The sequence below is a fragment of the Hibiscus syriacus genome, unplaced genomic scaffold (genome assembly GCF_006381635.1).
Source record: "Hibiscus syriacus cultivar Baekdansim isolate YM2019G1 unplaced genomic scaffold, ASM638163v2 tig00110318_pilon, whole genome shotgun sequence".
Taxonomy (NCBI): Eukaryota; Viridiplantae; Streptophyta; class Magnoliopsida; order Malvales; family Malvaceae; genus Hibiscus; species Hibiscus syriacus.
The window spans coordinates 3,467-75,555 of NW_024062677.1; the positions used below are offsets into that span (position 1 = coordinate 3,467).

At 34.7% G+C, this 72,089-nt stretch overlaps 1 protein-coding gene, 1 long non-coding RNA gene and 5 pseudogenes across 2 annotated transcripts; 4 read left to right on the forward strand and 3 right to left on the reverse strand.

Moving 5' to 3' along the window:
* The first annotated feature begins 2,678 nt into the window (after nucleotides 1–2,678).
* On the forward strand, nucleotides 2,679–3,939 carry LOC120117034 (annotated as a pseudogene).
* LOC120117035 lies at nucleotides 3,242–3,536 on the forward strand. Its single transcript, XR_005515596.1, has 2 exons — nucleotides 3,242–3,373; nucleotides 3,505–3,536. It is a non-coding gene; the product is annotated as an uncharacterized LOC120117035 (long non-coding RNA).
* A 238-nt stretch (nucleotides 3,940–4,177) lies between the features above and the next one.
* On the reverse strand, nucleotides 4,178–7,627 carry LOC120117043 (annotated as a pseudogene).
* A 27,474-nt stretch (nucleotides 7,628–35,101) lies between these two features.
* On the forward strand, nucleotides 35,102–35,883 carry LOC120117094 (annotated as a pseudogene).
* A 315-nt stretch (nucleotides 35,884–36,198) lies between these two features.
* Nucleotides 36,199–40,601, forward strand: LOC120117044 (tyrosine--tRNA ligase 1, cytoplasmic-like). Its single transcript, XM_039137380.1, has 10 exons — nucleotides 36,199–36,448; nucleotides 36,539–36,686; nucleotides 36,997–37,268; nucleotides 37,368–37,464; nucleotides 38,181–38,286; nucleotides 38,376–38,458; nucleotides 38,540–38,685; nucleotides 38,890–38,995; nucleotides 40,165–40,224; nucleotides 40,349–40,601. Exons 1-10 carry the CDS (start codon nucleotides 36,345–36,347, stop codon nucleotides 40,367–40,369), a joined length of 1,143 nt encoding a protein of 380 aa, XP_038993311.1. The 5' UTR covers nucleotides 36,199–36,344; the 3' UTR covers nucleotides 40,370–40,601.
* Nucleotides 40,602–41,885: 1,284 nt separating this feature from the next.
* Nucleotides 41,886–44,062, reverse strand: LOC120117038 (annotated as a pseudogene).
* Nucleotides 44,063–62,402: 18,340 nt separating this feature from the next.
* Nucleotides 62,403–64,710, reverse strand: LOC120117098 (annotated as a pseudogene).
* Nucleotides 64,711–72,089: the final 7,379 nt, after the last annotated feature.

Genomic DNA, 72,089 nt, shown 5'->3' on the forward strand with positions numbered 1-72,089 from the left:
ACTGGATATGGTCCCCATATATCAGTATGAACCAACTCTAACTTTTGTGCCTTGGGTGTCTTGCCAATCTTTGCAAAACTGACTTTCTTTTGTTTGTCAAAGATATAATCCTCGCATAGTCTGACATTTATATTCTTTAGATCCGACAGCTTCCTTTTAACAAAAGTGTCTTTATCCCTTTCTCGCTCATATGGTCAAGCCTTTGGTGCCATAGATTTGATTTTTCATCAGCATCTTCTATTGCAATGATATTCTCTAAATTTGAGGTTACATAAAGAGTATCAGTCTTCTTACCACGAGCAATGATGAGTGTTCATTTGGTAATATTCCATTCATAGCCTGAAAAGGTTATACAATATCCTTCTCCATCAAGTTGTCCTACAGAAATCAAATTTCTATTGATGCCAGGAATATGTCTCACTCCTTTCAGCTTCTAGGTGGTCTGGTTTAGCATCTTTAATCGAATGTCTCTTTTTCCGACGATTTTCAAGGTTTCATCATTAGCTAGATGAACCTTCCCAAAATCACCACTAACATAGCTCTCTATGATTTTTTGGCATGGGGTGGAGTGGAAAGATGTCCCTGAATCCAAGATCCATGATTCAATCAGACTGTTGAAGCTTAGAATCATGGCATCACCTGTCTCATTTGTCATGTTGGAAGATTCTTGTGCACCAATATATTTCTTCGATGCTCGACAATCTCTTTTAAAGTGACCCTTCTTGCCGCAATTATAACAGTTGAAATCTTTCTTTCATGTTCTTGATTTTCCCTTCTAGATTTCGATCTGCCACGATTTGAATTCTTTCTGAAATTCTCCTTCTGGACTCTGTGTGCAAGGCTGAGGAGCTTGATGCTTCACCCGATTGTCTCTGTCGAATTTCTTCACTTAATACCAGATCCCGAACATCGTCGAATTTCAATTTGTTGTATCCCGACGAGCTGCTGACTGTTGTAACAGTATTCCAACTATCTGATAGAGATGATAAGAGAATTAAAGCTCGAACTTCATCATCGAATTCAATTTTCATGGAACTCAACTGTATAATATCTTTCTCCATCAAGTTGCCCTATAGAAATCAAATTTCTTTTGAGGCCAAGAATATGTCTCACTCCTTTCAGCTTTCAGGTGGTCTGGTTTAGCATATTTAATCGGATGTATCTTTTTCCGACGATTTTTAAGGTTTCATCATCAGTTAGATGAACCTTTCCAAAATCACCACTAACATAGTTCTCTATGATTTCTTGGCATGGGGTGGAGTGGAAAGATGTCCCTGAATCCAAGATCCATGATTCAATCAGACTGTTGACGCTTAGAATTATGGCATCACCTGTCTCATTTGTCATGTTGGTAGATTTCTGTACACTAGTATCTTTCTTCGGTGCTCGACAATCTCTTTTAAAGTGACCCTTCTTGTCTCAATTATAACAGTTGAAATCTTTCTTTCATGTTCTTGATTTTTCCCTTCTAGATTTCGATCTGCCACGATTTGAATCCTTTCTGAAGTTCTCCCTCTGGACTCTGTTTGCAAGGCTGAGGAGCTTGATGCTTCACCCGATTCTCTCCGTCGAATTTCTTCACTTAATACCAGATCCCGAACATCGTCGAATTTCAATTTGCTGTATCCCGACCAGCTGCTGACTGCTGTAACAGTAACATTCCAACTATCTGGTAGAGATGATAAGAGAATTAAAGCTCGAACTTCATCATCGAATTCAATTTCCATGGAACTCAACTGGGTTGTGATTGTGTTGAGTTCATTTAGGTGTTGAGTCACTGATGAGAGAGGTTGATGTAGATTTTTCTGTTACAGAAAATCTTCAATCTGCATTTTCCAAAAGCCAAAGTCCGCACTATCGAACTTCTCAATTTTCACATTCCCTTCATCTGCAGCCATCGCTTCCACTCGAATCTGGTTTCGTTTGGATCGTTTCTGACAATTTCTGCGAACCATCGTGTATTAGAACACCTTCGTCAACAAATTCGTATTGCTGATAAATTTTTTTACTATTACGTGCATAGTAATGAATAGTAACCTCGCAGAAAAATCGACAAAATTCACTACCAAAAGCTCTGATGCCAGTTGTTGGGAAATAACCAAGTAATTTTCTTATAACCATATTAGTGAGAATGCGAAATAAAAGCGGAAAAATAATACCCGAAATTGATGACGGAGTTCAGTCAATTATGCTTACGTCTCCGAACTACTGTAGATCTTTTACTAAAAAAAGAAAATTTTACAAGTGTTTACATAACACTCACAACTCACAAGAAAGTTCTCTAAATTCTTTAGTAGTGGGAGAAAGAAATGATTTAGGTTGATTTTGAAGCTATATGAGACAGTGTATTTATAGTTGAAGCTTAGGGACTAATCTTATAAATATCTTAAAGTGTGCAGAGACTAAAATATAATTAACCCTATTACATTTTTAATAAAAAATTGGGGCACTGAATTGTTGAAAAACTGCTCCCCTTTGTTGAAAAAACTAAGCCCCCATTGTTGACTTTTCCTCCAACACCGATGGTATTGCATTACTTGAACTACTCTTAAAATTTAGTCCAGTGTTGGTCAAATTGTGTGTTTATGATATCTTATGTGCATATATGCAAATTGCAATGTGATTTGGCTGATAGCATTCATATGGTTTTGCTTTTTCATTATAGTAATGAGCTTTTATTCTCGAACTACTTCACCCTCATAATGGGGAAAAATGTCTTATAGGGTACCGGTAGATCCACTTGAGTGGCAGATCTCAAAGGATGCCGCTAATAGCATATTTGCGTGGTTAGCTAATACTGTTGGGGCAGCTGAGTCAGTTCAAGGGTCGCAGCAATGGACATGAAAAAAGGCTGTTTTTTGGGGTGAACTTTTGCAACTTAAATTTATATTCACTATAAAATCAGCTACTTCTTGCTCCCTAGATCCTAATTCTTCTGCTTTAGTTGATATCTTGTGAATATCCATCTCAAATGACCTGATGCTTCTAACCTCCGAGATAACCCACCCTTCTCTTAGCAACCCGCCAACTGTTTTTCTTGTTGGTTTAATTGCTCTTTGCTTTGATGCCTTTTTGAAAATCATTATGTTAACACTGTACTGCAGTTATCTTGGAGAATTATTTTTTTCTTGCGTAATTATTAATCCAATGCATGTCTACTTTCAGGTCATAGTTTGTCTTTACATACCGTCAACCATTGGACGATTGGTTTCTGGTGCCACAGTTGCTTATGCAGGTATGTTTGCCACTGACTTCCCATTTTCTGTTGCTGAAATCAAGTGCAACTTCAATTTTTTGAAGCTAAAACATGACAGATAATTGAAATGGTTACTGTTGAATGAACCACACTCTATTTGTCTTGAGATTCTGTCAAGTTTTTTTTTTGCTCATTCAAGCACTATGAATTGATTTTATGCATTCGGAAATTTCACATTTCTACTTTGGAGCAATCACCGTATTAGCAATAATATTTAAATGCCATTGACAATCAATTCCCCATGACAGGATTCGGGAATGTGGCAAAAATATGTAAAAAGTGATTTGTTGTTTGACACAAATAATACTTTTTATGTATAAAATTTTCACAACCAGAAAATTAACATGTTTGATAGTTTTTTGATAATAATTCTCTCTTCCCCCCTCAATTCGGTATCTTTCTGTGATTTATGGAAAATAAAATCGTGTTTCTAAAATAGGATTATGCGTGTTCTGCCTTTACATGCTTGCTGAAAACTCACAGTCAATCAGAACATGCATTCCTCAGTTACAACGGCAAAGAAACGGCACCGCTGTCGAATACGATAATATGTAATTGCAAGTGCTGTTTGAACACACAGGAAAGCAAGTTGAAGCTTTTGAACTATATTAGATTAGATCGAGCCTTGCCATATCCTCACTATACTTTAGCTGAGTTGTAATATGTATTACTGATTTTTAGTGCCGTACAGTCGTCAATAAAATTTTTAATTCATTTGTAACATGTATACATTCGAGAATGTAATACAAACTTTTTGGTTTTGCTTGTTTCACCACATTTGTAGCAGTAATGGCTTCTGCAAGTCCGATGTCAATATATCAATGAGAAGGACAAACCTGAGAATAGCAGTTACTCTATTATCGAACAGTTATGGCACGGATCCTTTTTGTTTCAGATTTTGGACTTACCATGGTGATATGGTTACATTAACATATCTCAACTCAAACAAGAGATTGGCAAATATAGAGAGACCAAATGGTCAAAATTTCATGTGATACATTAGGAATTTGTCGATACATGTCGATATTTAATATGGCCCCAAAATTGACGCTCACCTGATAATATAGAACAAAATTAGAAAAAAATAATGTAGAAATTGCTAGGGTTATTCATATACATATGGGAGCTGATACTGTTAAATATCATCAGCCAGAGCTTCCCTAAACAACCCTGAATAACACAGCATCCTCTTGCACTTTCAAGAGAGGAGCTTCAACTAGTTAGCTTAGCAATGAAAAGTGTTTTTTCTTTTTCTACAGCCATCATACTATGCGTCTATCAGCAAGCAATATGTCTTTCCAAGCTTCATAAAACATCCAGGTGATACCAGAGGAGGGCATTACTTTTAGAGAGCTAGCACCCCACCCTCTGTAAAGGCCCTTTAAGCCCTCATCCTGGACTATTTCAGCTAGTGCTGCTACCATGTTTGGTGGACACTTACCCTGCAAAGCTCCGACCATTAGCCGTTTTCTGGCAACTTCCAAGGGAAAGCTGATGGTGCTAGCAGTAAAACCTGGTGATTTCAATTGAACCAGCTTAGCTGTTAAGCAGTGATACATTAATAGTCAAAATAACAAACAAACAAGTATCATCAATGAATGCCAGGAAAACCCCATAAATATTTTCAAACAAACTGCACAGGCCAAGTCTCACCTGCAAGAGCTCCAAGTACAAGCATCTCTGGATGATTTAGAGAATTTTTCTTCTTTGATTGGCAGTAGGATTTCTTTAATTTATCATACATGAAATAGTAACAAGAACTATATGGAAGCATGCCAATTAGCGTTGGAGAGAGACCAGCATAAAGGGCACCAACTCCACCATCCTTGTAAATTTTGCAGATTGCAATTCTTAAACTGGGGTATATCTCAGGACTGACAGTCAGCCTATCCTGCAAGTATTACAAGGGGAACATTCAGCTCCATAGGCAAAAGCATAAAATGAGACAACTCTAACAATTTCAACATAACCAGATTCAGATTTATTATTTTCCCAAGTGTCTAAACAACATAAAGATAGGTTCTTCAACTAATTTACCCACTGCTCAGACAAGGGAGATACCAAGAGGTCTCTGAAGCATTAATTAAAATGATGAGTTGGATGACATCATTATACGGCCCCATACTCTTTAGTCGCACTTCATCTGTAACTATTATTGAAAACCAAAATCTAAAAGAAATAATTCATCATGATACGGAATGTTCTGCTTTTTTTCCCCTTTTATTCAAAAAACAAAAATAAAGAAGAAAGATAATCAAGTCATGATATGTCAGATACCTTGATAACTTCAAGAGGATGGCATGCAAGTGTGCTAACAATTCCAGCAGCTGCACCAGCCACAGCAGTTGGTGAAATCCAGGAAAGAGAAAAGTTGACATTAAAACGACCAATTTGCAATTTTGGGTTGTCAATCTCATTCCATTTCTCCTGTGCTGATGTCATTGTGCGCTTGACACATTCAAATGTTGCAAGCTCAATTGCTTGGGTGGGAATTATTCTAACCATGTTGATTCCATTTGCAGCCCACAGTCCATGCCAACCTTGCTGCTCAATGATCTCCATGAAACTACCGGTTATGTTTTTGGATCCAACCCAACCACCATTCTGGTCCTGCATGTCAGAACTCATAATTATAAGTTGAACAAATACATTGGTGACAAACACATAATAATGATTTTAAGGCCAAAAGGATCATTAATAAGGTAACAATGATGAAAACAAACTGTTATAAGACTTCAAGAATGACTTGATATCCAAAACTTTTCAGGTCAACAAATTATTATACCCTAGAAACAAAACTAACAATACACACATCCAATCCTATAAAAGACTAAGAACCTTGAAACCCAGCGGAGGAATAAGTGGACAACACTGCAGTATTAGGAAAGAAAAAAAGGCATTCACAAGAATCATCATAATAAGTACCAAACATTCAAAGTGTTGATAAAAGTTTGCCACCCCAACTTATCCATTGTAAATTTCCTATAACCCATGTCATAGAAAAATATGGAAAACGGAAATTAAATTCAAAACCATGCTTAAAATTATGATCAAAATGGAAAGAAATTCAATTTTTTCTATTTAAAATCCAAAACCATTCAGCGAAAATCGTACACCTCTATTCGAGCTTTTCTAGGTAAGTTTCCATACCATTCTACAGATTTAAGGTTTATTAATAAATAATTACACTTACCAAACACCTGGATAAAGAAACAAAAATATTAGATATACTGGTAAAGACAACTACTCAGCAAATTAATAAATCAAAACATATATAACACAACGTGTCTGCCAACCTGATAGTTTCTAAAGGAGCGAGAACAGCTTTGGTCATAGCCCCGGCTAAAGCTCCACTAAGAAACTCACCAACTTCTCTTGTCCTCAAGAATTCCTGAATCACAATCAGAGCATGCATTTGTGATATCAACAACAATCTATTGGGCCTTATACATAAAATCAAAAGGATCCTAAAATTCACCAAAGCATTTTATGTCATTATAGAGAATAGGATCATAAATATCCATGAAATTGACAAAATCCAACAATAATTTTCTTTCATTTGGAATAATATATCTCTGATGTCCATGAAATTTTTGAGACCACAACAGAAAATGCAATTTTACAGAAAGTCGCAATGAAATATAGCCAAAATAAACAATTTTCATAAGAGGGTGATTTCTTTTATATATTTTATTCAGTGTGATTTTTTTTTTGTTATAACTTTTCCCATCGCTTTTAGCAGCCACAAATTTTAACAAAGCAAATAGAAAGCAATTTGACGCAGAAAAGCATCAGCTTTTGCCTTAAAAAAAGAGATTCCAGAGAATGTCCTTGCTTTTTAAAATTTTACACTTCCCATTTTCTCAGCATCCAAACAGCACCTTAGGAGCAACAACATTATAAAAAAGGAGGAAAAGGAAAGAGGAAAAGAAGCTCACTCTAATGGGAACTCTCAAATCGGGGACTTGAAATCTGATCTCAAAAGGCTTTGGAGAAGGCAAAGGAAAAGGCTTTTCGAGTTCGTCAAGCTCCTTCGGAACAACCAACGCCATGTTTCCAAACACCTTGTAACTGTTCTTCTGCAATTCAAAATCCAGATTTCAACACTATCACTACCTTTTCACTGTAATATATATAATTCCCAAATTTCAGATTTCTCAACTCATTAGAAACATATATTAAAGGAAAACGTTCCGAGCAAACATGCAAAGAAAGATGTCTTAATTTTCTCATCCTTTGTGAATAATAATTATTACAAAGATTAGAGGGAAAAGAGGGCGAAATTGACGTGCCTGAGGTAGAGAAGGCGATTTTTTGGGCATTAGATATTTTCTCTTCCCTTTTGCTCGGGTCTTGGACAGAGAAAGGAAGGGAACTTGGTTTTGTCTTTGGGTTTTCTGGAGGGATATTGTTTCTTTTATTTTTGTTTTTAGGTTTTTTGTCCTTTGTCGTCAAATTAACACAATTGGTAACTCCGAAATGGATATCATTATATATCCTCTGTAAATACCATATAAAAACAGTAATTACATGAGTTATTAAAATTAATATACATATATATATATATATATATATATATATATATATATATATATATATGTACTAGCAAATGTTAAAGGGAATTAATTACCTAAATAAAATTAAAAAGGACAACAATATAAAAAGGTAAGCCAACCTATTTATTCTATATATTTCTTTTATAGTCTCATCTCATAAATTTATTTTATAGATAGATTCATTGAATGATATTAGTGATAAGAGAAAATATTACTATTTTAAAAACTCTCGAGCACGAACAATTATATCTACAAAATATGTGTTAGGATTGATGAAACTCAAAAAGACAACAGAAAATGTGCCTAGAAGGGGTGAAAAGGCTTTTTAAGGTTTATAGAGTAAGGAGAATATAGATAAGGAAATTTACACAACGATTTATAGTAATTCGACTTATCAACGAAGTATACATCCACTATCTATGCTCATCACTTAGGATTTTCCAACAAATTCACTAATTTGTTCTCTTTTTTTCCAATGATCAAGAGTAACGTTTACAACTTCCTATCTTTTCAATTGGCTAAGATAGAACCAAAACCCCTTTTACCAAATGAAAAAGATGTAAACAAGAAAACCTCTCTAAGATAAGTGTTTACAAATATTAGGCTCATAGAAACACAACTATTTACAAGAGAAAAAAATAAAGAGTGAAAAATGTTTCTCTTGTGTTTGAATGCTTGGATAGGTGTTGATTACCTTTTTCAAGTGTCTTGAACTTGTATTTATAGGTTGGAATGTGTTTGTGGCTATTTCTAGTCGTTGGAGATCATTTTTATGCAAAAATAAAACTGTCCATGACAAGGAGTATCGATACTCTTTTAATGAGTATCAATACTTCCTTTATTATTTTTAAATCAACTAGTCGTTACTAGCCGTTAGGCTTGATCAGTATCGATACTATGCTCATGGTATCGATACTACTATGTGAAGTAATATCGGTACCCCTTTGGGTATCGATACCTATTTTGCATTATGGAATTTGAGCAAGCTGGTAGTACCAATACTACCTTGACCAATATTGATACTTCTCTTACCTTTGGTATCGGTACCACATGAATAGTATCAATATTGTTCATGCAGTATCGATACTATAAGAACAATATCGATACTATGTACCCAGAAAAACATTTGTGTGCTCAAATTCAATTTTAATGGACTTTGAATTATTTTTGAAAAACATTTGAAAACTTTGAACAAATTCAATTCAAGTCCAAAAACAATTTGCCTTAATCTGTTATATCAAAATATTATAAAACATAGTTCAACAATATGTATACATTTTTTATAATTAAAAATTTCTAAATATACCTTATAATTATTTCAAACTATTCAATAAATAAATAAATAAAATATAACTAACAATAAGAGAAACAATAAAAGATGATATATAATCTCATTAGGTGTAGTTTGTAGAGGATAAAAATGTGTTATATATTTTTTTATATCTTTTTTTATTGAAGTAAATGTAATAATAAGAAGTAAAATATTAACACCAATGTTTAAATTTTAACATCAAATAATTTTAATTGCATAAATTAAATATTTTACTTAAAATTAATAGATTAGTCATTGGAAATATTATAAATACATGTGATTAAAAATTCAATCAAACAATTTAAAAAAACAAATGATTGATATAAATAAATATTACTGTTGACGATGAAGGATAAACATCGTTAATATTAAGATAAAAATACATATAACAATGATGGTTCATTAACAAACTGACATTATCACAATTCAATCACGATATATTTTCGATGATAGTGAGCGTTACTAATATTGTCACAACCCAATTTAAATAAAATAGAAATAAAAAGTAAAATATAAAAATTTAAAACCAAGATAGTTAAATTTATGGCCAAATTGCAAGTTTTTGAAACTTGCATCCCGTTTTAGAAGCTGTAAGAAATTCAAGGACCTAGCCCTGAATTTACCCATTTTCTGTCGGTAGAATAAAAAAATAAAAGAAATAGAGTGGTTGCCGCAGGGTTCGAACACCTGCCATGGTGAATATAGTCGCCCATGCCCTAGCCATTTAGGCTAGGATATTGTTGATGATATATATGTTAAAAATATATATATTATTGTTTTAAAGCCTGGTTAACTCCAATTTCCCCCAAAATCCCTAATTCCCAAAACCCCAAGCCCTAGTCATCGTTTTCTTTCCCGAATTCCCCACCGTCCGATCACCGTTCAGCCCGCCGCCGTCACCATTGTGTTTATCATCGACCAACGACCAAAACCTGAGCCTCCCCGCATCGAACAACGCCACGAAGCACCGTGAATCATTATTCGAAGCATCGTTCCCCCGCCACAATTTTCTTTGATTTTCGACCGATCCGGTGATCGTTCCTGTAACACCCCTAACCCGTACCCGACCCAGATACGAATTCAAGATGTCATATTGACTTTTCAAAACTTTTACTCTTATAAAAATATGAAAATTTAAACTTTCATTAAAATAAATTTAGTTAATTTACACAAGTTTGACCAAAATAATACAAAATCGATCAGAGCATATGTAATTCACAACTTGTTTACATGCCAACACACTTGATACAAAAAAAAAATACATACTTTGCAAATTACTTCTGATCTGATCTTCTAGTAGAGGTATGATGTCCCTGCAACTCCTAATTTTGATCCTCCTGCTTCTTTGTACCTACGTGTGAAACACTCACACGCTAAGTCACAAACTTAGTGAGGCATAAAAATACAATAATGCATTTCCTATACTATGAACATGCAACCTAATTATTTCATATACCACCACAACTACAATATCACTATTCAATCATATCACATATGATTCATTATTGACAAAGAATAACATGATATCTTATAAGAAAGTAAACTCTTTTTATATCTTTTATGTTCCCATGTATATTACTGAGAACTTAAGGTATGTGGGTACCTTGAAGTTGTGCATATATGTTGTCACCACAACTCGTATAATTTCCACTTAGTGGCATATGAAATTTGGCTCGAATAACCTTATGTATGTCCCAAAGGACCTCATATAACCCTCGACACTTGGCATGCCAACTATACCCACAACTCTCATATCACATAACATGGGCTTGAATTATATGTTCCATATATCCATATAATCACTAATTCATCACATATTCATGTACTGATGTTATTTCTCTTATAATCATACATGTCTTATCTCATACCATATATCACATGTACATATAATCATCAATCTCATATCATATAGCTTATGTTATTTGATTATGTTCACATGAATTATATAACATGTATCAAAGCATATAAACATATAACACTTATGCATGTGCTTATAATGATAATGATATATACGTGTTCATAACTATTGGACCATGAAATTTAGACATAGGAAATAGACTTATCACAAGTCTTATTTCCATAAAAAAATATATCTATGGTATAACATGCACTCACCTTAGCCTCACTTGATCCAAATCAACTTCTATTACTTAATCTCTCTCTTGATCGTTTCTAACTCTTCGATCGTTCTGGAACTTGCCTTTGCTCGATATCTACACAATCATACATTTGATATGCATATCAGAATTCTAAGTAATATAATTGATCCTTAACAACTAAAGCTAAAAGAAATACGTAATACAATTTTCCGCTTTGAGTAGTATCGGTACCCCATGTACGGTATCGATACTTCCCTAGCTGTAGTATCGATACCAAGCCTAGATATCGATACTCTTTCCCGGTTCTGGAATCTTTATTTCAAAATGGTATCGATACATGCCTTATGGTATCGGTACCCTTGGTAATGATACTACCCTTTAGGTATCGATACCCCTTGCATAATTTGTCCAATTTTGCTTATGGTATCGATACTTATTCATATAGTATCGATACCCTCTCACAAATGTTGACCCTTTTCTCTGTGAAGTATCGGTACTGGATGAACAATATCGATACCCCATGCCCAGAATTCATTCTTTTTAGCTCGAAAAATCACCCATACTTATATATACCCATTTTGAACTCATTTCATACTACTGAACTTAACTCAACTTACTTAACCTATCTTATATTCATATAACACATCCTCATCTTCAATATTTCATCCTAATTCTTGAAACCAAGAATCCTACAAATTTTCCAACATACTCCAAATTCAATTTTAACACTTCATACTTCTTAATTTATCTGATGACAAGTCAATTCTAGTCTCAAACTTTACTTACTAACTCTTTCCTAATATTTCATTTAGAGACCTCTTATCTTCAATCCTTCATAACTCCTTCATCTTATGGTTTTAAGACAACTTAAGCTTTCCTTAAGATTAAGTATTACCCAAAGAACATAAACCAATCTTAACTTCAATGAATAACCATCTAGCAAGAAACTCACCTTGATAATTTAGGGTTAACACCTGAAGGAGAAAGAAAGATGAAGATAACTCAGGATATTTTTTCCCTTTTCTTTCAAATCTCCACCTGTATATATCCTCACCATAATACATTTTTAATTCATTTATTGGTCAAATGACCATTTTGCATTTCAAATAATCCTTCTTTGTTATTCAGTCCTACACAAAATTTTCCAGGTAAGCCCCTAAACTTTTCAATTTATCTACTTTATTCACTAAATTCTAAAATTTATAATTTGGTTACTAACCCGATATTTAGGATGTTACAGTTCCATCTCACTGCCACTCCATCAGCTTGTCGATGATGTGCGACCAAAACTCGGTCGGTTTCACTCATCGTCGATGCGCTGTCATTGATCGTCGTTAAAGTAAGTTGTCAAAGGCTTTACTGGCAATTGTAGCATGTTGTTCCGACAAATTTTTGGTTGATGTGGGATGTTTTAAATGTGTAGTTTCTCAGGGGAGAATTGACTGTTCAAAATGTTCCCTGTCACCGCATGCACCGCTAGTGCGCGTGGGAATCATCTACAGGTCTATGAACATTCTGGAACGGTCCAATCAGATCAAACTAATCTAGTCAGACCAAAACGGGTCGAACTGAGTTAACTCATATAGAGTTAACTCATTGACTTTGACTGTGACCAAAAAGTCAAATTTTTCAAAAAGTCATATTTTATGTTTTTTGGTGTCCTGAGTTTGAATCTGAAGTTCATTTTGCCAAATTCAAATTCGGTAAGCCGTTTTTTAGTGTTTTATCTTCGGATTCAATTTGTTTTTTCGATTAAATTCTGTTTCTGACGTATATTCATTTGCTATGTATATGATACTTTATGGGTCGTGGACTTAAAGGTTGAGGGCGATTGAATGGAGTTTAAATGGTCGATCGATGTGGCTCGTAAATCGAGATAATACTTTACTACCCATTGTATTTTATGTTATATAAGTTAGGTATTGGTTAATGCATAAATAAATAAGATTGGGCTGGGAATAAATATTAATTATTTTAAACCTATATTTATCTCGATAAAATGTCAAAAATGTTCTTTGGATACAAATAATGCATGATTTACCTCTGATAGTGGAAACGACTTAGAATAAGTGAATGACTTTGGATAAACCCTGAAATACCTTAAACTTAAGCATTAAATTACCTCCAAAGGTCTTGGAACACAACCCAAGTTCGTTGGTCTCTCTAGATATGATTGCAATAGATAAATCAATAATATCATTGGGATATATGTTTGTCTCCTCAAGATTCGCTCTAATGGTGATATGATGATGATTAGTTTAACTAGTATAATCAATATTGAGAAGTAAATATTTTAAAGGATATTAGTCCGAATGATTAGTGAGTATCGCTGTGTTGAGATCTGTTCAACCTTATTTGACCCAAAAGCGTGATAATTCAATATAAATCTTGAATATGACAAATTATCATCAAATTATTAAGTATTCTTTCAAAATCAAAGTGACAAAAACAACCATATAGAGTAAAATTTCCAAAAATGCTCTTGCACTGCAAAAAAACCAAGATTGCCCCTAAAAGTGAAAATACCCTGAAATTACATACCTGACCAAATTAATAGAAAAGATACATATGTTTGAATTGATCAGAATTATCGAAATATCCCCGAGCTGCGAAACAACTAAAATAACCTCCAATATTCAAGTAACCAATATACCATAAACCCTAAAAAACCAGAATACCTTGAACTCTAAGATAACCAAAGTAACCTCGACTGTTGAAGTAATCTGTTATCCTAACGACTTAAGTGTTGTATCCTTACTTAAGGTGAATCACGACCAAAGTACGTCGGCCATTCTGGATATTGTTGAAATTCATAAATAATTAAACACCACCGAAATATTTGTTCATCTTATGAAGATCTATTCGATGTTGATTATAAAGGAGATTCGTTCAACTAGTGCAATCATTACTGGGGAGGGAATATCTGTGAAGTATCTTGACCCAAATGAATGGTAAGTATCGCGGTGTTGGAATATGATTAGTGTAACTTGACTCAAGTCTGATGATTTGGTATAATCTTAAATATTGTAAATTTTTCCCAACCATTATTAGGTTAAATTGCTAAGAATTCTCCAAGAATCAAATGTCCAAAACGCCCCTGATTTCCTAAATAATTAAATTACTCTAGCTATATATGAATTTTAAATTATTCTGACGTAAGGTTCTTGAATAATTAATGCACTTGAATCCTAAATGGTACTGAAGTATCAATTCCTAAATGTCTGATTAGATCCGTTAGTAATCGAACCCTTTTATATAGGGACAATGTACTTGAAATCAAATCAATCTACAAAAATTATACATTTTCCCTTATTGATAATGATCAAATACCTCCGAAAAATAACTGAATCATATGGTGTATTCCCTACGTGCTATATGATTGTTTTATCTGTTTTGAAATATGATTTACCGGAATTACTGATTTACTGATATAAGGGTTGACTGATTATGTACCATGGTTATCTGATATATGTTATATGATTATATGTTTTCACTGGAAGATATGATTATGTCGATTTTTTATGGACTATTGAATTCACTGCTTATTGGGTGAATTATTTTATTGAGATACTGTTTTGAGTATGATACTGGAGTATGGAGGTTCAACTCTGATCAAACTGGTAATTCCTTACGGACCCAAGGCATTCCCTTATGGATGCATGCAACATCCTAAAATCAGAGCTAGTAACTAAAATGTAAAGTTTGGAAATTTTGTACTTAATTTCAAAATAAGTTAAAAGTTTAGGGACTTAAGTGAAAAATTCTGGTATTGGATTAAATGGTAATTATGGAAGGATTGAAAGGGTAATATGGTAACTTATCTTAAATGATATTTTATCTCTCTTATTTATAGAGATAACACGTGGGGATGGGGAGAATTATCTGGAAAACTTACTTCTTCTTCTTGTTCCTTCTTCACGTTGACTTCCATTTTAAAGGTAAATTTGATTTTAGCTATTGATTTCATGAAATTTTAAGTTGGTTTTGAGTCTTTGGGGATTATATAAGCTTAATAAAAGATTATATAAGCTTAAAAGTCAAGAATGAACAAGATATAAGAGATTTGGCAAAAGAAGTTTTTGAGTGAATTATTGGAATAGAAGAAGTTAATGGATTTTGAAATGAAAAATGACTTGTCATCAGTCAAAATAAGAAATTCAAAGTGTTAGAAACGAATTTAGTATATGTTGACAAATTGGTAAGATTCTTGGTTTCTAAATTTAAGATAGAAAATTTGATATTAAGATGAGTTAAAGTGATATAAGTTGGCTAGAATAAGAGTGGAAAAGCTTAAAGGAAATAAAGAAGGTTATACAAGAAGAATTAAGTGAGTTTGGGTAAATTTCGTGCTTAAAATTGATTTCTGGGCTGGTGTGTATCGGTACACATTCAATAGGTACCGATACATCAAGAGTAAAATATGGGAAGATGTTCAAAGTGTACCGATACATTAAGGAGTATATCGATACCGCCTTGAACAGGAAAAACTTTCAAATATAATTTGAGTATCGATATATAGGTAGTGTATCAATACACTCCTTAAGGAATGTACCAATACCCTATAGTGTGTATCGATACACTTCAAAGGGAAAATAGAAATAAATCTTTCTTTTAGTCCAAGAAATGAAAGATTAGAGTATATCCATTGGAATACTGATATGTATCAATATATTATTGTGTAGATATCGATCGAGAGCAAGTTCATACCAGTCGACAAGTAATAAGTATCAAAGAAAAGAAATAAGATATCAGTATTGAATAGTGAGGCCAGGTGAGTGCATATGCATTGGTATATGATGTGTATGGAAAAAGACTCGCGACGAGTCTATTTCCAAAATTTGATTACATGATTTATGAATTATTAATATGGGTAATATGATTATTATGTATGCATGAATACATGAATATAGTTATATGTGATTTCATGTGAAATTGGTATATGTCATGATATGATGATAATATATAAGATATGTGACAAGATATGTGTAATACATGAAAAAGTGATAGAAGTTGTGTAATAAACCATGTTAACTGACATAAATAAATAGGTGACGAAATCAAAAAGTGAGGTTAAGTAAGTAGTATTTATTTATAAGGTAAAATTAAATTATATGAACAGATAGTATTGATAGGGAACATAAGATGACATTTTTATGTTTTAATGTAATAAAGTGAAATAAGTCCAAGGATATTGAAATATGTAAATATAGTATATGTGTTGTCATGTTGTAGTATATTACATGATTTATGTATACACATGTTAGTGGGATAAACCAGGTGAAATAGTATAAATGGTCTATGTGATTATATAAGAGTACGAAATAAGAGATAAAATAAGGAATGATATAAACATGTGACATAAGTTATAAGAATTATATAATATATATAGGTGAAGATAAGATAACTCAAGGTTAAGCTATATGATACAGTATAAGGGATTACTTAAGGAATGTTAGGAACTCAATGAGACATGACCTATATGATCTAGGTAAACATAAGAGAACAAAATATAAACTATGTAATATATGAGAAATATATGTGAACAAGATAAGACACACATGAGAAGTGTTATGACCTATGTGACACGTGAATATAAGATCATATGAAAAGTGATATGAACGATGTGAATGTGCCTATGTGAACATGTGATATGAGACTCTATGAGAGTATTACATGATATGTGATATTAATGTGTATATGTGAATGACATAAGTGACAATGCCCATGTTATGTGTTATGAGAGCTAGGGTATAGTTGGCATGCCAAGAGTCGAGGGTTCTATGTGGTCCTTCGGGACATATGTGATATGTGTTATATGTGGTCCTTCGGGACAAATTCTACGCTTCCATAGTGGGAATTATACGAGCTGTGGTGACAGAATAGTGCACAACCTCTATGTACTCACATACCTTAAGTTCTTAGTAATGTACATGGGAAACCAAAAGGAAATATAAATAAACTCGATATGATAATGCACTGTGATTTGTGTGAAGTCGTATATGTGATATATGATGTGCATGAATATAATTTTCATATGACTGGTTATATGATATTTGTATTAAGTTAATATATGAAATATGTTACAAAAACATATATGATGATATATATATATGCATGTGTGTATTTGTTATATGAAAAATTATATGTTTGTGCATGATATAAGCGTCTTAAGTGTTCATGTATTGTTATGAGTTAGAATTTCCATTATATGTTTATATTCCTCACTAATTCATCGACTTAGGTGTGAGTGTTTCGTACTTAGGTTTTGACAAGCTTATGGACCGAAGAGGAGCAAGACAGGTCAGTTTCTCCTTACCGAATGTCAGATCAGGAGATAAATGAATAATATGTATTAAGATATAGAGAATGTAGTTAGCGTGTAATTAAAGATTTGAATTGTAACCGCTCTAATAAGTTTTGTAAACTTTTTCACCTAAATTGTATAAATTATGCCTTTTGTTTTTAATAAAAGTTGGAAAGTTCGTTCTTTTGGAAAAATTAAATGTTTTGAAAAGTCAATATGATGCCTTGGACTCGTATCCGGTCGGGTATGGGTTGGGGGTTTTACATTTAATAGTATCAGAGCTAAGGTTCAGCCAATTCTAGGCTTAAACCGAAGGTAAAAGAATTTTAAAATATGTACATGCCAACACTAAGTGAATAATTTCTGATATGATAAGTGTAAGGAGTGTACTGTCTTGCTAATAGAATAAGAATAATATGATATAGTAGAAATCTGATTGTGATAGTTTTGAAGTGAAGTGAGAGGTGATATCCCTGATGGTGGTAGTAATTCACCTGCCTTGACCAGGCAGGATGAAGAGCGGACACCTTAGGGAGTGCCTTTGTAAAAGTAAAGGACTATTTTTAGAAGATTGAAACGTATTTAAATAGTGTTAGATGATCTCCACTATTCCAAAGTGGAGAAGTTAGATGAATTAGTTTAGTTACTATGCAGATGAGTGGAAGAATAGTGAACGATGTTATCATGAGAATGAAAGAAGATTCAGTAATGTGATTATTAGTTCAGAAAAGTTCGATAATAAGTATCTCGGTGATAAGTTTATCAGATATATGAAGCCGAAAGCATAATGTGTATGCAAAAGAGTATAGTTTGATAAATATAGTTAAATGTTCTGAAGCTAATTTGAATAAAAATGATGTAGATATTGTTCGGAAGAGTTTAAGAATGGGTACATCAATGATCAGTTTGTAAGACAAAGGAAGTTAGAATGTTGAGTTGAATTAAGGAAAATGTATGATGTATGAGTAAGTGATGGATTAATTTTGATTGGAAAGAATATATAAGAATGGTTTAATAAAGGGCTATGTTTTAGATTGGAAGAACTGGTGCTGACTAACAAGGTTATGTATATGGTAAGAAGATTTGAAAAGTGAAGGAAGTAAGGATTTTTCAAATAATAAGGTTTATGCAAGTAATTATAATTATCAGAGTTATATAATACAATAAAGATTGGTGATCAGAGATAAGTATAAGCGATATGAAAAGAGTATATAAGTATGAAGGAATAGATATAATATATGTTACAAGGAGATCTTGAATTGTGGAAGAGTAAAGGGATAAGGAAAATTAAATGAAAAAGTGAATTAAAGGATTAAGTATGATGAAGGTTATATGGAAGTGTAGGTTATAAGTTCGATATAGAAGTAAGAAAAGTGTGCAAGGTGATGTGAAAAGAATGTTTGAGTCCATAAAGCATATGTTTAATCATATATGATGAAGGAAATCAATTGATTTATGATCTTGAGTGATAAGAGTGAATGTTACTGTTTATATGATAAGTGACATGATATAGATTTTCAATGGTCCCAAAAGTAAGTGTACAATCAAAGAAGAGAAAATTTAAGGCAAATCATTAATTGCAATTATGAAGGGATAAAGTAGAGAAAGCAATTCAAATGTGCAGTGAAAATTCGGGGATGAATTTTCTTAAAATGAGGGGAGATTTGTAACATCCCAAAATCAGGGCTAGTGACTAAAATGTAAATTTTGTGCTTAATTTTGAAGTAAGTTAAAAGTTTAGGGACTTAAATGAAATATTCAGGTATTGGATTAAATGGTAATTATGGAAGCATTGATAGGTAATATGGTAAATTAGCTTAAAGGATATTTTATCTCCCTTATTTATAGAGATAATACGTGGGGATGGGGAGAATTATCTAGAAAGCTTACTTCTTCTTCTTCTTATTCCTTCTTCACGCTGGCTTACATTTTAAAGGTAAGTTTGATTTTAGCTTTGATTTCTTGAATTTTTAAGTTGATTTTGAGTCTTTGGGGATTATATAAGCTTAATAAAAGCTTATATAAGCTTAAAACTCAAGAATGAACAAGATATAAAAGATTTGGTAAAAGAAGTTTTTGTGTGAATTATTGGAATATAAGAAGTTAATGGATTCTGAAATGAAAATTGACTTGTCATAAGTCAAAATAAGAAATTAAAGTGTTAAACAAATTTAGAACATGTTGATAAATTGGTAAGATTCTTGGTTTCTAAATTTAAGATAGAAGATTGGATATTAAGATGAGTTAATGTGATATAAGTTGGCTAGAATAAGAGTATATAAGTTTAAAGGACATAAAGGAGGTTATATAAGAAGAATTAAGTGAGTTTGGGTAAATTTTCGTGCTTAAAATTGATTTCTGGGCTGGTGTGTATCGGTACACATTCAATAGGTACTGATACATCAAGAGTAAAATCTGGGAAGATGTCCAAAGTGTACTGATACATTAAGGAGTGTATCGATACCCCCTTGAATAGGAAAAACTTTCGAATATAATTTGAATATCAATACACAGGTAGTGTATCGATACACTCGTTAAGGAATGTACCTGATAACTCCGTAAAAATGTCACATTTTGGGACCTTTTCACTTAAGTTATTGAATGTCTTAGAGCTCATTTAGAACCACATAGATGTATTTAGGAGCATATAGTTTTATGTGGTGGAATTAGGTTTGTCGCGGCATTTTAACATGTCATCAGTGCTACCTTATGGGGAAGGTGTTTGCTTAATGATGTGCAGGATTTGAGAGCAAGGAAAAGAAAAAGGAAAATGTCGTGGCATAAAGAGATTGTTGAGCAGAATAAAAATGCCGAGTTGGATTGGCATTTTGAGAGCGAACAAAATGAAAGAAGATATTTTTGGAGCCAACTGTACCTATTTTCACGGGATCTCTGACCATGACCGAGAAATCCGCCTGAATCAGTGATGTCTGTCAGGTGCTTAGTCAACCATCCAGGCTGGACCATTGCCAGCTGCCCAGCAGTACCACTGCCAGCTCTGCCCGATCCTCACGTGAATTAAGCATGATTTGGGGTATCTTTGGAATTTTGACACAAATCTTTAGGGTTTTCCCCCCTATAAATAGAGGATGAAGTCACAATGTTATGCACTTTGGTTCCACGCCATTTTGAGCTTAAAAGTTAAAGAGAGAAGGTCTTACCTTTCTCCGTCAATCCTACTTACCGTGGCATTTCTCCGTTACAAGCTTGAAGGAGTGACGTTCTAAGTCATCCGATAGGAGCTAGTTCGCTGGGGGCAGTTCGTGGTGGCCGAGGGAAGCTCCGGCAGTGCACGTCGAAGGCTTTTTCTCATTCCCTTAGTTCTTTGCTTTCATATTTTGTTATTGGGTTATAAGGAACGAATGAAACTTGACTTGTGCTTGTTTATTTCGAACCCCACCATGAATTAATCCTATTTTGTGGGAGTTCGCTTGGATGTTTAAGTTTTTATTTCAATGAATGGTTACTTTTCTAGGTAGTAACTAGGCCTAATCCACCTTAGAGATAAGGCTAGGATTTCATTCGACTAAAAGGAGTTGTGCAAGAACGATAGGTTAGATGTTAATGCTGCCGCAAAAAGGTATTGCCGAGACATATCCTGTTATCTGGACCAATAGGATCACTGTAGGGGTTTTCGCCAATCGGTTTTGCCAGAGCATCTTGAATATGTTGAGTCCCTTACTAGAGATAGCATATAGTACCTTAGTATTCTCTGTTGGAAAGGAGAGGCATAGAGATAAAATCATTCAGAGAAGTAGACTTATATTTTTCTTAGTGACTCCCATCACTCATTCCCAAAGCAGCTTGTCCAGTGAGAAAGCTAAAGTCCTATATTTTAAATCTCGTATTTACATTTTATTTTACCTTGACATTTCAATATGTTCGCATGCATCACAATATAATTTGTCACGACATATCCATTTGCTACCTCACTACCACCATTCTATTTCCACATCAGACATTCCATTTTGCTACAACATTCTCATTTGTACATATCATCACTAACTTTACTTAGGTGACAAAGTAAAGTGCCATGACAAACTTATTTGATTTCCCTCAATCCCTGTGGAGAACAATACTGACTCATCACTGTATTACTTGTTCGATTGTGTATACTTGCACATATTTCCACACTATTTATAGTACTCATAAAAAGCGAACAAGTTTTTGGCGCCGTTGTCGGGGATTGGCAAACTGGAAGTTAATTTGTTTTGTCAAAGCATTTTTATTTTACTTGCTTATTTTTTATAGCTTTGCTTTTTGCTTTCTTTATCTATTTCAGGTTTTTCGCGATGTATGACCAGAAGACATTCGAACGAGCCATTAGAACCGGTTGAACCTAAGATCAAGAGGATTTTTAGGCAAAGAAGACGTGCTCAACGTGCAAATATGTATCAAATGGGAAATCAAGCCATTATTCATAAGGAAGATCATAATGTCGGGGCAATTCCAAATGCTGGGAATGCAGCCAGACCTCGCGCCATTCGTGATCACTTAAACCCGATCTTAGATGACTTAAATCCTAGAATAGTGGCGCCAGAAATTCAGGCAGCCCACTTCGAGCTCAAACCTTTCATGTTCAATATGCTGAATTTTATAGGGCAATTCGGGGGCATGCCAAATGAAGATGCCAGTCAACATATTCGTAACTTCTTGGAGGTTTGCGATTCATTTTTCCAACAAGGAGTGCACGAAGATGTTTTGAAACTAAAGTTATTTTCTTATTCTCTGCGTGACCGAGCAAGGGCTTGGTGTAGTGGTGTTACAGCGGGTTAAATGGAGTCGTGGACTGATCTGTGCAAAAAAAATTTACTGCGGTATAATCCTCCGAATATGAACACCTAACTGAGGAACGACATTGCTTCCTTTTGTTAGGTTGATGACAAGTCGATGTATGAATGCTGGGATCGATACAAGGCATTGTTTCGCAAATGTTTGAATCATGGTTTTGAAGATTGGACGCAAGTGGTGATGTTCTATAATGGAGTAAATGCACCCACGAGGATGATGCTAGATGCCTCAGCAAATGGGACGTTACTTGACAAATCACCAGCAGAAGCATTTGACATTCTGGACAGGATTGCCACCAACGATTATCAGTTTCCATCCACAAGGCTTGGACTTGGGTGCAAATCACATGGAGCTTTCGAGTTAGACTCTAAGGATAACGTGTCCGCCCAACTTGCTGCTATCACCAACATGTTGAAGAATCTGCAAAGGCCAAGTGAGGTGAGAGAAGTGAAGGCAACCTATTCAGCTTGTTTATTATGCCACGACAATCACAATGAGAGTGACTGCCCGACCAATCAAGAATCCATCAACTACGTAGGTAATTTTAATCGAGGCAACAATAACCCCTATTCCAACACGTATAATCCTGGATAGCGTCACCATCCAAACTTTTCGTGGGGAAATCAAGGAATCAGTAATGCTCATCAACCAGCTCGGCAGCAGAATTTCAATGACTCCCAGGGATTTCAATCGAATATGCCATGGCATAATTTCAACAAGAGAGGACCATCTTCATCTAACGCCAGTTCCTTGGAGGCCACAATGCAAGAGTTCATAGCAACAACAAAGACCATGCGACCTCCATCAAAAACCAAGGAGCCTTGCTTCAGAGCCATAGTTTGTCATTAAGGGCACTGGAGAGTCAGGTTAGTCAAATTGCTGCGGTATTACAAAAATACAGACCAGGACATTTACCGAGTGACACTAAAGTCACCAAACCTCATGGCAAGAAGAGCTGCAATTCCTAACTCTCCGAAGTGGTACAAAAAGTAATGTTGAAGATAAGTTTGGGGGAAGACCGACGGATGATTCACCCCTTGTAATCGTTCAAGTTGAGCAAGAAGTGTTGGAAGAAGCACCAGAGGAAAAGTACAAGACTGAGGATTCATCAAGTAAAGAAACAGATGGGGAAAACAAAAATGCCAAGGCAAATTCTGTTCCCACCCCGTTAGTACAGGAAGCCAGACCCCCACCTCCTTTTCCATAAAGACTGAAAAAGCATAACGAGGATATTCAATTCAAAAAGTTTATTGACATTTGGAGTCAACTTCAAATCAATGTTCATTTTTTGAAGGTTATGGAACAAATGCCTACATATGATAAGTTCCTCAAGGAGATTGTGACCAAGAAAAGAAAGGTTAAGCAGTACAAGACAATTGCCACGACAAAAGAATTTTGTTCTTCCTTAAGCAAGCTGCAACCAAAGAGACATGATCCAGGCAGTTTTATCATCCCATGTTCAATAGGAGACAAATTTGTTGGAAAGGCACTATGTGACCTTGGCTCAAGTGTAAACTTGATGCCTAATTCAATTTTCGTAAAGCTTGGGATAGGAAATGCGAGACCCACATATGTCATTTTGCAATTAGCCGAACATTCACATGTGCATCCTGAAGGGCGAATTGAAGATGTCATCGTAAGGGTTGACAAGTTCATTTTTCCTATCGATTTCCTGATTCTGGATTGTGAGGTCGATGCCACATCACCCATCATTCTAGGGAGACCCTTCTTAGTAACCAATTGTATTCTCATAGACTGCGAGAGAGGAGAGCTGACTATGCGAGTGGTCGATCAACATGTCACTGTGAACGTCTTCCGATCTCTCAAGTACATGGATGATACTGAAGAATGCCAGAGCATTTTAGAAGTGGATACAATAATAACAAAAAAAAACAGATCAATTTTGCTAGAATAATTTCATTCAGCTGGGACCTGATGAGGGGCTAGTGGAAGACTTAAAGGCCGGAGAGCCTAATGATTTTTCATCCGAGGAACAACAGGCTAGCTTCCTTAAAGTTAGCCTAGGTACGCGTTTTGAACCTCTTAATTTCGAAGAGTTTGTTCCTCCCAAGCCTTCATTACAGCATGCTCGTACCCTAGAACTTAAAAATTTTCCATAGCATCTTAAATATGCTTATATGGGTAGTAATGAAACTTTACCTCTGATTATTTCCTCTGCCTTCACTCCTAACCAAGAATCAAGTTTGTTAAGTATTTTGTCACAACATAAGAAAGCGTTAGGCTGGACGATGGCAGATCTCAATAGAATAAGTCCAACAATATATGCATAAAATCCTGCTGGAAGAATGTCACAGCAAATCCATAGAGCTACAGCGCAGACTAAATCCAATCATTAAGCAAGTTTTGATGAAGGAGATTCTCAAATGGCTTGACGCTGGCATAATATACCCTATTTCTGATAGTTCTTGGGTGAGTCCCGTTCAATGTGTGCCAAAGAAGGGAGGCATAACTGTGGTGACGAGTGAGGACAACGAGTTGATACATACTCGCACGGTCACAGGGTGGCGGATTTGCATAGACTACTACAAGCTCAACAAGGCTACCAAGAAGGATCACTTCCCTTTGCCGTTCATCAATCAAATGCTGGATTGACTTGCTGGCAAGGCATTTTATTGTTTCTTGGACGGATACTCGGGGTATAATCAGATTTCCATCGCACCGGAGGACCAAGAGAAGACAACATTCACGTGTCCCAATGACACGCATGCTTTTCGAAGAATGCCTTTTGGACTCTGTAATGCCCCAACAACTTTTCAGCACTGCATGCAAGCCATATTTTCAGACATGGTTGACGACTTTATGGAAATTTTTATGGATAATTTTTCTGTTTCTGGAGATGACTTTCAAAAATGCCTCGGCAATTTGGCAAATGTACTGAAGCAGTGCGAGGAGGTCGATCTCGCACTGAATTGGGAAAAATGCCACTTCATGGTAACCAAGGGCATTGTTATTGGCCATAAAATTTTTGCAAAGGGCATTGAGGTGGACAAAGAAAAGATCGAGGTGATCGAGAAGTTACCCCTACCAAATTCTGTCAAGGGCATTCGGAGTTTCCTTGGACATGTTGGATTTTATCAGAGATTCATCAAGGACTTCTCCATAATATCCAACCACTTATGCACCCTACTACAACAGAACCAACCATTCGTGTTCGATCAGAAATGTCACGGTGCATTCAAAGAGCTGAAACAAAAACTTATCTCTGCACCGATCGTGGTTCCTCCAGATTAGACATCACCATTTGAGTTGATGTGTGATGCAAGTGATTTTGCCGTGGGAGCTATACTTTGGCAACGTAAATGTAAAATTTTTCATGTTATATATTATGCTAGCCGTACCATGAATGAGGCACAATTGAACTATACTACTACTGAGAAAGAATTACTTGCTATGGTATTTTCATTTGACAAGTTTAGCCATACTTGATAGGAACAAAGGTCATAGTTCACAACGATCATTCAGTTATAAAATACTTAGTGAACAAAAAAGATGCCAAGCCTAAACTTATTAGGTGGATATTACTCTTGCAAGAATTTGACTTAGAGGTAATCGATAGGAAAGGTACTGAAAACCAGGTTGTAGACCATTTATCTAGGCTAGAAAACATTTCAGAATGCCATGACATTTTTTATATTAAGGAAGAATTCCCTGATGAGAAAATTTTATATTCCACGGCAATTGCGTGGTACGCTAACCTTGTTAATTTTCTTGTTAGTGGTGTTTTCCCTTATGAATTGAACAGTTGGGGCAAGAAGAAGTTTCTGCATGATGCCAAGTTCTATTTTTGGGACGAGCCATACTTATTCAGGCAATGTGTCGATCAAATGATTCGACGGTGTGTCCCTGAAGAGGAGCAATGCGATATCTTATACCATTGCCACTCCGCAACATGTGGAGGACATTTTGGAGGTGCGAGGACTGTTGCAAAGGTCCTCCAATCAGGCTTCTATTGGCCATCACTATTTAAGGATGCCCACGCATTTTGCAAAGCGTGCAATAGATGCCAGCGCACTGGAAACATTTCCAGACGAAACGATATGCCGCTGCAAAATATTTTGGAGATAAAACTCTTTGATGTTTGGGGCATTGATTTCATGGGACTGTTCTCATATTCTTTTGGAGATTTATACATTTTGCTTGCTGTGGACTACGTGTCTAAGTGGGTTGAAGCAATTGCCACACCGAGGAATGACTCTAAGACAGTACTCAAGTTCCTTCACAAGAATATCTTCACGCGAGTTGGAGTACCAAGGGCCATCATCAGCGATGAGGGCACCCATTTTGACAATAAGCTAATTGCCAAGGCATTACAGAAATACAGAGTATGACATAAAATTGCCACGACATATCACCCACAAACGAATGGGCAAACTGAAGTGTCCAACCGAGAAGTCATGCAAATCCTTAAGAATATGGTAAACCCTCGAAGGAAAGATTGGTCCCTAAAACTCGATGAAGCACTCTGGGCCTATAGGACGACATTCAAAACACCTCTGGGAATGTCGCCCTTCAAGATGGTATATGGAAAAGCCTGCCACTTACCAGTTGAGCTAGAACACAAGGCATACTGGGTGATAAAGAACTAAACTTTGACGCGCAACTCGCTGGGGAGAAACGATTTCTCGATCTGAATGAAGTGGAGGAGTTTCGAGTGCAAGCATATGAAAATGCCAAGCTCTACAAGGAAAAAACCAAGAAGTGGCATGACAAAATGCTTTTGTCACGACATTTTCATATTGGCCAGAAAGTGCTTCTGTTTAACTCTAAGCTCAAACTCTTTCCAGGCAAACTGAAGTCACGATGGTCGGGACCATTCGAAGTCCACCATGTTTACCCGTACGACGCTGTTGATATCAAGAACATGGACGATATGTCCATCTTTAAAGTCAATGGCCAGCGCCTGAAGGCTTACCAATGAGTCTCACCATTGCGTGACAAGACTGCACTTCTCTTGCATGAAGTTGATACTGGCCCAACATCTTAAGGATGCCGTGATATTTTAGTTTTACTCCTGTGCATAAATAAATGGTTATTTTGTTACTGTTTTTATTCAGTTTCCTTTTAATTTACTATTTTTTTTATTTACAAGGTTAGAGTCCATCCAGATTTTAATCGTACCAGCATCGAATTCTGAGCATTCGAGCCCCACACAATTACGAAAGCGCACATGTCGTACGACCGCCACACCACCACAAGTATGAAGTCAAGGTACCTTGCATTGCATTGTATTTCATAGCATGTAGTCTAGTTTTACTTAGTTTTTATTTAGCATTAAGGACAATGCTTCTCTCAAGTTTGGAGGAGGTAGGGTTCTTAAATCATTGCATGATAGTATTAATAGAATGAATATGCCATGACATTAGTAAGTGGTTGAATTGGTTTTCTGGAATAAATTAAGGATGCCCGATGATGATGAATTTTTATGGCTATGATAGAATGTATATGACTATTGAGGATGATAGAACCAACTCTAGGACTTGCTTCTTTGAAACCCTTGAATACACGATTGTATGTTTTTCATGCTTAAAGAACTTAGAAATTTTTTATAAGAGAATTCTTGCGTGTCTTGGCATAAACGATGAAAACCCCACTTTATAAAAAAATGAAGTTGTGAATAAATGCTTTGACATATCTGTAGAGGGACACTCCGCTATGCCATGACATTTCCTGGAAACTACAAAAAAAATAAATGGAATCTATGGTATATGAGTGAATGAAAGTAGTCACGGGATGACTCTACTTGACTAGCTTGGGGGTGGAAGGTATTATCCCTTTCACCTATAGTGTGGGATGGTAGGTGTGATGGGCTGATTCCCCTCGTAGCAGTGTTAAAAAAAGAAAAAAAAACAAAAAGGAAAAGAAAATAATGTGGGAGTAAACTTGTAAATGTCACGGCAATACAAGAAAGCTTGCATAGAAAATTTTTAGGTTTGTTAAGCATGGACTGGATACAAACACGCACAAACCCACAAAAAGAATCTTGCCCTAGGGGACAGTACTTGATTTCTCAAACTAGTCTAGCATGTTGAAGCCAAATGTTCTAAGGGTTGAAATTCTATCCCATATAACTATTCTGCTTCTGAACTTGCCATAGTATTTTCATTTTGCTTAATACTATCCATTGGTTGAGGACAAGCAATAGCTTAAGTTTGGGGGTGTGATAACTCCGTAAAAAGGTCATATTTGGGACCTTTTCACTTAAGTTATTGACTGTCTAAAAGCTCATATAAGATCATATAGATGCATTTAGGAGTATAAGGTTGCATGTGGTGAAATTTTGTTTGCCGTGGCATTTTATTTTGTAATCAGTTCTGCTTTATGGGGAAGGTGTTTGTTTGATGATGTGCAGGAATTGAGAGCAAGGAAAAGAAAAAGGAAAATGCCATGGCATAAGGATATTGCTGAGCAGAATGAAAATACCGAGTTGGATTGGCATTTCGAGAGCGAACAAAATGAAAGAAGATATTTTTGGAGCCAGGTGTCCCTATTTTCACGGGATCTCTAACTATGACCGAGAAATCCGCCTGAATCAGTGTTGCTTTTCGGGTGCTCAGTCAACCATCTAGGTTGAACCATTGCCAGCTGCCCAACAGGATCACTACCAACTATGTCCGATCATCACGTGAATTAAGCATGATTTGGGGTATCTTTGGAATTTTGACACAAATCTTTAGGGTTTTTCTCCCCCTATAAATAGAGGATGAAGCCACAGTGGAAAGAGGACTTTTACAAGCCGCCAAGAGCCTAAAATTTCAGAGAGAAAGTTCTCCGCCAATCCAATTTGCCATGGTATTTCTCCATAGACAGGCTTGAGAGAGTGGCGTTCTAAGCATCCGAGAGGAGCTAGTTCGCTGGGAGCAGTTTGTGATGGCCGAGGGAAGCTCCGACAGTGTATATTGAAGGCTTTTTCTCCTCCCCTTAGATCTTTGCTTTTATATTTTATTATTCGGGTTGTAAGGAATGAATGATATTTGCTTTGTACTTGGTTATTTCGATCCCTACCATGAACTAATCTTATTTGGTGGGAGTTCGCTTGGATGTTTAAGTTTTTATTTCAATGAATGGTTGTTTTTCTATGCTTTATTCTGTTTTGTTTATGATATTTAATGCCTTAAGGTTGTAGGAGCTACGAGAGTAGCCTTTCCTTAGGAGGTTCTTAGGGTTTGAGAGAATACCTTGGAAAAATATCCTTAATATTCAAGAGAAACTAGGGAGGAACTACATAAACAAAGGGTTCTAGGTAGTAAATAGGCCTAATCCACCTTAGAGATAAGGCTAGGATTTTATTCGACTAAAAGGAGTTGTGTAAGAATGATAGGTTAGATGTTAATGCTGCCGTAAAAAGGTATTGCCGAGATATATCCTGTTATCTGGACCAATAGGATCACTGTAGGGGTTTACGCCAATCGGTTTTGCCAGGGCATCTTGAATCTGTCGAGTCTCTTACTAGAGATATCATAGGGAACCTTAGTATTCTCTGTCAGGGACTCGACAGATTCAAGATGCCCTGGCAAAACCGATTGGCGTAAACCCCTACGGTGATCCTATTGGTCCAGATAACAGGATATGTCTCGGTAATACCTTTTTACGGCATCATTAACATCTAACCTATCGTTCTTACACAACTTCTTTTAGTCGAATAAAATCCCAGCCTTATCTCTAAAGTGGATTAGTCCTAATTACTACCTAGAACCCTTTGTTTATATAGTTCCTCCCTAGTTTCTCTCGAATATTAAGGATATTTTGCCAAGGTATTCTCTCGAACCCTAAGAACCTCCTAAGAAAATGCTACTCTCGTAGCTCATACAACCTTAAAGCATTAAATATCATAAACAAAACAGAATAAAGCATAGAAAAACAACCATTCATTGAAATAAAAACTTAAACATCCAAGCGAACTCCCACAAAATAGGATTAGTTCATGGTGGGGTTCGAAATAACCAAGCACAAAGCAAATATCATTCGTTCCTTACAACCCGAATAACAAAATATAAAAGCAAAGTTCTAAGGGGAGGATAAAAAGCCTTCAGCGTGAACTGCCGGAGCTTCCCTCGGCCACCACGAACTGCTCCCAGCAAACTAGCTCCTCTCGGATGCTTAGAACGCCACTCCCTCAAGCCTGTCAATGGAGAAATTCCACGATAAATTGGATTGGCGGAGAACTTTCTCTCCGAATTTTTAGACTCTTGGCGGCTTGTAAAAGTCCCCTTTCTATTGTGGCTTCATCCTCTATTTATAGGGGAGAAAACCCTAAAGATTTATGTCAAAATTCTAAAGATACCCCAAATCATGCTTAATTCACGTGATGATCGGGTAGAGCTGGCAATGATCCTGTTGGGCAGCTGACAATGGTCCAACCTGGATGGTTGACTGAGCACCCGACAAGCAGCACTGATTCAGGCGGATATCTCGGTCATGGTCAGAGATCCTGTGAAAATAGGGACAACTGACTCCAAAAATATCTTCTTTCATTTTTTTCGCTCTCGAAATGCCAATCCAACTCGGCATTTTCATTCTGCTCAGCAATATCTTTATGCCACGACATTTTCCTTTTTCTTTTCCTTGCTCTCAAATCATGCACATCATCAAACAAACACCTTCCCCATAAAGTAGCACTGATTACAAAATAAAATGCTCATATATACTTCAAAATTTCACCACATGCAACTATATACTCCTAAATGCGTCTATATGATCCTATATGAGCTTTTAGATAATCAACAACTTAAGTGAAAAGGTCTCAAATATGACCTTTTTACGGAGTTATCAGTAATGATACCCTATAGTGTGTACCGATACACTTCAAAGGAAAAATAGAAATATATATTTCCTTTAGTCCAAGAAATGATAGATTAGAGTATATCAATTGGAATATTGATATGTACCAATATATGATTATGTAGATATCGATCGAGAACAAGTCCAGACCAGTTGACAAGTAATAAGCATCAAGGAAAAGAAATAAGATATCAGTATTGAATAGTGAGGTCAGGTGAGTGCATATGCATTGGTATATGATGTGTATGGAAAAAGACTCGTGATGAGTCTATTTCCAATATTTGATTGCATGATTTATGAATTGTTAATATGGGTAATATGATTATTATGTATGCATGAATACATGAATATAGTTATATGTGATTTCATGTGAAATTGGTATATGTAATGATATGATGATAATATATAAGATATGTGACAAGATATGTGTAATACATGAAAAAGTGATAGAAGTTGTGTAATAAACCATGTGAACTGACATAAATAAATAGGTGACGAAATCAAAAAGTGAGGTTAAATAAGTAGTATTTATTTATAAGGTAAAATGAAATTATATGAATAGATAGTATTGATAGGGCACATAAGATGACATTTCTATGTTTTAATATAATAAAGTGAAATAAGTCCAAGGATATTGAAATATGTGAATATAATATATGTATTGTCATGTCGTAGTATATTACATGATTTATGTATACACATGTTAGTGGGATAAACCAGGTGAAATAGTATAAATGATCTATGTGATTATATAAGAGTACGAAATAATAGATAAAATAAGGAATGATATGAACATGTGACATAAGTTATAAGAATTATATAATATATATAGGTGAACATAAGATAACTCAAGGGTAAGCTATATGATACGGTATAAGGGATTACTCAAGGAAGGTTAGGAACTCAATGAGACATGACCTATATGATCTAGGTAAACATAAGAGAACAAAATATAAACTATGTAATATATGGGAAATATATATGAACAATATAAAACATACATGTTGATATGAACACATGAGAAGTGTTATGAGCTATGTGATACATGAATATAAGATCATATGAAAAGTGATATGAACGATGTGAATGTGCCTATGTGACATGTGAACATGTGATATGAGACTCTATGAGAGTATTACATGATATGTGATATTAATGCGTATATATGAATGACATAAGTGACAATGCCCATGCTATGTGTTATGAGAGATAGGTATAGTTGGCATGCCAAGAGTCGAGGGTTCTATGTGGTCCTTCGGGACATATATGATATGTGTTTTATGTGGTCCTTTGGGACATAGTGGTCCTTCGGGATAAATTCTACGCGCCTCTAGTGGGAATTATACGAGCTGTGGTGACAGCATAGTGCACAACCTCTATGTACTCACATACCTTAAGTTCTCAGTAATGTACATGGGCAACCAAAAGATAATATAAATAAACTTGATATGATAATGCGTTGTGATTTGTGTGAAGTGGTATATGTGATATATGATGTGCGTGAATATAATTTTCATATGACTGGTTATATGATATCTGTATTAAGTTAATATATGATGGTATATATATATATATGCATGTGTGTATTTGTTATATGAAAAATTATATGTTTGTGCATGATATAAGCGTCTTAAGTGTTCATGCATTGTTATGAGTTAGAATTTCCATTATATGTTTATATGCCTCACTAAGTCATCGATTTAGCGTGTGAGTGTTTCACACGTAGCTTTTGACAAGCTTATGGATCGAAGAGGAGCAAGACATGTCAGTTTCTCCTTACCGAATGTCAGATCAGAAGATAAATGAATAATATGTATTAAGATATAGAGAATGCAGTTGTAATGTAATTAAAGATTTGAATTGTATCCGCTCTGATAAGTTTTGTAAACTTTTTCACCTAAATTGTATAAATTATGCCTTTTGTTTTTAATAAAAGTTGGAAAGTTCGTTCTTTTGGGAAAAAGTAAATGTTTTGAAAAGTCAATGTGACGCATCGGACTCGTATCTGGTCGGGTACGGGTTGGGGGGTGTTACAATACAATTATGGGGAACTGCATATGGTGTATGGGTGGAGGATGTTCATGTGATTTAAATTAACTACATAATCATTTTTACAATATTCTACTCGATCATGATTTTGATATTATAGGGTACTGCTAAATCTGATTTATATTGAATACTGTATGGGTAGGAGTCTGGAGTACGGAGGTCCAACTCTGATCAAGCTGGTAATTTCTTATGGACCTAAGGTGACCTTTGAGTAGGCCCATAGGCCCTAAGGTACTCCCTTAGGGTGGCTCATTTGCTTTGTGCTTAGGGTAAGCTCTTATAGATACAGTTACAGGAAACTACATATGGAGTATTCGGATGGAAGATATTATAGTGATTTTAAAAAAGATTCAAAAATAAAAATACGTTAACATGATAATCGAACAAATGACATGGATCTAGAGATGCGACGTCAAATATGATCATTGAAAATATACATACATGAGAGTAAATAAGATTATCTATCATTTTTATTAAAAAAAGAAAGAAAGAAAATTAATAATAAAAAAACACAAGGGTAAGAGAGGGAAATAAAAAAAGGAAAAAAACAATTAATCAACTTAAGATTAATATTGTTGTTAAAAAAGTATAAAAAATTAAAAAAATAATATAAGGGGAAAAGAGAAAGAAGACGGTTTTATAATATTATAAATTTTTTAATATTAAATAATTAACCAAACTATAGTAATGTGCGTAAATAATTACACATGACATTATATAAAACAAATCAATGAAACATTATTGTACATGTGTGTGTATCTGTGGCTAAAAATACCTAGAAATTTCCAAGCATGGGCAGATGAGTTAAATAACAAAAACGACGAGAAGATAGCTGAAAAGTTTAGAATGAAAATGAACAACTTTTGGTCATATTCATCTGGGTCCAAAACACACGTGGGTCTATCTATTCAAACCCGTGTCCAAAAATTTTCATGATAGATGGTACACATGGTTCTACTTAAAATTCGGTTAAAAAAATAGGAAAATATGAGTGTTGAAAAATTAAGTTGGGATTTAAATTATTTGTTACAATATTTTTGAAATTTCTCGTACTCTTATTTTGAGTTCTATAAAATAAAATTAATAATTAGAACTCGTCAAGTCTACATAATGAACTATATTTTTTAATATATTATATGAAATTCATCATGAGGGTATGACAAGTTCGACGTGTATTGTAATAAATAATATAAATCACACAATAAAATTTTAACAATTTCATTTTTTAAATTTTTATTCGACGCTCATAATATTTCTAAAATTTAATAGAAAATATCCTATAAATAAAGTAATGCTTTTAAAAAGATTAATAAATAAAATTTCAAATAATTAATCATTTATATATTATGTTTTTAAATAGTTTAGACCAATTACAATATAATATAGGTTCATAAAATTTCTTAGTTATTGACAACATACATATATAATACAAATATAATTATTTAAATTCAAAATTTCTAAAAAATCAACACTCCCTTTTACACCAAGTCTTTTTAATAAATTCATATTTATTTTTCTTTATAATTATAAAATAAAATTATTATAAAACAATAAATGAAAATTAAATATACACAAAACGGCTAATTCTTTTGTGGGATCAAAACAAAAAAAAAGGAAAATTAAAAATACACTCCTTTCTCTAAAACATATTTTTCAAATACAAATTTTATTTAATATTATTTATAGTTCTAAAAGTATTTTTACATTCAAATTAATAAAAAAAATTATCTTAAAATTTTAATATCAATTAAAATAAGGGGAAGGTATATAAATAGTTCCTGAACTTTTAGGGTGTTTATATTTTGGTCATCCAACTTTTAAAACTTGTAATATTGTCATCAAACTTGCATTTTGGTCATCCTTGTTGTTGTCTTCCTTTAGTTAGGGTTGACGTGGCAGATACCTCCCGTTATCTTCTTCTTATTCTTCGTGAAGATGTTGAAAAACCTCAACATAGTTGAATTACGAAGTGATGGTGAGCAAAACCAAGATTTACTTCGCCATGGAACTCGTCCGCGACATATAACTCTTCATGAAAGTCGCCAATGGCTACCTCGAGGAAGAAACGATGAGAGTTTACTTCCAACAGTTGATTTCCGCAGTCGATTTCTGTCACAACCGCATCGTTTACCACCGCGACTTGAATTTGGAGATTCTACTGTTGGACGAAGATGGGAACTTGAAAGTTACGAATTTTGGTCTCAGTGCTTTCACCGAACACTTGAAACAAGATGGGTTGTTACACACGAGTTGTGGAATGCCGACTTATGTCGCCCCCTATGTCATCGGGAAGAAAGGATATAATGGTTCTAAAGTGGATATTTGGTTTTGCAACGTTATCTTTTATGTTATTCTCAATGGATTCGTTCCTCTTCAAGATGATAACTTGATCGACATGTATAGAAAAAATTATAGAGGAAATTTCAACTGTCCGCCATGGTTTTCACCTGAAGCTGGTCGGTTAATCACTAAGCTTTTAGACCTGAATCCGAAAACCCGAATCACCATCCCCAAGATCTTAGACTCATCACGGTTTAAAAAAAACAAAACCCAAAATCATTAAATCCAAGGAAGAGTTTGAATTTGAATGTTTCAACGAGGACAAATCGTCGAAGTCGGAAACTTTGAACGCATTCCACATAATTTCTCTATCGGAGGGATTCGATTTGTCGTCGATGTTCAAGAAGAAAAAGAGAGAAGAGAAACGCAAACTGTGATACGTGACGACGAAGCCGACAAACAATGTGATGTGCTCAGTTGGAGCAAGAATAAGAATAAAAAGATAACGGGAGGTAATTGCCACATCAACCCTAACAAACGGAAGGTAACAACAATGATTTTATTGAAAATAAACTAAAAATTTAATGATTATATTATAAATTTTAAAAGTTAGATGATCAAAATACAAATATCTTAAAAATTTAAAAATTATTTATATACTTTACCCTAAAATTAATTACATAATCAAAATTTAATTTTACCCTCCAGTAGATATATAGCCAACTTTAAAACTTTCAACGACGGATGCTTAAGCCGCCAAAGCCGCCGTATCGAAGGCTGAGATTTAACATGCACTTAGCGAAAAAACATTCAAAACACTAGGGTTTACCAAAATCTGGATTAGCCAAGTTTGTGTTGTAAACTCTTTGCCAACGCCGTCGCAATACACTCTGAACCGATGGCGGATCAATCGCCTGCCGATCAGACCACAACTTCCTCAGACATGCAATCACTCTCTGTCAGCTCTCATCCTCCGTCATCTTCTTCTTCTTCAACTCCACAGTAAGTGATTTTCGTTTTAGTTTCATTTTTTTTTTCAAATTTAGATAAAATCGAGTTCAATTATTCATTTTTTTAAAATAATGGTCTCAGGTTGAGTTTAGAAGAAAGGTTTAAGATTATAAGAAGCGTAGGGGAAGAATGTATTCAAGAGGATGAACTGTTAAACCTTCTCACTCACAAGCCTGAACCCATTTGCTATGATGGCTTCGAGCCTTCCGGCAGAATGCACATTGCTCAGGTATTTATTCTTTTTATTTTATAGAATCGTCTTAAGTATTTTATTTCGCAAAATTTTCTGCATTTTATTGAATAATAACTAAATGTAGAAATTGAATCTCAGAACTGAAGCCGATGCTCTATTTGATTTGATTTATACAGAAATTCTAATCATGGATTTGTTTATTATTCCCAACCCATTGATACAAATTGAAATCTGGCAATTTAATCTTTCTCTGATGATTTGAATTCAAAGATTTATCTTCTTTGTAGTTCTATACTGATTTAATTGTTTCTTAAAAATTGCTATATGTAATATTTGTGGAAAACAGGGAATTGTGAAGGCAATAAATGTCAACAAACTGACCTCTGCTGGGTGTAGAGTGAAAATCTGGATTGCAGATTGGTTTGCACAGCTAAACAATAAAATGGGTGGTGACTTGAAGAAAATCAAAGTGGTTGGACAGTATTTGATTGAAATATGGAAGGCAGTCGGCATGAATCTGAACTTGTGGTCTTCAGATGAAATTAACTCCAGGGCATCAGAGTATTGGCCACTGGTGATGGATATAGCTCGCAGAAACAAGCTTCCCAGGATAATGAGGTGTGGGGCTAATAAAATCTTTTTTCTCTGTTATTTCCTTACGTGTAGTAATTCAATTCATTTGTTGACTCTTAATACACAAAATTTGTTGTTTTATAGGTGTTGTCAAATTATGGGACGTAGTGAGCAAGATGAGCTGTCAGCTGCCCAAATTCTTTACCCATGCATGCAGTGTGCTGACATATTTTTCCTCAAGGTGATTGTGCTTTGGAATTTATCCTTTTTCTGCTTTATAGGATTTTTGAGAACTTTAGAATGATTTATTTATATGTAAATCTCAATGACAGTGCAAGTGGTACTTGTGTTTTAAGTTCTTTCTTCTAATTACTCAATGTATCTATTCTGATCTTGTTGAAAATAACATGGATTGGTTTTGGAATGAAAAAAAAGGGACTAGCTTGATCTAAATCTTACTGATAACCAATATTTTATAAAGTCTCTATCATGGCCCTCATGTCAACTGCTCATTTCAGATTGAAATTCCCCCCTGAAATTTGGAAAAATAACCAAATTTCTTATTGCCACTGGATCTGTACTTTGAAGGTGGAATTTTGAAACCCGCAATTTAAAAAGGCTTAGCAGGTGTATTTGAACATCTATTCCTTTTTCTTTTTCTAATTCAGAAATTTCACTAGGACATCATTTGTTATCCTTTTCTTTGAGGAATTGAGTATTTTTTTTCTCTCAGCATTATTCTTTTATTCAAGTTGTTTCAATCATATCTAAATAAAGAAAAAAATCAAATTCTGTTTGGAGTTGAGAAAAATTGCTTTGGATTTCCTTCCATTTTTCTGTAGTTCATTCTGGATTATTTTTTACAAGCTGTAGCCTTTCTCGTGTATATTCGATGTTTTTTTACAGGTTATAATGTTAATTTAAAACTTTTATTTGTCGGAATTGTTTTTTGGACAGGCTGACATTTGCCAGCTAGGCATGGATCAAAGGAAGGTTAATGTGCTTGCAAGGGAATACTGTGATGACATAAAGAGGAAAAACAAACCGATCATTTTATCTCATCGTATTGTCCTACTTCAGTATATATAATTTGGTACTTTTTTATTTTCCTTTTCCTTTAATCTTAGTTGCTCTTGGTTTAATGACGTGCAGATATGCTTCCTGGTCTCCAGCAAGGACAAGAAAAAATGTCCAAAAGTGATCCGTCATCATCAATCTTCATGGAAGATGAAGAGGTAGTCTATCTTTGACCTGGGGGATTAACATATGTGTTGTTAAGTCATGTGCCTAATACTTTCTTTTGATTCTTGTCACAGGCAGAAGTGAATGTGAAAATAAAGAAGGCATACTGCCCCCCTAAAACCGTTGAGGGGAACCCATGTTTGGAATACATCAAGTACATCATATTCCCGTGGTTCAATGAGTTCAAGGTGGAGCGCAATGCAGACAATGGTGGTGACAAGTTAGTGATTCAATACGTTCATTAATATTTCAGCATAACAATGGATGGGCCATTTTGGAAATTAATGCTCATGCATTCACAGTGGAAGTTTCAGAAATCCTTTAGGCTTTAACTCACTTTAACCTTTTAACAAGCCATCTATAGTCTGTCATTATCCCGCTGTTTTTGAATGGCATTGCACTAATTTGTTATCATTTCATTTAGGACTTATAAAGATTTTGAGGAGCTTGTTTCTGACTATGAGAGTGGGCAGTTGCACCCTGGTGATTTGAAGCCTGCTCTTTCTAAAGCTTTAAACAAGATACTACAGGTAAGCATGTGTTACCTTTTATGTTTTTTACCCCTCCTGTTGATAACTAGGTAATGCTTGAAGAAAAAAACCTAAAACCCTCTGTTAACTCTATCCTGTTGCAATCGAGTCCAGTCACTAGCAGACAACCAGAGTCCAAATCTTTTTGGTTAGACACAACAAATTTTGAGACCCGCCTGATTATCTGCACCAGGCTTTGTATGAGCTTTGATTACCTTACCTAAAATGGTGCCTAGGAGCACCAGGTGTGTCCTTGATCAAATGTGCATAGTCCAAAAGGGCTTGATTTGAGGTATTTAAGTTATAGATGCATGCCTTAACAACCTATTTAGCTTCTTGGTTTGAATTTTCATTTTCCTATTTTGGTTGCTATAATCCTGCATCCGTGGCAGCTAGAAATGTTGCCCAGGAAGGGTAGGTAAAGCATGTCATAAATTTTAGTTCTATATACCAAAAAGAATATTGCTCGAAGTAATGGCTTGATGGACCTTGCATAGTCATTTAATTTACAAATTTTCCTTTTATTTTCTTATTTTGTTCTGAAGTTGTACACTTAGGTAAAGGTATGCTAACCCTTTGGTTCATTGTTTTTCTTTTTCTGTTTAATTATTTTAGCCTTGTACAGAGAACATATCAATTTGAATTAATCATGAAATACGTTAAGGTTTGAGTATGAACTATATTATGGTTTTATTCGCTGGTAATGTTAAGTTTGATATCATTAATTATGAACTATATCATGATATGCCAGTTGTTTAAAAAAATTGTGAAAAAATGTTTATTTGGAGGAAGGAAAATTCTTGAATGACTGATTATAAACTGCGTGCTGTGTCAGTCTGTGATAATGCTATTACTAATTTCCCATGCTTCTAGCGTAAGGTTTGTGAATTACTTGAGAACAATGGAGCGTGAGACAAATCCTTTTTGACTTGTTGCCATTTGTTTCTTTATTTTAAAAGTAAAGTGTGATTAGGTGTTGTCATTAGTAAGCATGATGCCAATGTGCTTGTTATGGCACTACGAGATTGTGGGCTAAAATGTGTTGAAAATGTGGTTTATCATGTTGGATTGATGATGCTGGTGCTGCAACTTACATTCAAAATCTTCCAACACCTTATGTAGTTTAAATGTATGTGAATCTAACTTTCTTACGAATCCTTTATCTACAGCCGGTACGTGATCACTTCAACAATGATGCCAAGGCCAAGGACCTGCTCAAACGGGTTAAGGTATGGGTGCTTATTTCATGATTTCCCGCTTTGCAGTTATGATATTTTCATGACCATGCGATGCTTGATCGTCCGTGCCAATATTCTCATGGAACTTGACCTTTTAATATTTGATGTGATGCAGAGTTACCGTGTAACCAAGTGATCAAACGAAGATGATTCTTAACTTCTGCTCCTCAGGATTGATTAGCATTTAGTGTTTGCTACATTCAAATGAAAACTTGACCCTGCATGTTATATACTTGTTATACACATTATTCTCAGCCATAAGTTTGTTTTGGGTTTCAATTACCCTTCATTGCAAGACTGAATGTTGAACACTTATCATGGTTTTTAAGAGGCATACTATCAATAATAGTCATGGTGAGCAGTTTTTTGAATACCCATTCTCACTTTTATTTATGAATGTTGATATTTATTAGGTATTTTTAGTAATTTTGATATACATTTTTTTATATAAATTTCAATATGTTTTTTTATAAATACATATAGAAGAATTTATGAATACCTCAGATTGAATCTTAATAAGCTAATATTTATAAAATAAAAAAAAAAATCTTTTCATTTTCCTACATTGTTCTCAGTATCTTACATGAGAAGAATTATTATCATTGAGTGGTTAGAAGAATAACATATTTGGAAAAGATGCTGATATTTCTTAATATCAGCCATTCAATTGAGACTTCGTTCATCACATGGAATTTGTAGACCTCCTTCGTTCCCAAATCCAAATTCCTCAGCTGCCGGCATCGCTAAACATCTAATCGGAATAGCAAACCCATGGAGCTCCGGTCCTACGTACACTGCTATGGAACCTTTCGGGACGTGTGCTGAACCCTTACTACCTCCATCGGATAATTTTCTGTCCGTTAGCAACATTTCCTTTGATATCGGATCATAATTACTTGTCGATAAAAATTTCAGGGACTCCCTTATCAGACGATTGTTGTCATCGCCGAATTAAATTCTTTGGCAGCTGTTCGATCATAATCTTATGAATGATTCAAAATCAATTCAAAAAAAAGATAATTGAATTCAGGTTAGTTTCTTGATGAACGCGATACTAAATTGAATTGAGACCGCTATCAAAGCTTAGGTGATTAATTATATAATAATGATAATAATAAAAGGATGAAAAATGAGTTTTCTTGATTGAAAGAAACTTTCTTTACCTTAGAAATATAAAGAAAGAGTTTCTTTATTTCAGAAATGGTTCAAGTTTTTCAAACCCTAAACTCAAACGACTAACGACTAATTACATGTAGAATCAAATATTAATATATGCATGCTAACACTGTATGCTCCACCAAGAAAACCTCATTCAAAATGCTATAAATTAAATCTCCAAAAATAACTCAAACCATCCACCGCAAATATTTATAGGGTATCTTTTTACTATATACATTAAAAAAGTAAAACATTTATAAACGTGGTCGTGTCAAATTTTAAAATATCTAAATTTGAATTCAACCCAAACAAACTTTTAAAACTTCGAATAAAACTCAACCGAGTTCTAAAAAACAGCATAATTTAAATTAGTAGAATTTAATAATACTTTGATTTAAGGTAAAACAGAGGAAGTGGAAAGTATTAGTATGGAACAATGAATTGAATATTACTTTCTCTCTTCTTCCCAAAGATTCTAAATAGGGAGGGGGACATACAATACATTAAGAATGAAATAATTTGGAATTAAAAGAATCAGTTTGTTAAAGAATTACTAGAACTAGTATGTTTTAGTTATCCTTGGGCTTGTTCCTTTTGATCCAGAATTTCAAAACCTCGCGTGTGATAAAGAAGCTTTGGCTATGGGTAGGTGAAGGTCACTAGTTGCCAGCAAACATGGTAGAAGACATATTCTCCTCGGCAATCGCTCTGAGTCGATTCAGTTCTGGTAACATTCCTTGTCGATATCCGGCCTTTCTCGCTGTCTCAGTACCGCACATCGAAGTGCCAGTTTGGCCAATGCCATGGTCTCTTCAGCTGGCCAATCCGTCACTGCATGGGTCCAGCATCTCTTCAAACGTGCCTCTCTCGATGGCTTGCCCCACGTAGTGAGCCAACCCCATTGGTGGCCTTGCTGTTAGGAGTTGAAGATGTATAATCCCTAAGGATATGCATCGGATTTCGTCCCCAGCACACCTGTTTGTTGATACTCCGGGTTGATGTAGCAAAATGTTCCAGCTGCCAACGTTATGCAGCACTGTGTCGCATTCTCCGCAACGGCGGGTACTAACTTGGCCAAACCAACTTCACTGATCTTGCTAACGTAGTTGTGGTCCAGCAATATGTTGGCACTTGGCAGGCTTCATGTCACGGTGCACAATTGGTTCTGGTTTTGTTTGATGGAGAGAAAGTAGGCCTGTTGCTATATCTGCAGCGATTCGGAACCTGAGTTGCCAAGACAATACTGGGTTGTTTCCTTTCCTAAATAGAGAATCATCTAAGCTTCCCCTAGCCATGTATTCATACACTAGAATCCCGAACTCTGGGCAGGCTCCTAGAAGAAGTACCATGTTAGGATGTCGTATGCAGCTCAGAACTTCAGTCTGCAAAACAATAATAATCAACAGCATGACGTTCGGATAATTTAATGTCTTTAAAGAATCCCTTAATCAATTATATTATCAGCTTTTTACCTCTTGCAGGAACTGTAGTCTCCCCTGAGCAGCATCAGGACGCAAAATTTTAACTGCAACTTGTGTATGATCAAGGTAACACTTAAAGACAGGACAATAACCTCCTCCTCCGATTTTTCGAGAGGGCCCAAAGTTATCTGTTGCTTTTTCAATTTCCTCAATGGTGTATATCCTGTATTTGATGTTACCATTAGATAGGGTCTCCAACAACCTCTTCATTTCCTCTGATTCTTTTAGCGCTCCCCTTTCTGAACTCATTAACATTCGCTTCGATTCTATTCGTTTCTGTGCTTCCATGGCTGCTTTGCACCTGGCTCTCTCTTTCTCTACAGCTGACATTGCAGCTTCCTCTGCTCGTTGTGCCTCTTCCAATCTTTGTACTTGATTGTTGGCGTATTTTAACTCCATTGCCTGAGGTTAATAAGTCTCTACATTTCAGAAAATTTAACTCAGCCGGAGGGCTAATAGATGACATGCTTGATGCTTGTACCTGTTGTTTTGCTGAAATTGCTTCTCTGCAGGCATTACCATATAATTCCATTGTTTTCTTCAATTCTTGCCTTAGTCTCCTCATTTCAGCTTCAACTTCATCCTGTCTATTTTAGATAAAATAAGTGGAAAATCGACAGCCACAAGCGGTATGAACTTGTTGAGAGTACTCAGACAAAAACAAACACAGTTCTGTTTCTAATATGCATCTTCAATATATGTTATAATAGGAGATGAACGGAACGTGCATGTGGCTATTTTAAAGCTAGTCTTCCATAGGAAACATTCTGATTAACGTACCAGACTCTACGACGAACAAGATGTTCTTCCACTGTCACACGATGGTTGCGAGAAATCAAGTTGCGAATCATGGTCATTCCACCTCGATCCTGAATGCATTGATCCCATGCTATCTGTGCAGTTTGATAACTGCATATTTCGACTAGAGTCAATGAACGAATCAAAGAACAAAGAAGAGCTACGATCAGTGCTTGTTCCGTCTGAGCTAACAAACGATATATCAGTATCTAAGTCTGATAAATCCCCGAATGCTCTCATGAGACTGGCTCTTGTAGGAGGATTTGGTGACCTGATTTTATAAAGATGATGGTTAGTTCATTTCCATCCCATTTCCTACGACAATCCAAGTTCATTTGCTTAACAGGATTATTTCTCGAGACTTGCCTGGGATCGCTGCTGATAGAAGCATTATTATGCCTGGACCCTAACCTAACTTCTAATGCATAGTCAAGATACAAATATTGCATTTTCAGTTACTCTAGATGTAAATGGAAACTAAATCGAAAGGACATTAGTGTATAAGGGAAACGAACCTCCTTTTCCTGGACTAGGATTACTCAGGGAGGGTTTACTAGAAAAGGTAGGTGTAGTCGGTTTCTTAATTTGATCAAGTAACGGGGAGGCAAATGTAGGTGAACGAACGACATTTTTTACCGACGATACCTTTCCTTTCAAAATGGCATATACAGTGCAGTAGTCTGGTATACCTTTTGTTACAGAGTTTGGTATGTCGGACCTGAATTTTCTGCATGAAATGCCATCATTCTTTTAATTTTTAAGCTTACAAAAGCTGCATTTACACCAGATTTTAATTTTTTTTTTCATTTCAGGCGCATTTCTATTTAGAGTTAAAATACCTCATAAATCCGCCTCGAGATGGGGCACCAAGAACCAGTTTCTCAATTGCAACATAAGAAACATATTCTGTCAATGCTTTAACAACATCTGAATCTTCAAGTACGATATCAATCGAATGTATCTGTTGTAAAAGGACAACAAAACAGGAGACAAGCTCAAATAAAATCAAATTAAACACCACAACGTTAACAAATGTCGAAGACATGCATTGGATTCATAAGCTTACATCTTTTCGAGTACAGAAACAATGGAAGGTGAGGAACAAGTCCTTGGCTAGCTTGTCCTTGTTGGACGAGTCGCCACCATTACCTGCACCAGAATAAACGTAATAAGAACAGAGCATGCAAGTAATCAACCGAGCTAAATTTAGGGTTTCGGTACATATATATAGCGTAGAAAATTAAAAATCACTTGCTCCATTTGGTTGTTTATTATTAACAACATGAATAAGAACAACAGTTTAGCTTTTGGAAAGAAGATGCTCAACAGCCCATCTGAAAGCATGCTGGCTCCCTTTGTCCTTATCAATGGCTATCGCTACAAGCTCTTTGCCTCCACCTTTCTTCAAGGTGCACTTGTAGGTCCCTTCGGATGCCACATTTTGCTGTTGTTATTTATTATGACTCTCCTCTCAAAGAACTATAAATAATAATAAAAAAAAAGTCAGATTTATGAAAAAAGACGATTCAAGTTTCTGCTGAGAAAAAGCTATCCGACGAATCATCATTTGTTATAATGAATCAGAAAACAAGGGAAAAGTTACCGAGTTTGAGAGGAGCCAAACACCTTCCCTTGTTTATTCCCTCTAAATCTCTACGCAGCAGGCATCGAAATCCGGATTTGACCTGCACTGCCTTTTATCGTCTCCCTTTTAACAACTTGATCTTTCTGGTTTCTTGTCTATTTTGGATTGGTTGTCAAATGCAATCCTAAAAAATTAGGAGTATTTGACCGAGATTTGTGCTCTAACGATTTTGCTTGAAAAAAAAAACTAAAACTGGAGGCCTATATTTCTTCTTCTCTTGTTTTATCCATGGGTGTATATTATAGTCAAAACTGGAGGCCTATATTTCTTCTTCTGGTTTAAGGATCAATATTGAAAAGACAGAGTATGTATGTTCAAACTTCAATGGGAACCAAAATGATGAAGATGTAGAAGTATGCATAGAAGGACACGTTCTCCCCTCAAAGGATTGTTTCAAGTACCTAGGGTCTATGATACATAAAGATGGGGGTGTAGATGATGACGTTACACACCGTATAAAGGCGGGATGACTAAAGTGGAGGGCCGCTACTGGAGTTCTGTGTGACAAGAAGGTCCCTCTAAAACTTAAGGGAAAATTTTATAGAATGGCAATAAGACCAGCGCTGTTGTATGGATCAGAATGTTGGGCAACCAAGAAGGATCACGTGAGGAGGATTGAGGCCGCAGAAATGAGAATGCTTCGATGGACATGTGGTAGGACTCTGAGGGATATGACGACAAACTCTGCTATTAGGATGTCCTTGGGGGTGGTGTCTGTTTCCGAAAAATTGAGGGAGGGAAGACTACGGTGGTTTGGGTATATCCTTAGGCGACTACCGTCGGATGCGGTAAGGAGGGTAGAGTCGATTACAGTCGACGGTGCCAGAAGGAAAGGACGACCAAGGCGAAAGTGGGAAACTGCTTGAGATCTGATTTGAGGGATTTAGCCCTTACCGAAGACATGACCTCTGATAGGAAATATGGAGCTAAAGACTAGGGTAGTCGAGTAGTGTGGGTCACATCTATAGGGTGTATCATCTCTGTCTTCTTTTAATGTCTTTGTAGTATTTTCCATGACTTATACTTTTAATACGTTTCTGTTATTGGTATTTATGAAGGATTAGAACTGGGCTTGCTAACGTTGACTTCTGTGTATCATTCTCTTCATGTTTTCTCTTTTAAATTAGCCGGATCTTATGTTTCTGTCTATATGCAGAGATTCTTTCGCAGGGATTATTATGCAGGGATAAATTCCAGTTACAGACGCACATATGATTTTAATGACTGCATATGAATACTGATTAGCTATGTATTTATGTATTTATTTATACATGCATTGCATTTTATCTAAATTTTTAATTTTCTGACTGCCGGAGGTCTTCCACGGAAGCTACTCTCAACCTGGCGTTGGGGGTAGCCTACTACCCTACCTCCCCCTTACCCCATACATATGGGAATTGAGTTTTGTTGTTGTTGTTGTTGTTGTACAACGGTGTCGGACTGTGTAAAAATAGATGTTCAAGTATCACGACAGATTCTATTAAAAATTATAACAACAACAAAACTCTATTCCTATATATAATGGGTAAGGGAAGAAAGGGTAGTAGGCTACCCCAACGTCAGGTTGGAACAATTTTCGTGAAAGATCTCTGACAATCAAAAAATTAAAAATAAAGATAAAATGCAATGCATGTATAAATAAATAAATAAATACATAGTTGAAACAGTCTTCATATGCCGTCTTTAATGGGATGTAATCACTGCAAATAAATACCGGCGTAAAAAGCTCTGCATATAGACAAAAACGTAAGACCCAACTAAAATTAAAAAGAGGAAACATGAAGTGAAGGATACACAGAAATCAACGAAAGCAAACAACGAGAAGGAATACACTCAAATCTATGTATATTAATATTATGGTAAACTACGAAAATGGTCACTAAACTTTGAGTAAATTTTCATTTTCCCCACTTATTTTTCAAACATTATAAATTAATCACTAACTTTATTGATTTGTACAATGGTTACTCGACCGTAACAGCTGTTAACGTCAGAGAAAGCTGAGCCGGACTATTAAAAGCTTAACTGGACAATGGAGCGTCAAGTTGGAGATAGACGCTTTCTTAGTAATATCAAAACCTCATGATAGACGCTTCTCAAACTCAACCAAAACGTCCACTTTCTCATCCTTATCAACTGAACCTTCAAGTGTTTCCACAAGGTTCTGAACGCTTTCTCGATCAAAATAGGCTTGAATATCAGTCTTTATTGCGACTTAGTAAATCTTGTAGTTGATGATTTGGCGTCTGAGGATGCTGGGCAGCCTATAACCTTGATATTTTTTGAGCTTTTCGAGCATTTTTTTGAGGTTGCAAATTAGCTGAGAGAGCTTGAAAAGATGAGGGTGTATATTTTTTTGGGTCCAGTTAACTGAAAATCCGACCCGACCCGACCTATGCTCATCCCTATTCGTGTTTGAGTAATCATTTTATTATAAATAGATAATGTTGTCGATTAATTTGTAATTTTCGAAAATTCAGTAGATAAAAGGAAAATATATTCAAATTTTAGTGATCATTTGGAATGTAAGATTACCAGTGGGAATGTAAGATTACCGGGGAATATGATTAATGAGAATGTTGTATTTTATGTTTGGTTGGTTTAGCAGGAATGTAAGATTATCGTATTTGGTTAAAGGAATAAAGTATTATTGGAATATATATTTGACCAAATTGTTCTTATTATATATTTGTTTTTTTAACAAGTTGAAAAATATTTATATATTTTCTTTAAAAAATTTAAAATCATAAAATTTATATATATTTTTTTACAAAATTAAAAATATAAAATGTTTAATGAAAGGGTAAATTTTATTTAACCCCTGAACTTCATATAAAATTTTAATTATAGATTTTTTTATAAATCTAAAATAGTTTAAGGATAAATTTGTAATTTAACCTTCATAGAATTTTTATTATTCAATGACAGAAGGATATTTTTGAAAAAAAAATTTAAGGGCATTTTAGTCTAAAACGCCGGTAATCCAACAATACCTAAGGAAAGGGATGTAATAACATTCCCGGTAATATACCCAAAAAAATCTTCTATTAGTAATAAAACATTACCGGGAATGAGATTCCCGGCCAACCAAACATGGGAATGTGGATTTCATTCCCATGGGAATCCCACATTCCTTGATCCAAACACCCCCTTAGTATAATTTAAATGTTTAAGTGGGTGGTTAATTGATTTTCAATGCAATTAGAAAAGTTTTTAAAAAATCGTTTTCATAATTAATAATTAATATTATATAATGATTAAGCACACATAATCGGATAAATTTATATACCCTCTAACACTCTTTTAATGATACTTTATTAATTAAATTCTGATAAAAATATTATTGATTTTAATAAAGAGCCGTGTATTGTTTCAAAAAAATATTGTTATATTAAGAGGTCAATTACAATTCTCATATAATAAGGATTACAATTATTATTAAAGATTATAATATGACGTTTTAAGTAAATAAATAAATTAGAAAAATAAAATAAATAATATAATACAATTGTATTCATTAAAATTATTATGTCTACACAGTTATATATATATATATATATATATAAATTGACGTATTGCAATATATATAATTTACTGTAAACAATAACTTATTTGCGGTTATCATTTATCAGTAACAATTATGGTTATGATATTATTTTTCACAATTATTTTCCTTCAAACGATTTCTGTTTACAGTTATTGTTTTGCAAGATCATTTATTTCAGTTGATTTTGTTAAAATAGAAAAACCCTGCATTTTCCTTCAAACGATTTCTGTTTACAGTTATTGTTTTGCAAGATCATTTATTTCAGTTGATTTTGTTAAAATAGAAAAACCCTGCATAACTTTTAGATCAACTGTCACAGTTCTTAGTGAATACACATAAAATTATAAATTTTATAGTCTGCAGATAATTTCATTATTCTAATGATTAAATAACATTAATATTTTTAGTTAGAATTTAAATCTCATGTTTTTAACTATAAAAAACAATTTATTTGAATTGATTTTTCTAAAGATGAGACTTTATTCTAAAAAAAATAAAAATACTAAATTATTATTTCAATTTTTTAAAAATGTAGATTAACCTACAGGAAAATTTTACACATTGTTCAAAATATTGAAATGAAAAGGAAAAAAAATCCAATTTATATAACACCGATGCCATGGAATGGAAGACATTTTTAGTTTGTCCAATTAAGAATCAATTTGATGTAATCCAAGTACAAAAATAAAATAAAGACATGTGTATGCCACGTAGGCTTGCATATATAGGGCAAAACTGCCAGGTTAATGCAAATGGGAAACGTTAATTCCCAAAATAATAGTGTAATGATATTATTTCCTCAAATGGGGTGTTTGCTACAGATAACATGCAAAGGTTGGGATTTTTCGGCATCATTAGGGAAAGGGTTTAGGTTGTCTCGGCGTCTTCAACTTAAATTGGTTCAAAGGATCTCTTGGCGTCTTCAACATAATAATTTCCATGAATGAAATGGATTGCTCGGCGTCTTATATGCAAATTATACGTTGTTTGGCAGCCATGGCTTACATTCATTAAAAGGATTTGTCGGCGTCTTTAACATAGAATGTCAATGCATGAAATGGATTGCTCGGCGTCTTTTAGGTTCGTTCAAAGGATGTCTCGGTGTCCTCATTGATAAAAATTATTGTCTCGGATCAACGTGAGCAGCTGCTGCTGCTGAAGCTGGTGCATGTGGGGCATGTCGACGTGAGCAGAGAAGGAACAGAATCTTGCATGCATGCATGCATTGGGATCTCTCGGCGTCTTCTTTATATTTAATGGGAGATGTCTCGGTGTCTTGTGCATGCAAGATCTCTCGGCGTCTTCTTCAGCCTTGGTGGTGGAGTTCTCGGCGTCTTCATCATCATCATTGCATGCACGGGCCGCCAATAATTTAATGCAATGGACGTTTATAAGAGGGGTCGGTTATGGAATTCATATGAGTTAGTTTTAACACCAATAATTAAATGTCAATAATTAATTGAAGTAATCATAATGTCAAAGAAAATTTTATATAAAGGCGTATATTTTATTAATGCAAAAGCATTAGGGTCCAGGATAACATTAAACAAAAGTACTTCATTTCAATACCCATTAAAAAATTTAACTTTAAGTTTTGAAAAAATTGAAAGTATAGTTATTAAAACGGATCAATACTAATAGTTTAAGTACTAAACGCATTAAGTTTTTAATGATGGGTACTAAAATGAAACAAAAACTAAACGTTAGGTATGATTTTGAAAAAAATGTAGTAAAATAGATAAACAATGATAATTTAAGTACTAAATACGTAATTTACCCTATTTTAAATTACACTTTTTAATACTTCTCCTAAATGAAAGGAAAAAAGGCTTAAATGCACCATTGCCCCCCAAACTATATCATTTGTACCAAGTTACCCCTAAAGTATTTTTCGGGACATTTTACCCCCTAAAATTTAAATCGTTACCTCATTTGCCCTCCATTAAAAGCACGTGGGTAAATTACATATTTAGTTACTCAACTATTCATGGGTTCTTTTGGTCAGTCAACTATTTTTTGTTTTCAAAGCATCATTAAACTTAAATTTTTATTTCGATTTGGTCACCAATTCGATTAGATTTATTTTTAAAATTTAAAATATATAAGAATTCATTTATATCACATTTTTTTACTCGACACATAAATTTAGTGTATGATAATAAATGATATTGTAGTGTAAATAATAAACAACATAATGGTATTGTTAATGCATTAGGGTCCAGGATAACATTAAACAAAAGTATACATAATAGATTAATTTTATAAAGTAGCATTATTAAACAAAAGCAAAAGGTGACAGGAACTACAATTATTATATAAAAGTGAATCATGCACGCAATAATGTAAAATAAAATTTTGCATGGTGTGGGGGATGAATCGAAAATCACTCCATGATATGCGGCATGTGAAGCAATAATGGTATTGTTAATGCACCGAATATGATTTATAAATAGGAGTCAGTGGTGTCTGGGAGAGTGAGTGTAAGTTCGAGGAGAAGTTAGAAGAGAAGAGAAGAAAAGCTTATATGTTTGAGAGTTATTTCGGGAAAAAAAGAGAAAAAAAGTTCGAACAAAGGAAGAAATAAATTGAATATTTAGTAAGTTTTATTTATTGCTCCATTATTTTCATTTTTAAATATAAATTAATTAGATAATTTTTTTTATTTTAAAGAATGAATTATATTTATGATTTTGTTATTGAGTAAAAATCGAGTATGTTAGTGGTTGGTGATTATTAATTATCCATTAACATCTCGATAAGTTGGTGGTTGCAGGTTATTAATTATCCATTATAATTATGAATGTAATTTATTCTGAATATCTATATTTTTACGTGTAGAGAAAACGAGCAACAAATTTTTCACGATTGTCCATTATAATGGACATATGATGGAAAATGAGGTCGGAGTTATTTTTCAGTCTGAAGCACCTATAAATATGATGTTTAAAAGGGACATCACATTTGTAGAGATGAAAGTGAGGATAGAAAGAAAAATTTGTGCTACTGTTGATGGTTTGAGGTACAAATTTATGGTATGTCCCAATCTGGTCAGGTATGCTGAAGTACCAGTTGAAGAAGATGATGATATAATAACTATGGTTGAATAATATGACTCAACAAATATTCCAATTATTGAGTTATTTGTTGAGTTGTGTAATATATCTAATGTGCCTGGGTCAACGAGAAATGCAGTTGGAACTTCATATCAAATGGGTTTCGAGAGATAGTTCGATAACCCGACATATAGGTTGATGAACAACTTTGTGGCGATGTTGGAAAGTGCAAATGAAGTTGGTGGAACATCTGGAGCCTCACAGTATAACGCTGAAAACCGATGGGAAAAAATACTTGAAGATTCCAGTGAAGATGAAGAAACTGAGGAACCTTATTTGGTTGAGGATGACGTCATGTTCGATGGTGATGAAGTTGATATCAATATTGGTGAATATCTGACACCGTATCAACCTACCCCTCACATGCAGGAGATTGATTATGAAGCAATGAGGGCACCTGAATTCCTGGAGATGCCACATTTAACTTCAGGCTACATGATTGAATCGTCCGATAACTCTGGTGAATTATCAGTTGGGAAGCAATATAGAGGAAAAAAAAGAAGCTACACTGGCTATTAAAGAATATTGCATAAGAGGCCATGTAGATTGCAAGGTTGTAGAGTCCAACCAGAAAACATTGTACGCGATGTGTGTTAAATATGGGCCTGAGTGTAAGTGGCTGATCAGAGTGTCCAAAATACAGAGGCAAGATGCTTGGGTCATCACAAGGTACAATGGTCCACACACATGCTTGCAAAACTCTATCGAACAAGACCACCGACTACTGGACTCCGATGTAATTTTTCAATATGTGAAGGTTTTGGTTGAACAAAATCCAAGGATCCCTTGTTCGGTGTTAGCTGCATCTATTCGAGACCAGTTCGGATACAATGTAAAATACAAACCCGTTTGGCATGCGAAGGAGAAGGCAAGGAGGTTGATATATGGTGATTGGGATACATCATACAATGAGTTACCTGATTTGTTACGAGCTATGAAACAATTCATACCTGGAACCATCGTGAAGTCTCAGACCATGCCTGCATACAACCGAGAAGGTCAACTTGTTGTAGGGAAGAGAATATTCTATAGACTCTTTTGGGCATTCAAGTCATGCATAAAAGGTTTTCTATTTTGCAAATGTATGGTCCAAGTAGATGGCACGTGGTTATACGGTCAATACAGACATATATTATTGATAACAGTTGTGCAGGATAGTCAATGAAATATATTCCCAATTGCATTCACCATCGTTGAAGGAGAGAAGACAGAGGCTTGGGACTTCTTTCTGACTAATCTACGTAAGTATGTCATCCGAGAAGAAGGAGTTTCCTTGATATCCGATCGAGGAACAAGCATTTTGGCAACAATTGAACGATCGGGTAGTCGTTGGACACCTCCGCACGCATATCCTGCATATTGTATCTGTCATATTGGTAAGAACTGTATTGAGAAGTTTCATAATGGCCGTATTCTTAGGGAGATAGTCAGCATGGGTAAGTTTTATATTTAGCATTTGTACCAATTTATGTGTTTGTTTATAAATTGACTTTAACACAATATCTATTTTGAAACAGGATATGAACTACGCCAACCAAATTTCGACAAGAGATTGGAGGATTTGAAGGCCATAGATGAGCGCGTTTGGAACTGGGTGTCAAAAATCGAGCGAGAAGTGGTCGCAAGCATACGATGGTGGTCGGAGATACAGACACATGACTACAAACCTTGCTGAGGCCATTAATTCAGTACTAAAAGGTACACGCCATCTCCCAATAGCGAGTGTGGTGAAAGAGACATACTTTAGGTTGGCTAAAGTTTGGTCTGATAAAGGGAAAGAGATCGAGTGTCTGATAAATCGAGGTAAAATTTGGGCTTCGACGGTGGTAGAAGCAATAGAAGTAAATGAGCGTATGGCAACCTCAATGTTTGTTCATGACTTCAATCGAATTGGACATACTTTTGTTGTCATCGCATGCATACGTTGTAATGAAGGAGCTGATCGAGAATCGTTTACTGTTAATTTACGACAAAGATGGTGTGATTGTGGTCGCTTTCAGGAGTGGAGATATCCGTGTGCTCATGCAGTCGCTGCATGTATGCATACTGGAATCAATTCATACACTTATATTGATGAGTGCTTTCACCTACAGATGATATTAAATATATACAACCATGAGTTCAGACCGATCCCAAATGAATCTTATTGGGAGAATCAAGATCATGATGAATGGTTGCCAAATCCACTACATCGTAGAAGTCTGACAGGTCAACCGGAATCTACTCGTATTCATACCAGTATGGATATACATATTAGAGAGAAAGGTCAACCAAAGAGGTGTGGATTATGTAGAGGTGAAGGTCATTCAAAAAGAAATTGTTCAAACCTTCCACAATACAGACCGCAACAATAATCTTATTATTTTATCAATTTGTATTATTATATTCAATTACTCGAGTACATATTTAATAATAATTATTTAAGTTTAATGATTTAATAATAATTACTTAACTTTAATGATTTAATAATAATTATTTAACTTTAATGATTTAACTTTAATGATTTAATAATAATTACTTAACTTTAATGATTTAAATTTAATGATTTAATAATAATTACTTAATGATTTAACTTTAATGATTTAATAATAATTACTTAATGATTTAACTTTAATGATTTAATAATAATTACTTGAATTTAATGATTTATATTTAATGATATAATAATAAAAAATATATTTGATTCAATTACTTTAATTTGATACAAATAATTCAAATAAGGATTACAACTCTTGTCGGTGTCGGGGTATTGTTGAGTAATAATGTCGAGGCCCACGTTGGTTTCGTTGTGGTCGTTGCACTTGTTCAGGAGTTTGTTCATCATAACCAACCATCGAGGGCATAGGTTTCGGTGTTGTAAATATATGCCCACCACTACTATGCTCTCCCATCTGAGGACAAACACTCGTACTTGTCATCATAGATGTCATCTGATCAAAATCATTTGTTTCCTTAAACATAGGAGAGAACATGAGTGATTGATGAGGAACATACTGAAGAGTGTAGGGCGTAACACCAGAATCACCAACCACTTGACTAAATGATCTTGTGTGATCAAAAGATTCTGGTGGGATATTATCCATTTCCTCTTGTTCCGCTCCACGGTGAGAAGAACTCCTACTCCCACTTCCACTCCCACTCCCAGTCCTTCTTGGTTTCTCGGGTTTACCGAATTTTTTCGTATACTCTATAAATTGTCGTCTTTCTCTGATCGTTGTCAAGAACGGCTTTCTATGTTCCCAAAAATAATTCAGGTAATCCGAACTCTTGAAGTCAAAGTCATCTGCTTTTATGGGAGTGAGCTTTGGCAAGTATGAACCCATGTTGTTCCAATGATTGATATGGTTGGCATGCCTCACCGACCAATCCTCACCGACCCTACCCCTCCCATCTAATCGATGGAGAGCATCATAATTCTCTGGAATGACTGGAATAGGTTGGTGGAAGCCGAACTGCCTCAACACTCTATCGGCAAATTAGAACTCCACAAACATGAAATGTATCAATGGTGTAACAACACACCAATATGCACAACCCTCCCAGACATGTTGCGGTACGCACGACATAATTTCTTGATCATCGTACCACCTCCAAATAAACTATAAAACAAAATTATATAGTTATTATTTAATTAAATAATTATAAAAATCTACAAAATAAATAAATAACAATATTATAATATAAACATAATAAAAAATAAATTCTCTAATTAATTTTATACATACATCAACTTTGCATTTGATGTCAATCTTAAACCTAAACTCTTTCACATTATTGTACGCCAACCCCGTTCTTTCTATTTTATGCCTCAATTTGTATACCAATCAAAATAAAATTATGTAATTTTTTTTTATTTACAAAATATTCTTTATTTAATTTAAGATAAAATTACCTTCCGGTAAGAGGAAAGTCAACTGCAGTTCGGCTAATCGGTGTTAACCATGGAATTCTGTACCATGCCCACGATTGTAATAACATCGTGCATCCACCGATTTCAGTCGTATACGCATCATTTACAAGTAATGACGCCTTGCACATCTCGCTATACAAGAACACCAATATTACAGATCCCCAACTATACTGACGGGTCATAAAGAAGTTCTCCAAAAACGGAAGATATTGTATATGGACAAGATTACTGGATTTATCCGGCATCAAGATTCCGCTGATCAACCGTAATATATATGCTCGAGTTGCATATATAATGTCTTGTTCACTACAATGAGGATCGAGCTTAAACTCATTTGCCAACCAGGATAATCTCAGCCGTGACCCTTTTGCTATATCTTTGTCTGGTACCTTCCCAAGGTAACGCTCACATATTGCAAACACGTCAAAATCGGTATTTCCCACCACTGCCATTCCATTTATAGGAACCCCGAGTTGTAAAGCCACATCCTCCAAAGTGATCGTACATTCACCACATGGAAGATGAAAAGTATGAGTTTCTGGTCTCCACCGTTCAATTAATGCACTTATCAAACCGGGGATCAACCGAAATTCTCTTACAAAAGCAACATCATAAAAACCAACTATTTTAAAATTATCAACAATACGTTGATCTGGCATCTCACAATTGATAAGTCGAGGACGAAGGACTCGCTGTTCATCATCCTACAATTTGTTAATCCATGTAATTAGAATTAATTCACCGTTCTCAAATAAAAAAAATAAGTCGATCATATTACCAGTTCTCCCAAATGACTCGATATGTGTCGACCATCTAGCCTCAAAAGAACATTTTCTTCTTCCATGTTTCAACAAATCTAGACAAAAAATTTAAATATTACACTCAAATATTACATTGTTTTATTCAAATAATCAATTGCATGTTATCTACTTTAATAAAAAATAAATAAAAATAAACATCTAATATAAAACGATCAACCTTTGCAGGTGGAGCTTAGATCGGTTATTACTTCATTTTTGTCTGTCTATTACTCATTAGTCTCACATGAATTTTCAAGCCTTACTTTCTAATTTACTCCAATAACCTTTTCCTAATTACAATTTGGTTCTTAACATTTTCAAACTTTGTAATATAATCCCTAAATTTATAAATTCTTTCAAATTGAACCAATTAAGCATACTAATACTAAATTCCAGCATAGTATACCAACTTTTAATAATTTACATCTTATTCCTTAAATTTATCAAAGTTTGCAAAATGGTCCCTATAACTTTACAATGTTCCAAAATGGTCCAAAGCTTATTTCAAATTATGTAACAACATATACATCATTATTTCGACGTATGTAATAACATATAATCACAAAATTACTTAACTTATTAGATCTATATGAAAAAACACCAAACATATACATCATTATTTCGATGCATGTAACAACATATACATCATTATGAAACGAATATTATTAGATCCATATGAAACACAAAACTTATAAAACAAGAAGAAAATGATATCTAGGGCTTAGTTTAAATTACCTCAAATTTTTGAGGACGATGATGTATATGCCTCACTCTTTTTGCTTCGATATCCTCCATCTCACTCACTCTCTTTGCTTGCCAAGCTTATGTAATGATAATCTAACAATGAAGAAAGACGCGGAGCCGAGCACTCTTATAAACATGTTTCCATGAAGAAGACGCTGAGACATCCTCATACCATGTGAAGAAGACGCCGAGTACTCCACCCCAATTTGAAGAAGACGCCGAGTACTCCACCCCAAGTTGAAGAAGACGCCTAGTAATCCTCTAATGATTCACATGCATGCTTCACGATTCAGCAGACGCCCAGGCCCCATGCAGCTCTCTGCTCGCCCCGTGATATTTCTTTGCTCACCCATGAATTCCCACAGCCCCACATGCAGAGCTCCCACTGCCAACCAGGGCCACATGCACAGCTCCCACTCTTAGAAGCACTATAAGACGCCGAGAGATCCATTAGTAAATCCCACACCTCTGAAGACGCCGGGAAATCTTAGTTGTTTGTAGCAAACACCCCATTTGGGGAAATAATATCATTACACCATTATTTTGGGAATTAACGTTTCCCATTTGCATTAACCTGGCAGTTTTGCCGCATATATAGATATATATTTGCTTTTAATTTATGTTATTTTTGAAATGTTAGAGAGGAAATCAACTAATATTGTAACACTCACATATATCTCCTAATACAAGTGACATATATCACATCAATTCAACTGACATTTGTTGAACTTAAATGTTTAGAAATTTTGTTTCATTTAATAATTTCTTTTTTAACTTTTTTTTCTTAATCTATAAATTTATAAAATATTGTTTGATCATTGAAAATTATTCTAATTTCAGTCAGTAATTAGACAGTTCAGTGTTGTTTTATATCCGAACAGAACTGTCTAATACCGCTTGATTTTAAATATATAACATTTATAATATTCACTCATAAATACGATAAATACTAAAATAAGACAAAACTAAAGAAAATAACATTAATTACTATTACAAACCCATTTTAAAATAAATTTGATAAAACAACCCAACAAATATAATGTACATGCCACTAATAAGTCAAAGTTAGGATGTCTTACTGATATTGTCGGTAGGTTTGATTTTGCATAAGATGCTGGAAGACTCCTTACTTCACGACCTCTACTATATTCGAACCTACGCATAAAAATCACCACACACTAAGTAAAACTTAGTGAGACATAAATATAGTTAAAACATTATATGCATAAAATATAAATAATAAAATAAAAAACTTCAAACCTGGCTAATTAGGGTATTTTCCTTCTGAAAACTTGAAAATCATCATCTCATGATTTTATCAAAAATCATGTAAGTCAACATCGAATATCATAAATAACTTTTTTTCGTGTATATTTCAAAACTTTCTTTTCAATTCTATGTTCATTTCTTTCATATACTGTCATAAGCTCAATGTATATATAAGATAATATAAGGTACGTAAGTTTAAGGTGCGCACTAGACACAACACAGTGCCGAATAATAACTAAAACTACGATATGATGCACTTCTGTGCAATCATAACCTGATAACTGAAATTGAGATATGATGCACTTCAGTGCAATCATAACTTGAGCACCCACGGTGTTGAACATTAGTTCACGAATGTACCAAAGCTGAACTAATAACTGATAAGCACTCACATAATGGCATGTCAAATGTACCTACGACTCTCAATGCAACATACAACGAACTTATATTTATTATCATAGAATCATTTATTAATCCGTGTCTGATAACTATAAAAGGTTTGATATATATAAATATCTGATAACTGTAATCATCTGATATCTGTAAATATTTGCTAACTGAAAATCATCTAATATCTGTAAACATTTAGAATTCATCATCATAAATATCATACTTGTGCAATTCATACCCAAAATCATTCATAAAACTTGACGAAACGTTTCTAGAAATATTTCATACTGAAAATTTATAAATCATATTGAAAAATAAAATGAGGTTGACTTATTGCAAGTCATCATCGACTATAATAATCAAATAAACCAATTGCACTCACTTTAACACTTTATTATTATTATTATTTTAAATCAAAATATATGCCTCACTAAGCTGTAGATTTAAATTCTCTGCCTTCCACTATTTTTCATATATAATTTATCAAAATTTTATATTCTAGTAGTTTGTACTACCTTCGAAAAAATATTATTATGTATTAATTTATATACTGAAAAATTATTCTATTTGCACCACCAAAAACTAGACTCGAATACAAATCTAACCAAATAAGGCATTCCGTCTATTTCCACTTGTACAATTTTTAGCGAATTTTCAAAGTTGAATGATAAAAGTTGTTGTGGGCAAAATTTACTGCCTTGTTTTCTGACCTATCACCGATTAAAAATTCATATCATTTTGTATACACCTCGAAATCAGTCACCGTCTGTTTTAAACGAAGTTAGACTGATATACAAATCTGACGGTATAGATATCATTCTCTAATCAATTATTTATAATTTATGGTAAATTTCTAAACTCACTATTCAAATTCTAATTTCTAGACAACTTTCCTTAATTAGCTTCCTTAGCTTAATTTCATAATTTTACAAGCTTAATAAATGAACCTTTAGGCTAGAGTCACAACTCACATAACATTAGGAGTCACAACTCACATAACATTAGGAGTCATTTCTTATCCTAGTAACTCCGTCACTGGCTCATCGCAAGCTAATGTTTGTACGATAACATAAACACGAATTAAATGCACTCACATTTGCCTTCCTGTCGAATTTCCTCTTCGATAATCTTCTCAATCTCATACTTTTTCATTCACTTTAAGCTACTTGAATCACTAAATTTACCATGGAATGACAACGTCATATAATAACATAAAATTTTCAAACTATATATTAATATCAAACTAACATAATCTAAACGAAATTATAAAATTCGATAGAAATAATATCAATACTTGAATCAATATAAAACTAAATCATAATTCCTTCATATTTTCAAACTTCTCAAAATGCTTATTCAATCCATGAATATAATCAAAACCACTAATTATGATTATGTCACGTTAATAACATAAAATTTCAAGCACCTCAATAAAATATTCAAATCAATACTTAAACATTCAAAAGTTTGCAAATTCATCCTAAAATTTATTAAATTTTTTCAATTCAACTTCCATTCTCTATAAACTTGTAATTTGATTCAAATTTAATAATTGCACAAAAATTTCAACAAGCTTCCAGAATTTCCAGAATTGTCCTGATTTACCCAAATGATACTTCTACATTTACTAACTTGCAAACAAGTCCCCATTTTCTTAGGACCTTTCGAATTTCAACCCAAACTTTTACCAAATTTGCAATTTGGTTCCAAATAACTTTCCAACTTAATTTTCCAGCATCTCATACTAAATATTATCATTGAATACTCCAAATCTCACATTTATACAATAATGTCCCAAAATTCGTAAAACTTTTAAACTAGCCCTTTTCACTTTCAAGGTTCCAAATTGATCCAAAACAATCTCCATTTCACATAGAATACTTCTAATATCAATCCTAGACCATAAGATATTTTTCAACATTTTCCCCTAATTTTTTTCATGTGGCCGAACCTATCCAAGTACATAGGGCTTGATTTCCATTCAATTTCAAGCATGAATTCAACTTCCTTAGATTAAATACATGTTATTATAACCATAACAACATCAAATTACATCAAAATCCCAACATTTCCGAAAACCCTAATTAGCCCAAAGCATGTACACATCAAATTAGTCATCTCACATGCCTTAGAATTAATCTCCAACATCAAAAACACAAAATTCTTTCATCAATTATTCAATCTCCATAAACCCTACATAAACCCTAACTTTCAATCTCAACATTTAAGCATCTTCACCATGAAATATTTATATCAAATGATAGAAAATTTCATGTAGATTAATTCTCTATCTAATAGCTTAATCCAAAAACTAATCATGTAGCTTTAAAAATAAAAATGAAATTTCTTACCTTGGAACCATGTATGTTTCGGCTAAGAGAATAACAAGCTAAAAAAAATGTTGATTCTTCTTCATTATTCTAGTATTTAATAACTTATGCACTTAACATTTTTATAATATAATTGAATTTAAAATTCAATTAATATAAAATTCCAAAAATACCATTAAAGAACCTTGATAATTACCAAATGACATTGAAGTTTCTTCCAATAAAATAGTCCTTATTCAAAGATGAATCAATTTGGCTATGAAATTTTTGAAAATTGCATTTTAGTCACTAAAATTCCATTGTTCAATCAAATCTGAAAACTTACACCGTTTTGAACCAAATTTCTCTTATCTAAAACATGAGAATAATATTTACAACCATTTTCTAACATCCTTCAAATTTTTGTAAAATTCAGATTCAATCTGATTATCCGATTTCAATACCGAACTTTATCACTTTATAGCTTTTAATACAAATCACGTACCGAAAATCTGATTCTCATGAAAATTCTTGTTTTAAGTCAAACTGTTCATTTACGGGCTAAAAAACATATATAACTTTTAAAATCACATTTTTTGGTCCCTAAACTTTTCAAAATTTATACTTTAGCCACTAAACTTTTAGAAATTATATTTTAATCACTAGTCAAAATTTGGGTATTAAAAATATAACAAATACACGATTTAAAACAAAATGCAACCAAATATTTGCATTTGATTCCTTTTCATTTCAAAGAATTTTCTATAAAACATTTTGCTTTTTTTTTCTCTCTTTTTCTGTTTTTCCCTATCCAACTCGGAAGAAAAAAGTATGAATCAGCTCCATGTCTAGAATTGCAACCCAACCAACAGTGGCTGAACACAAAATGAACTGGCAGGATCATAGCCCCTCTCCCAAAAAAATATGATAAACAATTTTGAATATATATATTGAGTCTTTATAAATTTAAAATTTCTAAAGACCTCTAAAATGTCCCCTATTAAATGAATTGAATTCCGCCATTTCCAACCAAGCTTTTCATTGTCTATTGTTCTTCATGAAAAGACATAGTCAGGACATTCGGAATTCCTTACATTCGTATTTTTGTTTTCACTCGAATCTCTCTATTGCTCAACGATCAAATGACGAATCACCCTTCATTTGACCATAGATAACAGCCTTCACTTCACCTATGGTCGAAGACGAGTCGTTGTCGTCTCCCTCGTTCAACTCTTCAATCCTTTTCAATACTTCGTTCAACTCCGGTCTCGCCTCTGGATCCTCTTTGCAACAATTTAACCCGATCTTCATCACACTTATCAACTCTCCGTTACTGTTCTTCGCTCCTTTCATCTCCTTGTTGAACACCTCACTGATCTTCTTCTCCTTAACCATCTTGTTCACCCACGTAGATAAACTCACGGAACTATTGTAACTTGTCGTTAAATAGTTCTCCAGAAACCTACCGTCAAAATCTCCAAGAGGAGTATACCCAGGCACTACACGTCGGTTTTCCGATTTATCCGACCGGTCTTCGCATACTCCGGTGATTTATAAGCCGTCATCTGCGTGTTAGCCTGCTCCTGGTTTATCAATGATCTCAAAGCATAGTCACATAAGAGAGGCTCGTAGTTCTTGTCCAAAAGTACGTTGGAAGATTTCAAATGCCCATGGGGAACAACTAGGGTTGGCAGTTCGTTGTAGAGATAATCCAAACCCTTGATGACTCCTTTTATGATATTCAACCGGGTTAGCCAATAAAGACCCAATTTGGTACTAGAATGATTGGCTGTACAAACAAACCCTAGTTAGTAACTTAAATAACTAAGAAAAGAGAATTAGAGGATTGGGAAGAAGAAAAACTTGCCATGAAGGTGACAAGCCAAGCTACCATCAACTATGAAGTTAGTAACCAATAACTTCTCCTCTTTCCTATACTAATAAGCCAGTAATGGTAGTTATAAGTTCCGATTGTTCAACTTTCCTAATCGTCTCATGTGCTCATTGAAATCGTCCTTTCCCACGTGATTCATTTGCTTATAGTTCTTCACCACCACTGTTTGGTCCGGCCCTATGCTGGCCTTATATGAAGCTCCGAAATTCCCCCTACCCAGAACCTCAGCCGAGGCTCATAACAAATCTTGCAAATCGAATATTTGGACGTCTTTTCCGAAGAATATCAAGTCAGACCTTTTCGCATGGGGAGCTGGAGTGGGCACTGAAGCTTTCTTTTTCACTTCGACGGAAGGTGGCGGAGGCTTATACGACTGGCCGACGAATGATTCCTCCTCCATTGTTTGAGATGGTCGTTTCCGCTGTAGGAGAAAGCAAACAAGTAATAGAATGGCCACTACTACTAAAGTTATAGATACCATAATGAGGGCAATTAATAAACCAGCTGATGAGTTCATAATTGAGTCTGGCGGAGAGCTCGGTGGAGGACGCAGCGGACGTCTGCGACTGTCGCATTCTATGAGAGGTGGTTCGCATAGATTTCTGTTCCCTGCAGAGCACCAACAAAAGAGATCTTTAAATCTTCAATACTAAAGGCATGGAATATATATATATACACATTACGAATTCTTGCAGTGGGGGTACCTGAGAACATAGTTGCAGACATTTTGCTGAAGCTTTTAGGAATAGGACCCTCAAATTGATTGTTAGCCAAGTTCACCACATTCAAAGAGTCCCCAGTAAACTAAGGCACCGGACCACTAAACTCGTTCCCCTCCATTTTCAGAATCGAAAGATGAGGCAAAGTAGATAACGATGAAGGAATTTTACCGCTAAAAATATTATTAGCCAAAAACACTTTCCTCAACCAAGTCATTTCTCCAAACTTATTATCAGGAATCTCCCCAGAGAAATGATTATTCGATAAGAACAAAGTTTGCAATCTATTCATCTTCTTAATCTCAGGAATTCTGCCTTCGAAGTTATTTTTCATAAGATTTGGAAGGCGCAAATCCTGCAACTCATGAAGACTTTCAACATTCACCACCCCTGATAGACCCATGCTGTCAAGTTGCAAACCCTTTACTTTACCCTGCTCGTTGCAAAGAATACCAACCCAGTTTGATGCTTCTCCTGTACATGGAGGAGCCGAAGCATTCCAACTGTAAAGAGCTGAAGGGTTCGATAATGTGTTCTTAAACATCAACAGGTTCTCAATCTCCTTCTGGTCACCGGCCGAGGGGACGACCATTAATGACGATGATAAAACAACAACGAATGCATGGAATAACGATGGAATTGGCATGCGCACAAGCCTGGCTATGTGCATGCCCATTACCATTGCTGGCTACAACGTGAATGCTTTGGTATCTGAGCTGTAAACAACAGGGGCGTTAATATTGAGAATTGTTTTTGATTGCATGAGCTTAATTATTTCTTTTCTCTTTTCTTTCTTTCCCTTACATTTAATTTCTATATTTGGCCGTCTGTTGTTGCTGAAGGGAAAATGTGAGGGATGAAAGAGAGTTGAAGAAGAAAATCAGGGGACAAACGCCACACAGGATCGTTTGGCGTAATGTCCCAAGAATAAAAGAGTTGGCGAGGATTTTTGTAATAAGTAAAAGACTGAAGAGAGAGGGTCCGAAGTTGGTGAATTTGGGTTAACAATGCTATATTATATCCCATACGAGAAGATTTTGTGGTTCAGAACCTGAGCTGTGCGTCATGAGAAATCTAAGGCCCGCCTTCAAATTTTCAGCATTTTTTGCATTTTATTCATTTGGACGGTTTAAACCATTTTTCAATTTATAAAATGTTCGGTGTAGGCGATGCCCTCTCTACAAAAATATTAAAAATTTATTTAAATATTAACAATAATGATCGTTGTAGACACCCGTTTTTGTCTGGGTCTATAAAAATATTAAATATTATTTTATTATTATTATTATTGTTATTAATACAAAATATATTTACATTTTGCAGGCTTCACAACCCGAAGCCCAATAAGCCCAACTCTGACCTAACCAGCATCCCACTCAGACAAACCCAACTACAACCCGATTCAAGCCCAGAACCGATCCAGACCCGATCTGAACTGGCCCAGCACTAGACTCAGACCCGTTAGGGTTTTCATCTCAAGCCCTAATCGCCTTCAATTTTCCACCATTGGATCCGATGCCAATCAACGGTCCAAGATGTGTTTCCAAATTAGAGTTAACCCTAATGTGTCAAGCCTTCAGCAGCCACCGCACGCCAGATTTTTAGCTTCCCAGCCGAGCTTCACCCTCGCCGTCGTCGTCATCGGAGCCGATAAGGACCCATCCATCGAACAGTGACCACCAACAGTGACAGAGAGACAATCAATCAATCGAATAAATACAAAGTTAGAAAAAGCTCAATAAAATATAAAGAAAAAAATCAAAAGAGCATTTTCCCGAGGAGATCTCCTTGGTGGCATTATCATATCCATCAACAACTAATTATCAGAGAGGACAGAAGATAAAAAGAAAAAGGAGAGATATTGAGGGGATTCAGTGAGAAGGGGAAATCATTTTAGGTAGAGAAAATCAGAGAGATTCTGGAGGGAACTTTCGAAAGAAAAAATAAATAACAGAAAAGAAGAAACAAAAATGAGAGGGAACCATTCAGGGTTTTAAGAAAAGAAGAGTGAAACCCTAACTCAGTTCAAAGTAAAAGCCCGACAGTCGCTAGAGCCTAAGGAACCGATGAGTTCCTTTGTAGATCTACGATAGTGGAGTCCTATTCAGGCCAAATGAAGCCCAGATCCATACTCAGGGCTAAAAAACACTTCGGGTATTTTGTTCTTCTCTCTCCTCTAACGTCGACGAGCGACAGTGACCGCCGATCAGCGACAGCTGGTGTGGCTGAGGACCACCGGTTTCTAGGAACTCACCAAAATGCTCTCTCTCTCTCTATCCCCTCGGTTTAAGAAAAGAAGAAAATGAAGGCTGATACTATTTTGGGCATGAACTCGGTCTTATATATGAGACACCGAACGACGTCATTTTGAGGGGGACGAGTTTTGCATTTTCGCGTATGGGGTAATATCAAATCTAATCCTTATGATTCTGTAATATGCCCTTTTGGCCATTAATATCAAAGCAAGATGCGAACAAATTAAAGGAAGAATATGAAATCAGTACGATGAGAGCTATTTTGCTGGTTGTAGGACTTAGCCTTCCAAGATGATCTAAAAAAAGAGTCTCATACCTTGAGGTTTATGATTTTGAAGCCGTGTGCAGTTACCATATAGGAAGCTCCAGACATTCCGCTGAGAATTGTAAGGTGCTGAAGCGCAAGATCCAGAACCTGATGGATTCAAGGGCATGGACAATCAAAGAATGATGAGGGCATTGCATCTACCACTTGCACTGAGAGTATTGTTTTGTTTGAACTCGTTTTTTTGTCTTTAATATTTGCTTAAATATATTTAATCTTTTAATGATTGAATTTATGCTACCTTCTAAGGTTGAATAATTGATCGAATTTTAATCTTGTAGTTCTTTGAATATGAAATGAATTACGAATTCTCTTAATTCTTCAAGAATTATAGATTTTTGACATATGACAAGATTAAACCTTTCTTATACAATCCAAAACCAAAATAAAATCTCTCAATTTTTTACCCGAATAAATTTATGGTCACTACAAAACATTAAATTTTGACATTACCTTTCCTTGAGACTATGAAACATTGCTTTTATCATTTTTGAGACCCAAAAGCCATACTCATACCTTTCCTTGAGCTAATAAAATCACACCATCGTCTTCTGAGACGCAAATCCGATATTTTTTTCTACCAATAAAACCTGAAGGCATTGAGTACAAAATGTTCACTTGAACATAAACCTTCTTCCAAGAAAACCATGTGGGGAATCTCGAAGCAATTTTCTAAGGATGAGCCTGAATAATTGAGACATGTTGAAAGCAAGAAGCAGAAAACAAAATTAATTCAAAATAATTCTATCATGCATTAATTACATTGTTTTCATATGAATAAAAATTAATCCTGAAAATCTATCCCCCTAGGGATACCTCTTATGTAAAGACTTACGTGTATGAAATGATGAACGACATTATTTCATTATCCCTTCGTAAAAGGAGAAAATATATCCCTTGTGTCCCCATTTGAGCCTAAATTATATTTTATTCTGATTCAACCCTAACCAATGATCACCTTTTACACTGAGGGACAAGGTGGATGAAATATGCCCGCATGAGTGAAGACCATTAATTCAGATGTGCACCAAATGCCAACTGCGAAGATCAAATCAAAGCAGAGAGAAAATAAAAGAAAAAGAAACAAAGAGGAAAAAAAGAAAAAAAAAAGAAAACAAAAAAAGAAGACAAGAAGCACATACAAAGAGTCCCTCGACTCAAATGACGTATCTAGCTTCAAACCATGAGATTGATCAAGCACAACATTCCAGAATCACTTCATTCGAAGATCATAGAACATCAAGAGAAAGACACATACGAGCAGATACAAATTGAGCAAGACAAGATTGAAGACATCATAGTTAATTTATCATTGGTTCATTTATCCTAAAATTGGGCCTTTTATCCATTTCTTTCATAACCGTGAACCATGGCTTACATTACGTACCTTAAAAGTCTCTTCTAATCATACATGTATTTCTAAACAGAATAGACTATCTTCATATCTCATCCCGCCCATTAGGATTAATCTTTTATTTATAAAAAGGTTTTCTAAAATCTTTAATGCATGATAGAAAAAATAACAAAAGGGGGTTCAAGACGTAAATTCTGAATAACATCTTGAAACCAAAGGAGGATTCGAGTTGAAAACCTGAAAATGCGGTTTGAATATGAAGATTGTGCAACTATTGCATAAGAGGCGATCGCACAAATCCCTTGATAAGGCGTCGCACAACCTGAATGTGATCAGGAGAGCTGAGAGTCGGAGAACACTTCCAGTAGAGGAGTATACAAGCTACCCCATCAAATCAGTGAATATCAAAGAAACAAGAATCTTAAAGCTTTGACCAAACACAATAACCTGAGATTTTTCTTATCTTTTCCTTACTTCACCATTTTTCAAAGATAGCGTTGATCTTGACAATTGTACAATAACTATAATTTATTGAAGGATTAAAAGTGTAATTAATTCTTTGATATCCAATGAACTCTTGTTTTATGATTTACCTCAATTGTAAAACCTAGAAAGAGACAATATTTTCAAACTTTTGATTAAACATTTTTCAAAACTCTTTTAATTGATATTTTCATACTATTGAAAATAAAAGAAGAAGAAAAACGTTTTTCAAACAAGACAATCTCTTTGGAGTGGATATTGGTAGTTGACATATAGCTCTCAGACACAAAGCTCATGCTTAGAATCAGTGTTGAAGCAAGAAACGATGAATGATGGGGCATCTTTGGAGATTTAACATCGAATGTTGGGGCATCTTTCAGGATTCAACATCTTGATATGAACAATTAGATCTTCTGAAGGCCTTTCCTCCACTAGCAGGAACAAGAAGATTATCAGTATACTTTGAGTTGTTTCTCTTGAAACAAATATTGTCTCTTGGGACAGTTTCTTTTTAAAAAAAAAATTGAGTATGTTTATCTGGAAACAAAGTTTTATTTCTCTTGAGGCAATTTCTTTTGCGAAAAATATTTGAGTTTGTTTCTTTGGAAACAAAATTTTGTCTCTCTTGAGACATTTTCTTTTGAGAAAAGTCTTTGAGACTGTTTCTTTGGAAACAAAATTTACCATCTTTGAGTTTGTTTCCCTTGAAACAAAACAAACATCTTTGAGATCGTTTCCTTTGAAACAAATTTTGTCTCTCTTGAGACAACTTCTCTTGAAGTATCATCTTTGAGTCGGTTTCCCTTAAAACCATTATCCTTAAAGATGGCCTGCCATCCTCATCACGTAGGAACCGTATCATCCCCCGACCAGACCTCCTCATCACGTAAGAGTTGTGTCACCTTTAGATAATCAGTCATCCTCATCACATAGGAACCGTGTTATCATCACTAAAAGATGGCATGTCGTCCTTATCGCGTAGGAACCGTGTCATCTCCCCGACCAGGCCTCCTCATCACGTAGGTGCCGTGTCACCCATAGATAACCAGTTGTCCTCATCACGTAGGAACCATGTTATCATTCCTAAAGATGGTCTGTTGTCCTTATCGCATAGGAACCATGTCATCCCCTACCAGACCTCCTCATCATGTAAGAGCCGTGTCACCCCTAGATAACCAGTCGTCCTTATCGCGTAGGAACCGTGTTGTCACACTCCCTAAAGATGGTCAGAACTCTTCATCACGTATGTGTCGTGTCATCTACCGACCAGATCTCTTCATACGTAGGAGCTACATCACCCTTAGACGACCATACCTCTTCATCACGTATGAGTCGTGTCATCCCCAACACCAAAAACTATCAAATTTCAAAACTAAAAAAAAGATCCGAACAAAAACTGGTTGTCTTTTTCGTCTTTGCCCTATTCTTGTTAACACAAGAATGTGCAAAGATGGGCAGCTGTAGACACTCGTTTTTGTCTTGGGTCTACAAAAATATTAAATATTAATTTTATTATTATTATTAATACAAAATATATTTACATTTTGCACGCTTCACAACCCAAAGCCCAATAAGTCCAACTCTGACCCAACCAGTAGCCCACTCAGACAAACCCAACTACAATCCGGTTCAAGCCCAGAACCAATCCAGACCCGATCCGAACCGGCCTAGCACCAGACTTAGACCCGTTAGGGTTTTTATCTCAAGCCCTAGCCACCTCCAGCTTTCCACCATTGGATCTGATGCCAATCAAAAGTCCAAGATGTGTTTCTAGATTAGGGTTAACCATAATGTGTCAAGCCTTTAGCAGCTGCCATGCACCAAATTTTTAACTTTCCAGTCGAGCTTCACCCTCGCCGCCGCCGTCGCCATCAGAGTCGATACGAGCCCATCCATCGAACAATGACTACCAACAGTGACAGAGAGATAATCAATTAACCGAATCAATCCAAAGTCAGAAAAAGCTCAATAAAATATAAAAAAAATCAAAAGAGCATTTTCTCGAGAAGATCTCCTCGGTGGCATTATCATATCCATCAACAGCAAACTATCAGGGATGACAGAAGATAAAAATAAAGAGGAGAGATATTGAGGGGATTCAGTGAGAAAGGGGAAACCATTTTAGGGAGAGAAAATCAAAATAGATTCGGGGGGAACTTTCGAAAGAAAAAGATAAATAACATAAAAGAAGAAATAAAAATGAGAAGGAACCATTCGGGGTTTCAAGGAAAGAAGAGTGAAACCCTTACCTTGGTTCAAAGTGGGAATCCCGACGGTCGTTGGAGTCGAAGGTGTAATCACCATTTTTACCTTGATCCAGCTGGTTCCATGCTCCAATTAGCACCTGCAGCAGCCCCTGCAGGTTGCAAATTCCAGCTTCACATTCCAGCATCTTCTACCCACAAAAGCAGTCTCTCCACGTTTCAGCAAGCAAAAGTAACCCCTCTATACGTACCAACAGCAACCACACATGCAAGGAGCAAGGAAAAATCATCTTTGATTCTTCTTTTGTAAATTGGGGCTATAAAAACCCCATAACAATATGTAAAATGGACAGAAAAAAATCAAGAGAAATAGAGGAGGAATCAAGAGCAAATACACAACAAATTGAAAAGAAAAAAAGCACTTCAAAGGTTATTTTTACTTTTGGTTTTATTTTTTAGCTTTATATTTTATTTTTATTTATTTTCAAAAAAACGTTAAATAAATAAATAAATAAAAAACAGAAAAGAGAAGAGTTGGAAGCTTTGGGGGTGTTCTGCGTGTGAGGAAGAGAGGAAGAAGATGGGTTTTAAGTTTATAAAATTTTTGGGTAAATAAGGAATGAGGTCTTTGGTTTTTGGGAGTATTGTTTTATTCACTTAAAATAGGGGAAATCATGAAATAATCCCTCTAATTTATATTTACACTTTAGTTCCTAATTTCTCTATTTTGTTATTATTTCGAAATTAGGTGCTATATTTTCATTTTTTTATTTTTTTTAATCTTTATGTTTTACTTTATTATATATAACCCCTTAATTATTTTTTTATTCACATGAATATATATATATATATAAATAATTCATTATGATATTCCGATTAATTAATTATGGTTAAACAACATTATTAATACTTATATTTTATGATATTTCAAATTATATTATCATATTCTTATTAATTTTTATTTATTTTTAAATATTAAGAAAATGGTTGTCTTAAAGCAACTAGATGTTCTTTTCTGATATTTTTAAATAAATAAATATTCTACTTTTATAAATTATATATATTAATTTTATTTTATTATTTTTTTTGGGAAATGTTTTATTAATATTTATTTATTTTTTAATATTAAGAAAGGGGCTATCTTAAAGCAACTAGATGTCATTTTCTGATATTTTTAAGTAAATAAATATCTTATTTATAAAAATCTAAAAAATATATATATTTATTAAAAATATAAAATTAATATATTTTCTTGAAATTATACTAATAAATTTGAAATAACAGGATTATGAATTAAATATATTTTTGAATTCTCAAATTTCTAATAATAGAGACAATTTATAATTAATGGGTACCAATTTTGGGCATTATAGGGGTGCTAATCCTTCCCTAAATGTAACCGACCACGAATCCCTTTTTATTACTAAAAATTTATTGGTTATACGCAGACTAGTTTAT

What these genes read in the sequence shown, in the direction of transcription:
- LOC120117044 (XM_039137380.1), top strand. Translation starts at nt 36,345, where the DNA reads ATGGCGGATCAATCGCCTGCCGATCAGACCACAACTTCCTCAGACATG. An exon ending in AAGCTTCCCAGGATAATGAG is followed by an intron (nt 37,269 to 37,367) that starts GTGTGGGGCTAA and finishes GTTGTTTTATAG; the next exon opens with GTGTTGTCAAATTATGGGAC. An exon ending in TCTTCATGGAAGATGAAGAG is followed by an intron (nt 38,459 to 38,539) that starts GTAGTCTATCTT and finishes TTCTTGTCACAG; the next exon opens with GCAGAAGTGAATGTGAAAAT.